At 38.2% G+C, this 72089-nt stretch overlaps 2 protein-coding genes across 2 annotated transcripts; both read right to left on the bottom strand.

Annotated features, from left to right (window-relative positions):
- Positions 1–46063: 46063 nt before the first annotated feature.
- Positions 46064–48942, bottom strand: LOC110626274 (probable amidase At4g34880). The gene is made up of 5 exons (XM_021772085.2): positions 48249–48942; positions 47942–48156; positions 47050–47295; positions 46757–46955; positions 46064–46530 (listed from the first exon to the last, which is right to left on the bottom strand). Exons 1-5 carry the CDS (start codon positions 48771–48773, stop codon positions 46168–46170), a joined length of 1548 nt encoding a protein of 515 aa, XP_021627777.1. The 5' UTR covers positions 48774–48942; the 3' UTR covers positions 46064–46167.
- Positions 48943–53206: 4264 nt separating this feature from the next.
- LOC110625629 lies at positions 53207–54194 on the bottom strand. The gene is made up of 4 exons (XM_021771267.1): positions 54149–54194; positions 53829–53998; positions 53552–53715; positions 53207–53336 (listed from the first exon to the last, which is right to left on the bottom strand). Exons 1-4 carry the CDS (start codon positions 54192–54194, stop codon positions 53207–53209), a joined length of 510 nt encoding a protein of 169 aa, XP_021626959.1.
- Between the last annotated feature and the right edge of the window lie 17895 nt (positions 54195–72089).

Raw genomic sequence — 72089 nt, 5'->3', positions numbered from 1 at the left:
GATGGAAAGCAGTGCTAAAATCCAACCTCGTGCCCATCGCACTTTGCAGACTCCGCCAAAATCTGGAGGTAAACTGAGGTCCTCTGTCTGAGACTATAGACACTGGAACTCCATGTAATCTCACTATCTCATCCAGATATACCTGTGCTAACTTATCCACAGAATAGTTACTCCGAACCAGAATGAAGAGAGCAGATTTCGTGAGTCTGTCCACAATCACCCATATAGAGTCTATCCTGTTGGATGCTACTGGTAAACCCACTACAAAATCCATAGCTATGTTCTCCCATTTCCACTCTGGAATCGGCAATGGGTTAAGCATTCTAGCTGGTTTCTGATGCTCTAGTTTCACCCTCTGGCACACCTCACAGGCTGTCACAAACTGCGCCACTTCTTTCTTCATGGCTGGCCACCAATAGACCCTTTTCAGATCCTGGTACATCTTGGTGGCTCCTGGGTGAACACTATACCTCGCATTATGAGCTTCCCTCATAATGTCTTCCTTCACACTGCTCCTATCTGGTACACAAAGTCGACTCCCGTAACGGAGGATCCCTTTACTGTCAAATCTGAACTCGACATTGTTGCCTGACTGAACAGTCCTGACAATTTTCATCAACTCAGGGTCCTCATGCTGTTTCTAAGCTATCTGCTCCTGAAACACAGGTGTCACTCTCATCTGTGCGATCAATGCACCTGTACCATACAACTCTAACTATAACCCCTCATCTAAGAGCTTGTAAAGCTCCATCACGACTGGTCTCAACTATGCTGCTATATGGGATAAACTACCTAGTGACTTCCGGCTTAGGGCGTCTGCCACAACATTCGCCTTACCCGGATGATACTGGATCTTACAATCATAATCACTGAGCAACCCTACCCATCTTCTCTGCCTCAAATTCAGTTCTCTCTGACTCAAGATGTACTGTAAACTCTTATGATCGGTGAATATCTCGCATTGAACCCCGTAGAGGTAATGCCGCCACATCTTGAGTGCAAAAATAACTGCTGCCATCTCTAGGTCATGGGTGGGGTAATTCAACTCGTGCTTCTTCAACTGTCTAGAAGCATAAGCAATCACCCTATCACTCTGCATCAAAACACAACCCAATCCCACTCGAGACGCATCACAAAACACTGTGAAATTCTCATTACTGACAGGCAAAGCTAACACTGGTGCTGTTGTCAATCTCCTCTTGAGCTCCTCAAAGCTCTCCTCGCACTGGTCTGACCAGACAAACTTCTGGTTCTTCTGAGTCAGTTTGGTCATAGGAGCTGCTATCTTTGAGAAGTCCTGAACGAACCTCCTGTAGTAACCTGCCAGTCCCAGAAAGCTTTTAATCTCAGTCACTGTAGTGGGTCTGGACCAGTTAGCTACAGCCTCTATCTTCTTGGGGTCTACCTCTATACCCTCTGCTGATACCACATGTCCCAAGAAGGAAATGCTCCTCAACCAAAACTCACACTTAGAGAATTTGGCATACAAACCATGCTCTCTCAGTGTCTGCAGAACTATCCTCAGATGCTGGGCATGCTCCTCTGCATCTCTGGAATACACTAAAATGTCAACGATAAAAACAATAACAAAGTGATCCAGAAACTCACTGAAAACTCTGTTCATGAGATCCATGAATGCTGCAGGGGCGTTAGTCAACCCGAACGGTATCACTAAGAACTCATAATGCCCATATCTGGTCCTGAAAGCTGTCTTTGGCACATCTGTCTCTCTGACTCTCAACTGATGATACCCGGATCTCAGATCTATTTTAGAGAAACAACCTGCTCCAGCTAGCTGGTCAAATAGATCATCAATCCTAGGTAGAGGATACCTATTCTTGGTAGTGACCTTGTTCAACTGTCGATAGTCAATACAAAGTCTGAGGGATCCATCCTTCTTTCTGACAAAGAGCACTGGAGCACCCCAAGGTGAGGTACTGGGGCGGATGAAACCCTTATCTACCAAATCCTGCAACTGCTCTTTCAACTCCTTTAACTCTGCTGGTGCCATCCTGTAGGGAGGAATAGAGATAGGTCTGGTATCAGGCAGCAATTCTATTTCAAACTCTATCTCCCTACCAGGTGGTAGTCCTGGAAGTTCGTCTGGGAAAATATCTAGAAACTCTCGGACTACTGGTACTGTGGCTGGTTCCTTAACCTGACTATCTAGCTCCCTCACATGAGCTAGAAACCCCTGACAACCCCTCTTAAGCAAACGACGAGCCTGAAGGGCTGAAATCAAACCTCTGGGTGCACCTCTCCTGTCTCCTCTGAAGACACACTCTGACCCATCCTGATCTCTGAGACTAACTATCTTCTCTCTACAGTCCAAAGTAGCACTATATGCAGATAGCCAATCCATCCCTAGAATGACATCAAAATCTGTCAAGTCTAGAACCACAAGGTCAGCTGGAAGGCATCTACCCTCTATGAACACTGGACTGAAACGACAGACTGACACTGCCACTGATGGGTCACATTTGGGTCCACTGACCCATAGAGGATACTCTAACTCAAAACTGATCATACCCAATCTCTCTATGGCTCTCGAAGCAATAAAGGAATGAGAAGCACCGGGGTCCATCAAAGCATACACATCTGAACACCCAATGATGAGATTACCTGACACCACTGTGTTCGACGTGTTAGCCTCCTCCTGTGTCACAGTGAAAATCCGTGCTGGGGCTACCGGATTTCCACCTCAGGAACCTACTGCTGAAGTAGAGGCTGCCCCTCTCCCTCTACCTCTGCCACTACTCTGAGGCATGACTGGAGCTGCTGGCTGTACAACTGGATGTACCACACTGCCTGAACTCATCTGCTGGGATGGTGCAAAAGTCACCTGAGGACAATCCCGAGCAATATGCCCTTCCTGTCCACATCTAAAACAAGCTGTAGATCCCAACCGACAAGCTCCGCCATGTGGCCTCCCACATCGTCTACATACTGGACTGCTTGCGCCAGAGCTGGAGCCACTACCTATTCCCAGACCTGACTTGACTATATTCCAGAACTTACTCTTTGTTCCTTTTGCTCTATCCCATCTCTTGCTGCCTGAAGTTCCTGAACTGGGGGCCTTAGAACCCGAAGCCTATGCCTTTGACTGTTTCTGAATATTGGCACTAGCTTCCATTTTCCTGGCTGCGTCCACTATAGTGTGGAAACTCTCCTTCTCTGCTGGAAGAATCAAGGAAGAATACCTGGGATGCAATCTCATAGTATATCTCCTTGCCTTCTTCTGATCAGTATCATAGGCTTGACCCACATACTAAAGCAAATCCAGGAACTTATCTGTGAATTCATCAACGCTCATTTCGTCTATATGTCTCAACTGTTCGAACTCTATTACTTTCATCTCCCTGGAACTGTCAGGAAAAGCCCACCCTGCAAATTCATTGGCGAACTCTCCCCACGACATACTGTTCATCTTGGGTTCCACATAATTCTTGAACCATTCTCTGGCTTTCTTGCATTTAAGTGTAAACCCTGCCATCTCAATGGCTCTACTATCATCAGCTCCCAATTCACTGGTTATTATCCTAACTGATCTGAGGTATTCAAATGGATCATCTCCCGTGTTGTATTTAGGAGCATCCAATTTCAAATACTCTGTCATTTGCACTTTAACTCCAAACGAGCTAGGTTGATGTCTGTCAACAACAGGGGCTACTGATTCTGGTGGTGGTGGTACTGGGTCATGGAGCTCTGGGTGTGCTGTACTTGGATGAGTAGGGGAAGGGGGATACATAGGATATGGTGGGTAGTAATGAGGATAAGGCATATATGGCATGTATGTAGGATATGGAACAACACTAGAGTACTCCGACATACCTTCCATCGGATACTCTGAGTCCTGCGGAAAGGCTGGATAGCCAAAACCTGAGGCCTGAGCACCTCCCTGCGACTCTCCCATACCTTCCTCAAATCTACCTATACCCATGCTGTCATCTCTAAACTGATCAAGTTCCATAGCCTCCCTCACTTCCTCTGATCTTGCTCCTCTCACTGTACCTCTTATGCTCTCGTCTACAGACCTTCTAGGGTCTATTGACGTACCTTCCCTGCTAGATCTCTGAGACCTTGCCCTTGGCAATGCAGGAGGACGAGCAGCTGGTCTCTCACTATCTGGTGGGACTCCAATCAATCGAGCTGATGGACGAGTTCCTCGCATCTTAACTCTCTGGAAAACAACACATAATAAGCACTTTAGCACATAAACATCACATATCAATAATGCACATGCATAACTCATGGCATTTCATAGCATCAAAAAGACAGGACTCAACAGCCTATCCTAGTGGACATGATTTACTATTGTGCTTGACCACTTCTAACCTCTATGAGCCCGACACTCTCTCTATAGGTCCGATCATTTGAACCTAGGGCTCTGATACCAATCTGTAACGACCCCAAAATGGACCGTCACCGGCGCTAGGATTCAGGTCGGCTTAAGGCCGCCGGAACCCGTAGCAAGCCTGCTATACTCTCTGTGTACCTGTAAATCTCATACATGATCATATATTTTCTGTGAAAATAAAAACTATTTTCGCTGTACCAAGGCTTAACCTGTGCATGCACTATCCCTGTACTCTGTACTCTGTATGCAGTACTCTGTACCCCTGACTAGAGCTTGCTCTAGATGGGTTAACTCATACCTGTTAAGCCTGGTTTTTCACATACTCTGTAAAACATATACATAACAAAAGATTTACAACACAAACATCACTAAGTCAAGCACATTTCTAACTTTATACACAACTATTACATCTCTTTAATATTACATGTCCACTCTAAGCTATTACAAATCTCTTTACTCTTTCTGTACTATGTGGATCTCCTCTGTACACTGTACACTGAACCTGCAAAACTGGGGTTAAGGGAGTGGGATGAGCTCTATAGCCCAGTGAGTAGAACAGTAAAATAGTCATTAACACATGCTCTGATGGAATGTATCAAACCACAGACAATCCACATCAAGGGTAAACCTGTCACCACATAGTCCCGATAACTCTGCCGTGCCAGGGCGTAGAATCGAGCACCTGGTCTTCCTGTCATAGATATATATGTGTATATAACACCTCTGTACCTACCATTGCCAAGGCGTAGTCAAAGGCTCCTGGACTTTACTATACCTGCCAGGGCGTAGTCAAAGGCTCCTAGACTTCTCTATACCTGCCAGGGCGTAGTCAAAGGCTCCTGGACTTCTCTCAGAGACTATTGGATCATTCAGCATTCACCCACATCAACAAATAACTATGCAATGCAACATATTCGTGGATTTTAATGCAAGCAACCTACTGTATACTCATGATGCATGAAGTATGCGAAAAGCATTTTATTTGTCAATTAAAAGCATTAAGTTTAGTTCCACTCACCTCTGGCTATCTGGACTGACTCTGCAGGCTCTGAACACTCTGGAGCAGTACTCACTGCTGCTCTCTTTGGTTCCTCTGGTCTGTGTAAGCACAGATAAACTCAAATGAGGGACCAAACTAGCTCAAGAACAACGCTATTAAATTCCCCAAGAATCCCCGTAAACTCACTCTAACATCCATACAAAGCATGCAAAGGAAAGCTGGACAGGACACTTTCGGCGGCAAGTTCGGCGGCCGAAAGTCCTCTCCAGAGACGAAACTCAAGCACCTTCGGCTGCCGAAGCTCTACTTTCGGCAGCCGAACCCTTTCGGGGGCTGAAAGGCACTCCAGAGACGAAAGTCTCTATCCTTCGGCGGCATCTTCGACGGCCGAACTCCCCTCCAGAGCCGAAAGTCCAAAAGCTCGGGGGCAAGCTTGGGCAGCCGAAGCCACCTCCTCATGGGTTCGGCGGCCGAATGTACCTTCGGCGGCCGAACCTGAGTTCATCCACAAGGCAGAAACTTGCTCTGCTTCTCGCCAAAAGCACAAAACATCTCTCAATCACAAACACCTCAATCCCTCAACTTGCATATATCCAAGTATATGCTCAAAGGGGTCAAAAACTACCTTAAAACCCCAACAACACAAACATACAACACAGATACAAGCTTCTCTCACAAACATCACCAAAACCTCAAAACTAACCCTATTCATGCACCTCTCTCCCATAACCTCATAAAACCTTCAGAAAACATAAAAACAAGCTCAGGATCTTCACTTACCTCTTGAAACCAAGAAGATGAACGATCCTAACGTGAAGTTTTGGAGCAACTTTCCTTCAAACTCTCCAACATACACAACTTTGAGTTTTTAGCTTAAAACCTTCAAAATAACATAAAAACGAATCAAACCATTGCAAGATGTGATAAAACCATGTAAAATACTCAAGAAGGACAGAGTCTCACCTCAGAAATTGAAAGGAATCGGCGAGCCTTATCCTTTCAACCGACTGAGGGCCTTTTATAGGTGGCTGGCCAGACCACCTTCGGCGGCCTATCGTGAAACCGAAAGCCATGCATGTTCAGCGGCCGAACCTCAACTTCGGCGGCCGAACCTGGCTTTTCTGCCCTGGTTCATTTCACTCAAAAACTCATTTCCTTATGCTTTAAAACTATGAAACATACCAAAACATTTGAGAAAAACATAAATCTATCCCTTCTAGAGTCTTTCGGCATCCGAAACTCAATCAGAAAGTAGAATTCCGATGCCGGACTCTAGCTGGGTATTACACTGAACAGAACTTCAGGCAAACTTTATTTAACTCAAAAAATTTTTGTTGAGAAAGTTTTAGGATGAAAAATGCTAAGCTTGTAAGTACTCCACTTGCTGCTCATTTTAGGCTTTCAGCAGCTTTGTCATCACAATCTAAGAAAGATATTGAATATATGTCATATGTTCCTTATTCAAGTGTTGTTTGTAGTATCATATATGCTATGGTTTGCACATGCAGTCAGTGTAGTTAGTAGATATATGGCTAATCCGGGTAATGAGCACTGGCAGGCTGTGAAATTGTTTTAAGATATTTGAGTGGCATTACTAACAATTGTTTAGAATTTGATAGAAGTAAGAAAAATGTGGTTGCTTTTATTTATTCAGACTATGCAGATGATCTTGATAGAAGAAAATCTATCACTGGTTATGTGTTTACCCTTGGTAATTGTGATATAAGTTGGAATGCTACTTTGCAGTCTACAATGGCTTTATCTACTGTAGAAGCTGAGTACATGCAATGGTTGAAGCTGTAAAGGAAGCTATTTGGTTAAGAGGTTTGTTTGATGAGTTCAGTTCGGATTTACAAGTGACTATTATGTATTGTAATAGTCAAGGTGATATTCATTTGATAAAGGATCAGATGTTTCATGAATGGACAAAACACATTAATGTGAAGTATTATTTTGTTCACGATGTTATTTGTTAAGGCAACATTAGAGTTAAGAAAATTAGTACTACAGATAATCTAACTGACATGAGTAAGCAAGTGTAAGCATTTCTTGGACTTGATTAGTACTCATGATTGTTAATTTTGCCAGGGGTTTTGTGGAGAAGGTGGTATTAATCTTCTAACTTTTATATAGGAGAATTCAAGTCAAGGTGGAGATTTATTGTGGTAACTTGAATTACTTATGATACACCCACATGTATAGAATTATCTCTCGTATAAAGCTTTTTCATTAAGTTTTATTTAATACAACTTGACCATCAAGTTTGGAGCTTCATTAATTGCAATTTGCCCATCAAGATTTGACTAACTTCTTGGACAAGTTTTGACTGCCCAATTTATAACACTCTAATTTTGGAGAAATAATATTTACAGTTACTATTAGAAATAAAAATAAAAATTCAGAGAATTGAATTACTAAAAAGAAAGTTTGAAAAAAAAAAAAGGATTGAAATGTATTTTTTTTTTTTTTTTTTGCTTTTGTTTCTTTAAGGGACAACAATATCCTCACAATCCATTTGGTTGTGTTTTCTTATGTTTTTTTAAAAAAAGGAAAAATAAAAAAGTTCTGGAAAAGTAGAAGTTTCGGGAAAGTAGAATAGAATGGAACGAGATTTCGGTGGAGAGCAGAAAAACCTACCGCAACTTCCGTAGGCAATCAAAAGGAAGGGAATAAATTCGCATCAATTGTCACAAAAATATTCATAGGCTTACCTCCATTTTCATCTCTATCAAATTTATTTTCTTTCTATCTATGATCTGCTCCTCTTTTGGTCTTTTCACTTTGTATATGTATATGAATATAAAACCTAAACAACCAGAGAAATTTCTGAATCACCGAGAATCTTAGAAAACTCCCTAAAAAATTCAATCTTTAAATTTCAATTAACTCTTAATTTCCCTATATATATTTCTTTTCCCTTACTATCTATAATTATCAATTTTGTTCATCTAGTGATTTATTAATTGGGGTTTAATTAGTTGTTATAGAGTTAGATCTTAAAATTCATGCGTTTGTTTTGCTAATTTTTGGACAGTATGTGGCCTTTTGGTAATTGATTGGATTTTTTTTATTTGGATCTTTTGTGAACATGATCAGGTAGCTTTAGATGAATAAGAAGTGATTTGTATGAAACAAGAAAATTGTATGCATTAGCTTTAATTTGGATATATATATAAATAATTTTCATATGGAGCAAGTTTGCGAGAGTGATTTATTGACAACTAGGAAAACACTGTGGATGATGATTTAGGTTTCTTATTATGCCATTATATAGATAAACTTTATAGTATAACCAGATTTTCCATAATAATTTGAGTTACTTATGAGGCATTTAAGATTAAAATAAAGACAGAACAAAAGTGGGGAAAAATACTCATCATCTTGATATTCATGAATACCGCATGAGGAGGAGTTTAGATGACAATTACTAATTTTATTATTCTTCTGCTAAACTGCTGCATGAGGAGATGCAGGGTTGTCTCTTGCTTATATGTTGATTTGCCAAGTTACCTACGAATTATATAAGCAATTTATTGCACATTACCATGCTCAACTATATTTTCTGTCAATATTTTGTATCTTATTAGAATTAAATTTCTTTTTACAACTACTAAAAATATTATTATAAATAGACAAGAAAAGGGAACTGGTTTTGAAGTTTTATGCAGTTGATGAAAATTCATAGGTACTGAAAATTTAAAATCGAGTAGACAAGTTAGATTTTATTTACATGGTGGATATAAGTTTGAGAGCAGTTCCTTGGATGGTCTACATGGAGGTGAGTTGGTTGTTTAACATAATAATAGATGCAGTCATCAGATAGTCATTTGAAATGTCTCAAAATTTATTTATTTATTTATTTTTAAGAAAAGGAAGAATCCAAAGTTTATTATATATATATGTATGTAAAACCATCTAGTAAGCCATCATTAGAGGGTCCAATTTCAAACATCTTAAACTTTTTATTCCCATGACTGGGATTGTGGAATTTATCCTTTTTGGTCTTGATCCAGCTCCAATTAGTAATTATTTATTGCTTTTAGTATATACTATAATTAAGTTTTCAATATAAACTTTGACTTTATATAAAGTGATAATTTATAAATTAATATATAATTTCTAACTACTCAAATTTTGAGATGGTTCCGTTTATTTGATTAATTGAACGACCTAACATTAATAATCATATAGAATTTCAGAATTGTGCAGCTAGAAATATATACAGTGTTATACTAACTGATATAAAATGCTTTACCATTCTAAATGTAAGTTAGCTTTGCCATTCTAAATGTAAGTTTGCGAACTCTTTGGTTTTTTATATATTTTAGACTCTTTAGCCCTGCTTATGTTTATGAACATTTTAGCTCTTTTCCGAGCTCTTTAGCTTGATTTTTTGTCTGACCCTGGGCTTTTTAGCACTGATTTTTTCTTTCGAGCTCTTTGACTCTTGTAACTTCTAGACATTTTTGCCATCAAGTTCTTTCCGGGCTATTCCGTCCTTATTCGCTTTTTGGGCTATTTGCCCTCAAACTTCTTCCGAGCATTTTTGCCCCTCCGGGTGTAACACCCCGGAAACCGGTATCTCTCTGTAACGGCCCAAAGTGCTCGGCACTAGGATCCAGATCGGCTTAAGGCCGCCTAGACCCGTAGTAAGCCTGCTCTGAACTCTGTGTACCTGTTAAAATCCCATACATGATCCGACTGGACTGCTATGCTTTAAAACTTTTTCTGTAACAACTACCAGACTTTTTCTACTCACTGGGCTTTATAGCTCATCCCTTTCCCTTAATCCCAGTTTTGCAGGTTCAGTGTAGCAGGGAAAGTCAGCAACAGCAGAGTGTTGATTAGAGGATTGCATGTGTAATAGAATAGTGTGGACATGATGTAAATTCAAAAGATATATGTAAAGGCATATAATAGCTAGTAAGATCGTATGAGATGGTTTAGAATGTGCTTTGCCTAGTATGTGTTGATCCCTAGTATTTGCATGTATCCTGTTTTATGTTTCTTGATGAGAAATGAGTCAAAACAGACTTAATAGATTCCTCAACACACACATATACTCAAGTATGTGAACAAAGGGATCCAAAACTAACTTACAACCCCAACAAAACAACAAACATAACACATATACAAGCTTTCATGCATAAACTAAACTTAAACCCTATACATGCAACTCTACTCTTAACCTCTTTAAAAGCTATTATAAATCATTAAAACAAGTTAAAAAGCTATCCTTACCTCCTGAAAACAGAAGCTGATCAACCTAAACCTAAGGATAAGCACCACCTTCCCTTTACCTTCTCCAAACTACCAAACCTCTCTTTTCCCTTAAACCCTTCACAACCAACCCAATAACACTTAACAAGATGATAAAAACAAAACAGGTGACTCATGGAGGACGTGGCCTCACCTCAGGAAGTGAAAGGAACAGAAATCCATCCATTTCACCGACTGGAGGCGCTGAAATAGAGGGCTGGCCGACTCACCTTCGGCTGCCAAACCTGCATGCAAAACCATGCAACGTTCGGGGGCCGAACATGACCTTCGGAAGCCGAATCTATAGCACTTTCGGCGGCCGAACATTACCTTCGGCGGCCGAACATGGCAAAAGTCCCCATAGTCTTTTCTCTTCAAAACTTAATCCAAACATAAAAATACTTAAAACATTGTAGAAAACATGCTTTTACCCTTCTAGACAACACTGACATCCTCGAATTCCACCGGACGGTAAGAATTCCGATGCCTGATCTAGCCGGGTATTACACCGGGCTATCTGTCCTTAAGTATTTTAGGGCTTAGAGCTCTACTTCTTCATTTTAGGCTATTTGCTCTTAAGGAGATTTCAGGCTTTTTGCCTCCGACCTTAGTCCGAGTATTTTGGACTTTTTTTTATATTTCTTGTGGGGCATGCTCAACCCTTGTCATTGTATGTTTTCAATCTGTGCTCCTTTTGTAGGGGACCTTCTGGTACTTAGTACTGGATCTCATCCGAGCGCTTTTGCTATTTATCATTCGAGCTCTTTGGGTCACTAGTCTGCTTTCAAACTTCTTTTTCCTCAACTCAACTTTTTGGAAAAGAAAACTTTGTTGATAAGAAAACTTTGTTGATAAGAAATTAAAGGAGTATGACACTAAACAAATGGATTGAATGATTACTTGTGCTTTAGCATGTATCCAAAAGGATCCGCAGCAACGCCCACAAATGAGCAAGGTATATTTTATATTATTTGTCTTTGCTTTATATATCTTGTTTGTCAATTATTCCATTACATGTTCCCCTAAAAATATTTAATATATATTCTAATTATTGTCCTTATTAATTTTATTTCAAGATATTTATGACAATTCATAGGAGTTTACGTATGACATTAATTTAATTCTTAATTGGACATGACGCTTTTTTTCATTTACATGCAAAAATAGATATTAGATGTTCTAGAAGGACATGGTAGCCTGGAGACTTCGCATGTTCTTTCTAAAGAGACAACAGCTAGACCGAGCACGAGTTAATATTGTTTCTAAATCAGAAGCTCAAATGACATTTGAGAGGAATCAAATCATTTTGCTAATTGTTTAGCAAAATCTAGAGGTTTGCACAAAGATGATTTCATTTTGTTGTTCCTTTGGGAACTTTTATTAATAGCTTTTATGGCAAAGCTGCATCTACTTTTCAGTGTACTAATGTGCCTTTGAGATTGGTATCTATGTGCTTGGACTTGCTCATTTTTATGCTTCTGCTAGAGCCCACGATTCTGCTGTTTGCTTTGTTTAATTGGTTCAAGTAATTTATCTGCTATTAGTTTAGTTTTGAGCATAAGTTGTGGACTTTGCAACTCAAAGATTGTAAAAGCTTATAAATTTAAGGATTATAAGTGAAAATCTTTTTGAAAGATGAATTTGATAGAGATCTAGATGAAAGAAGGCTTTCAATGTGAGAAGAAAACAGAAGGAAGAAGAGGAAGATCTAGTTGATCATTTTGCACGAATAGAGCATTGAAAATTTTATGACTCTTTTATCTTTTCGATGAAATTTCTCTCACATTAGGACTCCTATTTAAAAAAAAAATGAAATTAATAGTGTATCATGTTAGTGTATTTGTCTAAGCCATTATTTTAGACCTTTTTGTATGTCATTTTGCTTATTAATAAAAGATGTTTTATTATAATTATTATTTGTTTGCATGTTACATAATAATAATTAATATCCCTGATTACTAATTATTATGTTGATAATAATAAGATATGTAACGACCCGAAAATCGGACCGCTACCGGCGTTAGGATCTAGATCGGCTTAAGGCCGCCGGGACCCATAGCAAGCCTGACATAACCTGAAAAACCTGTTTAATCCCATACATGATCAACAATCATACATAAAAATTAAAACTTTTCTTTCATTCATTTCTCATACACCAAACTCAACCTGTGCATGCACTATACATACATAATCATAAACATTGACCCCTATATGGGATCTCATCAATGTCCCCAAAGGGTGACATAACATGTGTTGAGTTGGTTTACTTAAACATCATAAAATAGCTAAGATCATGCATTAAAAGGGATAACAACATCCATAGGGTCAAGCACAACTACTAATCCTCAATATCATTATACAAAACATGACTATTCAACTTTACATCATCTTACAATTTATCATGTCCACTTTCTATCTATTACAAATACTTGACTTTATTCTCCTTGACTTCTCTGTCTAGCCTGTACCTGCAACCCTGGGGGATTAGGGAAAAGGGGTGAGCTACTAGAGCCCAGTGAGTAGAATAATGAAAAACAACATTTAAATTCTCATGCCATCATGTAATGCAACTCATCACAACAAATCACATCTCGGATGGTATTGTCACCAATAGTCCTCTACATTCCAAAGTGCCGGGACGTAGAATGGGTCAACCGGTCTTTCTCTTAACATAACATAACATAGCATTCCAATGTGCCAGGGACGTAGAATGGGTACAATCTGGACTTTCTCTTACATCGTGCCAGGGACGTAGAATGGGTACAATATGGACTTTCTCTTACATCGTGCTAGGGACGTAGAATGGGTACAACCTAGACTTCCATACCGTATCATGCCATAACATCATCATATCATATGAGGACTAAAGGATCATCCAATAACCAATCCACATCAACATCATAAATGCAATGCAACATATTCGTGAAGTCTAATGCAAACAACCTAATTCATCACATGGCATTCATGATGCATGAACATGCTAAAACTTTATAATTTATTTGCTTTAAATCGTAAAGGTTTATTCTACTCACCTTTGGCTGAAGCTCTACTGACTCAGAAGCAGCTGGACTCACTGCTGGGGTCCTCGGTTCCTCGGGTCCGAACCTACACAGGTGGACTCAAATGAGGGACCAAACAACTAGAACATAACTCTAAAAACATCCCCCAAAAACCCCCTAAAAAGCCTCAAAACAATCATGCAAGAACATGCAAAGGAAGGCTGAACAGGGCACTTTCGGTGGCAGGTTCGGCGGCCGAAAGTCCCTCCAGAGCTGAAAGTCAGGCAGGTTCGGCGGCACCTTCGGCGGCCGAAACTCCCAGACAGAGACGAAAGTCTCCTTTCGGGGGCAGGCTTCGGCAGCCGAAAGGCTGCCTCCCCAGCCATGTTCGGCGGACGAAAGTCCTTCGGCTGCCGAACCTGGTTTCTGCCAAAGGGCATAAACTTGGCTCCTCTTGCCTCCAAAGCCTCCCAAACCTTATAAACATGCATAATCCTATTCTACAACACACAAACTCAAGCATACAAGCTCCTAGGGGTTTCAAACTACCTTAAACCCCATCTACAACACATCAAACATGCATTTGCAAGCCACATTGTTCAAAAACACAACATAAACTCATAAACCTAACCATAAGCTAAACATGCATTCTACCCCATAGATCTTCATAAAACTTACTTAAAACATGCAATGAGCTTAAGATCGGCCCTTACCTCTTGAAGATCGAGGGAGAGACGACCAAATCTTGGAGATGGGAGATTTTCAACTTCCTTGGGTCTCCAAGCTCAAAACTTGCTCAAAACTTGAAAATCTTCAAAACAAGATGAAAACTTGTGAAAATCGTGAAAGATTTGAAGGAAGAACTCAAAGATTGGTGAGGGACTGTAACGACCCGAAAATCGGACCGCTACCGGCGCTAGGATCTTGATCGGCTTAAGGCCGCCGGGACCCGTAGCAAGCCTGACATAACCTGTAAACCTGTATAATCCCATACATGATCAACAACATACATAAAAATTTAAACTTTTCTTTCATCATCCAACTCAACCTGAACATACATGTACATAGTCATGATCATAATCATGATCCCTCTGTGGGATCTCATCAATGCCCCAATGGGCGATACAACATGAGATGAGTTGGCTTTCATGAACATTATAAAACATTTCTATAGATCATGTATCAAAAGGGATAACAATACTCATAGGGTCAAGCACATCTATAACCTCAATGTACCTCATTACATAACATACTGAAATCTCTTACATTACATCATAGTACAATTGTCATGTCCACAATCTAACTATTACATAGACATACTTCAAAACTCTGGCTAACCTCCTGGTCTACCCTGTACCTGCACATCTGGGGTTAGGGGAGAGGGGTGAGCTACAAAGCCTAGTGAGCAGAATAGTGAAATCATATATTAAAATTTCATGCTATTATGTAATGCAACACATCACAACTAATCACATCTCGGATGGTATTGTCACCAATAGTCCTCTACATAGTCCAACTGTGCCGGGACGTAGAATGGGTACAACCGGTCTTTCTCTTAACATAACATATCATACAGTCCAACTGTGCCAGGGACGTAGAATGGGTACAACCTGGACTTCCTCTTACATCGTGCCAAGGACGTAGAATGGGTACAACCTGGACTTCCATACCATATCATGCCATAACATCATCATATCATATGAGGACTAAAGGATCATCCAATGATCAATCCACATCAACATCATAAATGCAATGCAACATATTCGTGAATACTAATGCAAACAATCTACTATATCTCATGGCATTCATGATGCATGGATCATGCTCAAAATTCATATTTCATTTATTTTAAAACTTAAGGTTTATTCCACTCACCTCTGGATAGCTCTGACAAACTCTGTAGCAGCTGGCTCACTGCTGGGGTCCTCGGTTCCTCGGGTCCGAACCTACACAGGTGGACTCCAATGAGGGACCAAACATACATAAATATAACTCTAATATACTCCCCAAAAACCCCCTAAAACATCATGGAATAATTACATAAAAACATGCAAGAAATGGCTGGACAGGGCACTTTCGGCGGCACCTTCGGCGGCCGAAAGTCCCAGACAGATCCGAAAGTCTTCTTTCGGGGGCAAGCTTCGGCAGCCGAATGCTGCCTCCACAAGGGGGGTTCGGCGGCCGAAAGTTCCTTCGGCTGCCGAACCTGGTTTCTCCCAAAAGGGCAGAAACTCGGCTCACATGAGCCTCTTGCCTCCCAAAACCTCAAATCATGCATATAGCTCAACTAAAACATGCATACAAGTTCCTAGGGGTCTCAAACAATCAAATACCCCAACTACAAAACTTCAAACACATACAGCCAACACACATTGCTCAAAACATCAATATTAACCCATAACTCAACATATTTCCTAACATGCATTTCTACCCAAAGAACTCATAAAACTTTACTTAAAACACATAAGGAGCTTAAGATCGGCCCTTACCTCTTGAAGATTGAGAGGAAGACAACCTAAACTCGGAGATCCAAGCAAATGAGCTCCTAAGTTCCCAAAGCTCCAAAACTTGTCTTAAAAGCTTAAAACTTGCAATGAGAGGTGAAAACTCAAGAAAAATGGAGGAGATTTGGAGAAAGAACACAAGATCTGGGGAGAGGGAGGTCGGAAGCTAGCTATGGCCGAAAATGGGAGAAAGCTCGCCCATTTCGGCTAAGCGACCCTTTTATAGGTGGCTGGCCAGGCCAAGTTCGGGGGCCGAAAGTGCCTCCGCATGCATGCCATGTTCGGCGGCCGAACTTGACTTTCGGCGGCCGAACTTGGACTTCCCTCACTCATGCTTTCGGGGGCCTAATGTGCCTCCAAAACGCTTGCATGTTCGGCGGCCGAACTTGACTTTCGGCGGCCGAACTTGACTTTCGGCGGCCGAACCTGGGTTTTCCTCCAAAGACTTTTCATGCAAAAACTCATTAAATTTTCATACTTAAACCATGAAATACCTTAAAACATTTTATGAAAACATGTTTCTACCCTACTAGAGGCTTCCGACATCCGAGATTCCACCGGACGGTAGGAATTCCGATACCGGAGTCTAGCCGGGTATTACATTCTCCCCCCCTTAAGAACATTCGTCCCCGAATGTACCTCAACTAGCACACACAGCATGGCATAAAACACAACATACACACATAGCACATAAACACAAAGAGATCTAACCTTAAAAGAGATGAGGGTACTGCTGAAGCATAAACTCCCGTGTCTCCCAAGTGCATTCTTCCAAGTTGTGGTGGTTCCACAGGACTTTCACCATCGGGATTTCCTTGTTTCTTAACTTTCTGATCTGGGTGTCTATGATCCGTACTGGCTGTTCAACATAGGTGAGATCCTCTTGGACCTCCACATCAGGCTCACTAAGAACCTTGCTCGGATCTGACACAAACTTCCTCAACATGGAAACATGGAAAACCGGATGGATTCTTTCCATTGAAGCAGGTAAATCCAGCTTGTACGACACATTCCCAATCTTTTGCAAGATTTCAAAGGGTCCGATGTATCGTGGGGCTAGTTTACCTTTCTTCCCAAAGTGAACCACTCCTTTCATAGGAGACACCTTGAGCAATACCAAATCCCCCTCCTGAAACTCTAACTGTCTTCTGCGGACGTCTGCATAACTCTTCTGTCTGCTTGCAGCAGTTTTGATTCTCTCTCTGATTATGGGTACCACCCTGCTGGTGATCTCTACTAGCTCAGACCCTGCCAAGGCCTTTTCTCCAACCACTTCCCAGCAAACAGGTGATCTGCACTTCCTTCCATATAAAGCTTCATATGGAGCCATCCCGATGCTAGCATGATGGCTGTTGTTGTAGGCAAACTCCACCAAAGGTAGATGCTGCCTCCAAGAACCGCCAAAGTCCAGCACACACATTCTTAGCATATCCTCTATGGTCTGGATGGTCCTCTCTGACTGTCTGTCAGTCTGGGGGTGGAAGGCAGTACTGAAATCCAACCTAGTACCCATGGCATTCTGCAGACTCCGCCAAAATTGGAGGTGAACTGGGGCCCTCTATCAGACACTATCGAAACAGGAACCCCATGCAGCCTGACGATCTCATCCACATATACCTGCGCCAACTTGTCCATAGAGTAGCCACTCTTGATAGGAATGAAGTGAGCAGATTTGGTGAGTCTGTCCACAATCACCCATATGGAGTCCACTCTGTTGGACGCCGCCGGTAACCCCACTACGAAGTCCATAGCTATATTTTCCCATTTCCATTCTGGAATAGGTAGTGGGTTAAGCATTCCAGCCGGCTTCTGATGTTCCAGCTTCACCCTCTAACACACTTCACAGGCTGACACGAACTGTGCCACTTCTTTCTTCATAGCTGGCCACCAATAAACCTTCTTTAGATCTTGATACATCTTGGTGGCCCCGGGGTGAACGCTGTATCTTGCATTATGAGCCTCTCTCATAATGTCTCCTTTTAGTCCTATGTCATCTGGTACACATAGTCTGCTCCCATAGCGGAGGATCCCCTTGCTGTCGAATCTGAACTCATTACCATTGCCTGACTGAACAGTCCTGGCAATCTTCACTAACTCCGGGTCCTCATGCTGTTTCTGAGCCACCTGCTCCAGAAACACGGGTGCTACTCTCATCTGGGCCACCAAGGCACCTGTACCAGACAACTCCATCTGTAGACCTTCCTCAATAAGCTTGTAGAACTCCTTCACCACTGGCCTCCTCTCTGCCGATATGTGGGATAAACTGCCTAGTGACTTCTGGCTTAGGGCATCTGCCACGACATTCGCCTTACCCGGGTGATACTGAATCTTGCAATCATAGTCACTTAGCAGCTCCACCCATCTCCTCTGTCTCAAGTTCAAGTCTCTTTGACTCAGGATGTACTGCAGGCTTTTATGATCTGTGAAGATCTCACATTTTACCCCGTAGAGGTAGTGCCTCCACATCTTGAGTGCAAAGATTACTGCTGCCATCTCCAGGTCATGTGTGGGGTAATTCAACTCGTGCTTCTTCAGCTGCCTAGAAGCATAAGTGATCACCCTCTCCTTCTGCATTAGTACACAACCCAGTCCCACACGGGATGCATCACAAAAGACCGTAAAGTCCTCATCACTAGATGGCAGAGCAAAAACTGGTGCTGAAGTCAACCTCTTCTTAAGCTCTTCAAAACTCTCTTCGCACTGGTCGGTCCACAGAAATTTCTGATTCTTCCTGGTTAGTCCGGTCAGAGGAGCTGCTATCTTCGAGAAGTCCTGAACGAACCTCCTGTAGTAACCTGCCAAACCCAAGAAACTCCTGATCTCCGTCACTGAAGTGGGTCTAGGCCAGTTAGCCACAGTTTCTGTCTTCTTGGGGTCTACCTCTATCCCATTCTCTGACACTACATGCCCCAAGAACGAAATGCTCCTCAGCCAGAACTCACATTTAGAGAACTTGGCATACAAGCCATGTTCCCTCAAGGTCTGCAAGACCAACCGCATATGATGGGCATGTCCTCTGCATTCCTGGAATACACCAAGATATCATCTATGAAGACAATAACGAAGTGATCCAGGTACTGGCTAAACACTCTGTTCATGAGATCCATGAATGCTGCAGGGGCGTTAGTTAACCCGAACGGCATCACAAGGAACTCAAAATGCCCATATCTGGTCTTGAAAGCTGTCTTCGGCACATCTTCATCCCTTATCCTTAGCTGATGGTACCCCGATCTTAGATCTATTTTGGAGAAACAACCCGCTCCTGATAGCTGGTCGAATAGATCATCGATCCTTGGCAGAGGGTACCTATTCTTGGTAGTGACTTTGTTCAACTGCCTGTAGTCGATACAAAGTCTAAGGGATCCATCCTTCTTCCTCACAAACAAGATCGGAGCACCCCAAGGTGAGGTACTCTGTCGGATGAAACCCTTTTCTACCAGCTCTTGCAACTGCTCTTTCAACTCCTTTAACTCGGCTGGGGCCATCCTGTAGGGAGGGATAGAGATCGGTCTAGTTCCAGGCACCAACTCTATCTCGAACTCTATCTCCCTAGCAGGTGGTAAACCTGGAAGCTCATCCGGGAAAACATCCTGAAACTCTCTGACAACTGGCACCGAGGCCGGCTCCCTGACCTGACTGTCTAGCTCTCTCACATGAGCTAAGTACCCCTGACATCCCTTCCTAAGCAACTTACGAGCCTGAAGAGCTGATATTAGACCTCTAGGTGTGCCCCTCTTGTCTCCTCTGAAGACGACCTCTGACCCGTTCTGATCTCTGAACCTGACTACCTTGTCTCTGCAGTCCAAGGTAGCACCATGAGTAGATAGCCAATCCATCCCTAGAATGACGTCAAAGTCTGTCAAATCTAGAATCACAAGGTCGGCGGAGAGGCATCTTCCCTCAACAAAAACTGGACTGTACTGGCAGACTGACACTGCCACTGACGGGTCACACTTAGGTCCACTGACCCATAGGGGACACTCTAACCCAGAGACTATCAGACCCAACCTCTCAACGGCTCTCGGAGCAATAAATGAATGAGATGCACCCGGGTCCATTAATGCATACACATCAGAACACCCAATGATGAGATTACCTGACACCACGGTGTTGGATGTGTTAGCCTCCTGCTGTGTCATGGTGAAGATCCTGGCTGGAGCTGATGGACCTTCACCTCGGGAACCAGAAGAAGAGGCTACCCCTCTCCCTCTACCTCTGCCACTGCCCTGAGTTGTGGCTGGAACTGCTGGCTGTGCCACACTACCAGAAGCTGTCTGCTGGGGCTGGCCCATAAAAGGCGCTCTAGGACACTCCCGAGCTATGTGTCCCTCCTGTCCACATCTGAAACATGTATTGGTCCCAGCTCGACACACTCCCCTGTGCGGTCTTCCACATCTCTGATATTCTGTACCATCTGAGCCTGAGCTCGAGCCACCGCCAAATCCCAGACCGGATTTCAACTTGTTCCAAAACTTATTCTTCTTCGGCTTCCTGGTGGTGTTATCCCACCTCTTCTTACCTGAGCTCTGAGAAGAGAAACCTGGTCCTCCTCTGCCTGGGGTCTTAACCCCTAAAGACTGGGTCACTGACTGCTTCACTGACCCCTCAACTATAGCACTTGCCTCCATTCTTCGAGCCATATCCACCACAGTGTGGAAACTTTCTCTCTCAGCTGACTGAATCAACGAGGAGTACCTAGAATGCAGCTTCATAACATATCTCTTGGCTTTCTTCGTATCTGTATCTAGAGCTTGCCCTGAAAAAGGCAATAGCTCCAAGAATTTATCCGTGAACTCCTCTACACCCATGTGCTCTGACTGCCTCAGTTGCTCAAACTCAATCATCTTCAGTTCTCTGGAACTGTCTGGAAAAGCCCATCCAGCGAACTCATTCGCAAATTCTTCCCATGTCATACCGTCTAGTCTCGGGTCCACATAACACTTGAACCATTCCCGTGCCTTCTTGCACTTTAAAGTGAACCCTGCCATCTGAATGGCCCTGCTATCACTTGCCCCTAGCTCATCAGTTATTGTCTTCACCACTCTCAGATACTCAAAGGGGTCATCCCCTGACTTGTATTTGGGAGCATCTAGCTTGAGGTAATCTGTCATTTTCACTTTGCTCCCATCGACTGAGCTAGGTCTAGGAGGTTGAGTAACTGGGGCTGCTGGTTCTGTAGGTGGTGGAGGTGGAGGTGCAGCATTCCCCGAGGTGGGGTTTGCCAGGTTTGGATAGAAAGGTGAGGGTGGATAAGCTGGGTACTGTGTGTAAGGTGGATAGAAAGGTGGATAAGGCATGTAGGTAGGGTAGGGGTTAAAGCTGGAGTAATCCGAGGTACCTCCCATCGGATACCCTGAACTCTGTGGGAAGGGTGGATAATGGGGTGGAAAACCATACCCCGAGGCCTGAACGCCTCCCTGAGACTCCCCTGTCCCTTCTTCCTACATGCTCACATCTAGGTTCCCATCCCTCCTCTAATCCTCTTCCATAACCTCCCTCACTCCTGAAGAACTTCCTCCTCTATCTGTCCCCCTTCTGCTAACATCAAAAGACCTTCTAGGGTCCCTTGACACCCTTTCTCTGTTGGCTCTACAAGACATTGCCCTAGGCAATGTAGGAGGACGAGCGCTCGTGCCCTCATCCTCAGGTGGCACTCCAGTCAATCGTGCAGATCGACGAGTTCCTCTCATCCTGTTTTCTGAAAAACGGTACACATCACACAAACATTAGCATCACATGGTTCATGTGGGCACACATGAACCTTCATCACATATACATCATATCATTCATATCATAGCATCAATGCACATGTATATAATCATGGCATTTCACATCATCATACAAGACAGGACTCAACATCCTATCCTAGTGGACATGATCTTCCTATTGTGCTTGACCTTCTATAACATCTATGAGCCCGACACTCTAGGTCCGATCCTATGAACCTAGGGCTCTGATACCATTCTGTAACGACCCGAAAATCAGACCGCTACCGGCGCTAGGATCCAGATCGGCTTAAGGCCGCCGGGACCCGTAGCAAGCTTGACATAACCTGTAAACCTGTATAATCCCATACATGATCAACAACATACATAAAAATTTAAACTTTTCTTTCATCATCCAACTCAACCTGAACATACATGTACATAGTCATGATCATAATCATGATCCCTCTGTGGGATCTCATCAATGCCCCAACGGGCGATACAACATGAGATGAGTTGGCTTTCATGAACATTATAAAATATTTCTATAGATCATGTATCAAAAAGGGATAACAATACTCATAGGGTCAAGCACATCTATAACCTCAATGTACCTCATTACATAACATACTGAAATCTCTTACATTACATCATAGTACAATTGTCATGTCCACAATCTAACTATTACATAGACATACTTCAAAACTCTGGCTAACCTCCTGGTCTACCCTGTACCTGCACATCTGGGGTTAGGGGAGAGGGGTGAGCTACAAAGCCTAGTGAGCAGAATAGTGAAATCATATATTAAAATTTAATGATATTATGTAATGCAACACATCACAACTAATCACATCTCGGATGGTATTGTCACCAATAGTCCTCTACATAGTCCAACTGTGCCGGGACGTAGAATGGGTACAACCGGTCTTTCTCTTAACATAACATATCATACAGTCCAACTGTGCCAGGGACGTAGAATGGGTACAACCTGGACTTCCTCTTACATCGTGCCAAGGACGTAGAATGGGTACAACCTGGACTTCCATACCATATCATGCCATAACATCATCATATCATATGAGGACTAAAGGATCATCCAATGACCAATCCACATCAACATCATAAATGCAATGCAACATATTCGTGAATACTAATGCAAACAACCTACTATATCTCATGGCATTCATGATGCATGGATCATGCTCAAAATTCATATTTCATTTATTTTAAAACTTAAGGTTTATTCCACTCACCTCTGGTTAGCTCTGACAAACTCTGTAGCAGCTGGCTCACTGCTGGGGTCCTCGGTTCCTCGGGTCCGAACCTACACAGGTAGACTCCAATGAGGGACCAAACATACATAAACATAACTCTAATATACTCCCCAAAAACCCCCTAAAACATCATGGAATAATTACATAAAAACATGCAAGAAATGGCTGGACAGGGCACTTTCGGCGGCACCTTCGGCGGCCGAAAGTCCCAGACAGATCCGAAAGTCTTCTTTCGGGGGCAAGCTTCGGCAGCCGAATGCTGCCTCCACAAGGGGGGTTCGGCGGCCGAAAGTTCCTTCGGCTGCCGAACTTGGTTTCTCCCAAAAGGGCAGAAACTCGGCTCACATGAGCCTCTTGCCTCCCAAAACCTCAAATCATGCATATAGCTCAACTAAAACATGCATACAAGTTCCTAGGGGTCTCAAACAATCAAATACCCCAACTACAACACTTCAAACACATACAATCAACACACATTGCTCAAAACATCAATATTAACCCATAACTCAACATATTTCCTAACATGCATTTCTACCCAAAGAACTCATAAAACTTTACTTAAAACACATAAGGAGCTTAAGATCGGCCCTTACCTCTTGAAGATTGAGAGGAAGACAACCTAAACTCGGAGATCCAAGCAAATGAGCTCCTAAGTTCCCAAAGCTCCAAAACTTGTCTTAAAAGCTTAAAACTTGCAATGAGAGGTGAAAACTCAAGAAAAATGGAGGAGATTTGGAGAAAGAACACAAGATCTGGGGAGAGGGAGGTCGGAAGCTAGCTATGGCCGAAAATGGGAGAAAGCTCGCCCATTTCGGCTAAGCGACCCTTTTATAGGTGGCTGGCCAGGCCACGTTCGGGGGCCACAAGTGCCTCCGCATGCATGCCATGTTCGGCGGCCGAACTTGACTTTCGGCGGCCGAACCTGGACTTCCCTCACTCATGCTTTCGGGGGCCTAACGTGCCTCCAAAACGCATGCATGTTCGGCGGCCGAACTTGACTTTCGGCGGCCGAACCTGGGTTTTCCTCCAAAGACTTTTCATGCAAAAACTCATTAAATTTTCATACTTAAACCATGAAATACCTTAAAACATTTTATGAAAACATGTTTCTACCCTACTAGAGGCTTCTGACATCCGAGATTCCACCGGACGGTAGGAATTCCGATACCGGAGTCTAGCCGGATATTACAGGGACGGTGGAGAGCTCACCTTGGCCGAGAATGGGGAGAAAAGCTCGCCCATTTCTGCTAAGGGACCCTTTTATAGTGGCTGGCCAGGCCACGTTCAGGGGCCGAACGTGCCTCTGCATGCATGCCATGTTCGGGGGACGAACTTGAGGTTCGGCGGCCGAACCTGGGCTTCGCTCACTTATGCCTTCGGGGGCCTAAGGCACACCCGAAATGCCTACATGTTCGGCGGCCGAACCTGGATTTTCCTCCAAGGTTATTTTCATACAAAAACTCATTTTTCTTTTTACTTAAAAGCATCAAATACATCAAAACATTTTATGAAAACATATTCCTACCCCACTAGAGGCTTCCGACATCCGAGATTCCACCGGACGGTAGGAATTCCGATACCGGAGTCTAGCCGGGTATTACAAGATATAACTAGTATGATTATTGATCGATAATAATGAGATGATTATGTATATGTTGATATAATTCAATAATCATAGATACTTGTTAGAGAGCAAAGTATTGGATGAACTCGCATTGAGATCACTACATGGGTTATTGTCATAAGTGAATCTCAAAGTAGTTTTGTCTTAATCTTTTAACTTGAGATTGTCATAGTTTTCAACATAAGAACTGTTATGTTTTGACATAATCAAATATTGTCTTTAATCGGATAATCATAAAGGGTATGATCGAGTATAATAGAAATTATGTAGAGGATATTGAACAATCAAGATAGAATTTGTCCATCTTTTTGGAGAGATATCCTATGGGCCCCTCGATAAGTGAGATTGAGAAATGGATGGCCGTGCTCAAATGATTTGATAGTATGATCAATAGCATTTGGTTTTATCAGTCTACTTAGAGATCGCAAAATCACAAGTTTGGATAGTATAAGTTTGACATTGACCATGATTTATGTTCAAACTAGATATCATGTGACAAAGGGATTAATACATGTTCTATTTATTAGTCTTTATCGGACTATCGATCCTCATATTAGTTGGATAATCATAGTGTCTTGCTAGATGCCGCTTATGATTTATGAGCCTTATGGGACTGGGCCTATTCTCAATTAATGTGAGCTTATTGGGTCACACACAAAAGAACGCCATTCATGTGCTATGTCATATTAATGAGCTAAAAGCTCATTAGTATAATTAATAATAATAAAGATATTATTATTAATAATATTAATTATTTATTATTATAAGATAATAATATTTAAAAAGTTTGCAGTCTATCTGTAACTGTTACGGATAAAAGATTTTTCGGTTTCCTTTTCAAAACAAACTATCACATAAGATATTTGAGTATCTGCGAGATTGTGATAGTTGGTTATGAACACAACTCTTTTACGAAAAGAAGTGTGGAAAATAAAAGACTAAAAAAATAAATAAAAACTTTTTCTGCGAATTGTGGGAGTAACATTTTGGAGAAATTGTTTTTGAGTTGCAAATTGGGGAGCACATAGCTTATCCATTTTTGAGAGAACTAGCACACTAGAAGGTTAAAAGACGTTCGTGTGGATACCATTGAGGGTGTTCGTTTCAAAAGCAGTATCATCAGTCTGGAACTGTATATTCTCGTCGAGTCTAACAGGTTAGTCTCTTATCATTCCTTTCAAAATAAATGAAATACTCAGATCCTGATAAGGAAACATAGATTCTTTTTCCGCTATGTGTTTTGGATTGCAGTAATCTTTGGATTTTCTAACATATCATACTTGTTGAGAGCTTTGTTTGGACGCCCATTTCTTAATTTTCTGACATTGAAAAAATTTTAGAGACGCATGAGCTTTTTGGTATCTTCATTTTGGAGAAATTCCACTGGACTACAATTTAGTTTGGATGCATGGGCTCCAAGAATAACCTAAATGAGGCTAATATTATAGTTGTTTTTGTTGGGAGATGGAGCATAGAATAGATAACTAAATACTAAGATTAGATATTTAGAACTGAAAATAGATATCTAAAATCAATGACGAACTGAGTGAGAAAACAGAGCATCTAAGAAACTTCTCTAGCTCTCTCCTTCTCTACTGAGAGATGATCATTCATTGATTATATAGACAAAATGAGGCTGATTACACAGATTACAAGAGAGATTAGTAACTCTCATAAGTAAAATAAGAAAGCATGGCTAAAGTATGGTGATTTGTACTATAATCAGCTACCTAATCTTTTTCATCACTACATCTACAGCAAAAAGTGTCTTTAATCAAAACATTAACTAAGACTTAAGTAATCTAAGTATCTAGGAAAAGTCTCATCAGTCAAAACTCCTCCTTGGAATTTTTCTTTGATACTCTAAGCTTCTTTCTTAATTCTTCAAACTTGTTTTTAGACAATGCCTTTGTAAGTATATCAGCAAGTTGTTCATCAAACTTGCAATGTAGCAGCTTGATCTCTGAATTCTTCTCTGCTTCCTTTAAGAAATGAAGTTTCATCTTGATGTGCTTAGTTCTCCCATGCTGAACTGAATTATTTGCAATGGCAATGGCTGATTTATTACCACACCATATAACCATAGGTTCATATTGCTCAATTTCCAAATCCTTCAGTAGCTTTCTAAGCCAAATTGATTGATTTGCAACACCAGCAGCTGAAATATATTTAGCCTCAGCAGTAGATTGAGCAACTACCTATTGCTTTCTTGAATTCCACGAGTAAGGACCCGAACCAAGAAAAAAATATAGCTCAAAGTGCTCTTTGAATCATCAACACTTCCAGCCCATTCACTGTCCGCACAACCTTCAAGTTTGATAGTTTTTCCTCTTTGAAACCATAAGCCAAATTCAGCAGTACCCTTCAAGTATCTCAGCACCCTTTTACCCGTAACAAAATGTAATTGACTAGGAGAATGTATGAATCTAGACAACAAGCTTGCTAAATACATTAAATCTGGCCTGGAAGCAGTCAAATATAGCAAACTACTAACCAAACTTCTGTACAGTGAAGTATCTGCTGGTTCAACTCTATCATCCTTGCTACATTTCTCATTCACAACAAGAGGAACAACCACAAACTTGTAATGATCCAAATTGAACTTTTCAGCATTTTAAGATCATATTTCCTTTAAGACACAAAGATACCATCAGTACCTTGCTCAATTTCTAGCCCAAGAAAATAGCTCATAATTTCCAAATCTAAAATTTTAAATTCAGATTGCATTCTCAGCTTAAAATCATCCAATAATCGAGAATCTTCACCAGTCACTAACATATCGTCGACATAAAGTGACACAATCAACTGAGATTCATCTCCAATGTTGTTCACATACAAGGTTGGCTCATTCTCACTCCTACTGAATCCATTTTGGATCAGATATGAGTCAATCCTTACATACTAAGCTCTTTGAGCTTGTTTTAGGCCGTAAAGAGTCTTTTTGAGCTTGTATACTTTGTCTTCTTGACCCTCTACTTCAAATCCTTTAGGTTGCTGCACATAAATCTCCTCATTCAGCAAATTATTCAAGAATGTAGATTTGACATCCAAGTGAAACACTTGCCATTCATTTTGGGTTGCCAAAGACAACAATAATCTGATAGTGTCATACTTAGCAACTAGAGCAAAAGTATCTCCATAATCCACCCCTGGTTGCTGAGCATAAGCCTTCACAATAAGCCTAGCTTTGTACTTGAAGATAGAGACATCTAGATTTACTTTAATTCTATAAACCCACTTCACAGCAATTGCATTTCTGCCCTTTGGTTTGAAAGTCAATTTCCAGGTTCTATTCTTCTCAATTGCTGCAATTTCTTCTTTCATGGCATGCTGCCATTATTTAGCTTAAGAAGCCTCTTCATATCAGCTTGGTTATGCTACTGCCACATTACACCTCTCATAAATCTCAGAAAGAGACTTGAATTTAGGAGCACGTGCTTTATTATCAAAATTAAACTCCTTTTCATATTCTGAATCAGAATTAGACTCATTTTCAGATTCTGAATCTTCATTGCTAGAGCTTCCAGAAATAATTTTTGGCTGCAAAGAGTTTGCTGCTCTAATAATCTGCTCTTTCTCAAAGTTCCAATAGACTCCTTCATCAAACTTCACATCTCTACTAACAACCACTTTCTTGGTTTTCACATTGTAGATCTTATAAACTTTGATGAAGTTGCATAGCCTAGAAAAATAACCAAATCAGCTTTATCATCCAGCTTCACCCTCTTGACATTAGAAATAAGCATGTAGCAAACTGATCCAAAGACCTTCAAGTAGCTTGTAGAAGGCTTTGACCCAAATCATACTTCAACTGGAGTTTTCCCTTCCAGTACTCTAGTAGGAAGTCTATTCAACAAATACACAGTTGTATAAATAGCTTCAGCCCCAAACGTCTTTGGTAGCTTTTTCTCTTTCAATATACATTTGACCATCTCAAAAATTATTCTGTTCTTCCTTTCAGAAATTTCATTCCGTTAAAGTGAATAAGGAACTGAAAGTTGATGTTGAATACCAACATCTTCACAGAATTCGTCAAATTCTTTTGAGGTATACTCTTTACCGTTATCGGGCCTCAAAGTTTTAAGGGCACGGCCACTTTGCTTTTCAACTAAAGTTTTGAATTTCTTAAACACATTAAAAACTTGACTCTTGCTACTCAGAAAATACACCCAAGTCATTCTAGTCAAGTCATCTATAAACAAGATAAAATACTTGTTTTGGCTCAAGGATGGCATACTCATAGTGTAATACCCGGCTAGACTCCGGTATCGGAATTCCTACCGTCCGGTGGAATCTCGGATGTCGGAGACCTCTAGAAGGGTAGAATCATGTTTTTATAAAAATGTTTTAATGTGTTTTATGATTTTGAGTATGAAATTGAATGAGTTTTTGCATAAAAATAGCATTGGAGGAAAACCCAGGTTCGGCCGCCGAAAGTCAAGTTCGGCCGCCGAACATGCATGCGTTTTGGAGGCACGTTAGGCCCTCGAAAGCATGAGTTAGGGAAGTCAAGGTTCGGCCGCCGAAAGTCAGGTTCGGCCGCCGAACATTGCATGGATGCGGAGGCACATTCGGCCCCCGAACGTGGCCTGGCCAGCCACCTATAAAAGGGTCCCTTAGCCGAAAATGGGCGAGCTTTTTCTCCCCATTTCGGCCAAGGTGAGCATTCCGCCATCCTTCCCCAATCTTGAGTTTTTCCTTCCTTTTTCCATGATCTTTACAAGTTTATAACTTTGGTTTTGAAGATCTTTGAGCTTAGAACGAGTTTTGGAGCTTGGAGACCAAAAGTTGGAACTTCTCCCATCTCCAAGTTTAGATCTCCTCAACCCTCGATCTTCAAGAGGTAAGAGCCGATCTTAAGCTCAATGTATGATTTAAACAAGTTTTATGAAGTTTTAAGGGATAGAATGCATGTTAGGGCATATGTTGAACCTATGGGTTTTGATGACTTTTTGAACAATGTAGCTTGATTGTGTGTGATTGAAGTGTTGTAGATGGGGTATATGCATGTTTGAGGCCCCTAGGAACTTGTATGCATGCTTTGGTTGAAAAATATGCATGTTTGGAAGGTTTGGAGGCGAAATGCACAAAGGAGCCAAGTTTCTGCCCTTTGGCAGAAACCAGGTTCGGCAGCCGAAGGCACTTTCGGCCGCCGAACATGGCTGGGGAGGCAGGCCTTTCGGCTGCCGAAGTTGCCCCCGAAAAGAGACTTTCGTCTCTGTCTGGGACTTTCGGCCGCCGAAGGTGCCGCCGAACCTACCTGAGTTTCGTCTCTGTCCAGGATTTTCGGCCGCCGAAGGTGCCGCCGAAAGTGCCCTGTGCAGCCATTTCATGCATATCTCTATGTGATATTTTCAGGATGTTTTAGGGGGTTTTTGGGGAATATTTTAGAGTTATGTTCAGGTATGTTTGGTCCCTCATTTGAGTCCACCTGTGTAGGTTCGGACCCGAGGAACCGAGGACCCCAGCAGTGAGTTCAGCTGCTTCGGTATTGTCAGAGTCAGCCAGAGGTGAGTGGAACTATAACTTAATCTTTTAAATTAAATGCTTTATCATGTTTCATGCACCATGATTATGCAATAGGATGATTGCATTAGTTTTCACGAATATGTCGCATTGCATCTATTGTTGTTGATGTGGGTGAATGTTGGATGACCCAATTAGTCCAAGACAGGAAGACCAGGACCCCATGCTACGGCCTGGCACAGAGTAAGAAAGACCAGGCCCCAGTCTACAGGCCTGGCACAGAGTAAAGCACGGTTATGGGACTCGAAGAGCAGGAGCCCAGAGGAGGCCCTGGAAAATGGTAAGTAATGTATGTGTGACAGGAAGACCAGGACCCCATGCTACGGCCTGGCACAGAGTTAACTTGGACTATTTGGTGACAAGTTCACCCAACCCTTATGTGAATTGTTTGTGTTATGATGCATTTCATAGAGCATAGTGTTAATGTGTTTTAATAGCTCTACTCACTGGGCTTTTAGCTCACCCCTCTCCCTTTTCCCCCAGGCTTACAGGTACAGGATATAGTACGGGAGTCCGGATAGAGTAAAGAAGTCATGCCTATGTAATAGCTAGCAATGGACATGATCAAATTGTAATGTAAAAGTACAGTATAGTTATGTAATGAGTTTTATGGATGTTAGTGTGTGCTTGACCATAGAATGTTGTATCCCTTTTTATACATGATCTTAGAGGTTTTGATGATGTTTATGTAAACCAGCTCAACACAGGTTATGCTTCCCATTGGGGGCACAGATGAGATCCCACAGAGGGATCAAAGTTATGTTTATGTTTATGCACAGGTTGAGTTTGGTTGATATTCATGGAAAGAAAAGTTTTAATTTTTATGCTTGTGGTTGATCATGTATGGGATTATACAGGTTTACAGGTTATATGTCAGGCTTGCTACGGGTCCCGGCGGCCTTAAGTCGACCCGGATCCTAGCGCCGGTAGCGGTCCGATTTTCGGGTCGTTACAGAATGGTATCAGAGCCCCAGGTTCATACGGTCGGACCTAGAGTGTCGGGCTCATAGAGGTTATAGAAGGTCAAGCACAATAGGAGAAGATCATGTCCACTAGGATAGGATGTGGAGTCCTGTCTTGCATGATGATGTGAAATGCCATGATAATATGCATGTGCATTAATGATATGCTATGATATGTGATGTATGTGATGAGGGTTCATGTGTGCCCACATGAACCATATGATGCTAATGTTGCTTGTGATGTGCACTGTTTTTCAGAAAACAGGATGAGAGGAACTCGTCGATCAGCAAGATTGACTGGAGTACCACCTGAGGATGAGGGCATGAGCGCCCGTCCTCCAGCATTGCCTAGGGCAATGTCTAGCAGGTCCAACAGGGACAGAGTAACAAGAGACCCTAGAAGGTCTCTGGATCTGGGTAGAAGCAGATCAGTCAGAGGAACAGTTCAGGGAGGAGCGTCAGAGGATATGGGGGATGATATGGACGTAGAACAGAGGAGGGATGGCAGTTTGGGAGTCAGTATGTCAGAAGAAGGGATGGGAGAATCCCAAGGAGGCACTCAGGCCTCGGGATTTGTACAGCCACCTCACTACCCACATTTCTCACAACATCCCGGGTATTCGATGGGAGGTACATCGGATTACCCTAGTTTCACCCCTTATCCCACACAGATGCCATACCCACCATACTACCCACCATACTCTCAGTACCCAATGTATCCACCTCCACCCTACCATCCAAATCCAGCAAACCCTACCTCAGAAAATGTTGTACCACCTCCACCACCTGCAGAACCAGCAGCCCCAGTTGCTCAACCTCCTAGACCTAGCTCAGCCAGTGGGAGCAAGGTCAAGATGACAGACTATATGAAGCTGGGTGCTCCCCAGTTTGAAACCGGTGATGATCCGTTCGTGTACTTGGAGCGGGTCAAGGCAATTACAGACGAAATAGGGGCGGATGACAGTAGAGCCATTCAGATGGCCGGGTTCACGCTTAAGTGCAAAAAGGCACGGGAGTGGTTCAAAAATTATGTGAACCCGAGAGTGGACAACATGACTTGGGAAGAGTTTGCAAACGAGTTTGCAGGATGGGCTTTCCCTGATAGTTCAAGGGAATTGAAGATGATAGAATTCGAGCAGTTGAGGCAAACTGATGACATGAGTGTAGACGAGTATACTGACAGGTTTATGGAGTTGCTGCCATTTGCAGGGCAAGACCTTAGCACAGACCAGAAGAAGTCGAGGAGGTATATCATGAAGCTCCATCCCAGGTATTCCTCCTTGGTACAGTCAGCAGATAGAGAGAGTTTTCACGCAATAGTAGATATGGCTAGGAGAATGGAAGCTAGTGCCATCATTCAGGGGACAGTTAAGCAGACAGTGGCACAAGCTTCTGGTTCTAAAACTCCGGGTGGGGGAAAGTTAGATCCCTCTACCCTTAGTGCAGCAGCTTCAGGCAGTAAGAGATGGGGTAAACCCAAGGGTAAAAAGAATAAGTTCTGGAACAAGGTTAAGTCCAGTCTGGGATTTGGAAGTGGCTCAAGCTCTGGTGCGGATAATGTAGTTTGTGCGAGGTGTGGTAGACCACACAAGGGAGTATGTCGGTTTGGGACGAACGCCTGCTTCAGATGTGGTCAGGAGGGGCATATGGCTCGAGACTGTCCAAGAGCGGCCCCGATGGCTCAGTCCCAGCAGACAGCTTCAGGCAGTGTAGCGCAGCCAGCAGCTCCAGCCATGACTCAGGCCAGTGGCAGAGGCAGAGGGAGAGGAGCAGCCTCTTCTTCAGCGGGTTTCAGAGGTGAAGGTCCATCAGCCCCAGCACGGATCTTCACAATGACACAGCAGGAGGCAGACGCATCCAACACCGTGGTGGCAGGTAATCTCGTCATTGGATGTTCGGATGTGTATGCATTGATGGACCCTGGTGCATCTCATTCCTTTATTGCTCCGAGGGCCGTAGAGAGGTTGGGATTGATGATCTCTGGGTTAGAGTGTCCTCTCTGGGTCAGTGGACCCAAGTGTGATCCATCAGTGGCAGAGTCAGTCTGTCAGTGTAGTCCAGTTTTTGTTGAGGGGAGATGCATGTCCGCCGACCTAGTGGTTCTAGATTTGACAGATTTTGACGTCATTCTAGGGATGGACTGGTTATCTACCCATGGTGCTACCTTGGACTGCAGGGACAAGGTAGTCAGGTTCAGAGGTCAGGATGGATCAGAGGTCGTCTTCAGAGGAGACAGGAGGGGTACACCTAGAGGTATGATCTCAGCTCTTCAGGCTCGTAGGTTGCTTAGGAGGGGATGTCAGGGGTATTTGGCTCATGTGAGAGAGCTTAATAGTCAGGTCAGAGAGCCCGCCTCGGTGCCAGTGGTTAGAGAGTTCTTAGATGTGTTCCCAGACGAGCTGCCAGGTTTACCACCTGCTAGGGAGATAGAGTTCGAGATAGAACTGATGCCTGGAACCCGACCGATCTCTATCCCTCCCTACAGGATGGCGCCAGCAGAATTGAAAGAGCTGAAGGAGCAGTTACAGGAGCTGGTAGACAAGGGCTTCATCCGACCGAGTACCTCACCCTGGGGTGCTCCGGTTTTGTTTGTGAGAAAGAAGGATGGATCCCTTAGACTTTGTATCGACTACAGGCAGTTGAACAAAGTCACTACCAAGAATAAGTACCCATTGCCAAGGATCGACGATCTATTCGACCAATTAGCAGGAGCGGGTTGTTTCTCCAAAATAGATCTGAGATCGGGGTACCACCAGTTGAGGATCAGGGAAGAGGACGTTTCAAAGACGGCTTTCAGGACCAGATATGGGCATTTTGAGTTCCTTGTAATGCCGTTCGGGTTAACTAACGCCCCTGCAGCATTCATGGACCTCATGAACAGAGTGTTTAGCCAGTACCTGGATCACTTTGTTATTGTCTTCATAGATGATATCTTAGTGTATTCCAGGAGTGCAGAGGAGCATGCCCATCATCTGAGGTTGGTTCTACAGACCTTGAGGGAACATGGCTTGTATGCCAAGTTCTCTAAATGTGAATTCTGGCTGAGGAGCATTTCGTTCTTGGGGCATGTAGTGTCAGAGAATGGGATTGAGGTAGACCCCAAGAAGACAGAGACTGTGGCTAACTGGCCTAGACCCACTTCAGTAACAGAGATCAGGAGTTTCTTGGGTTTGGCAGGTTACTACAGGAGGTTCGTTCAGGACTTCTCAAAGATAGCAGCTCCTCTAACCAGACTAACCAGGAAGAATCAGAAGTTCCTGTGGACCGACCAGTGCGAGGAGAGTTTTGAAGAGCTCAAGAAGAGGTTGACTTCAGCACCAGTTTTAGCTCTGCCAGCTAGTGATGAAGACTTTACAGTCTTTTGTGATGCGTCCCGTGTGGGACTGGGTTGTGTGCTTATGCAGAATGAGAGGGTGATTGCTTATGCTTCTAGGCAGCTGAAGAAGCATGAGTTGAATTACCCCACACATGACCTTGAGATGGCAGCAGTAATCTTTGCACTCAAGATGTGGAGGCATTACCTCTATGGGGTTAAATGTGAGATCTTCACCGATCATAAAAGCCTGCAATACATCCTGAGTCAAAGAGATTTGAATTTGAGACAGAGGAGATGGGTAGAGTTGCTGAGTGACTATGATTGCAAGATTCAGTATCATCCGGGTAAGGCGAATGTTGTGGCAGACGCCCTAAGCCGGAAGTCACTAGGCAGTCTATCCCACATCACGGCAGAGAGGAGACCAGTGGTGAAGGAGTTTTACAAGCTCATTGAGGAAGGTCTACAGATGGAGTTATCTGGTACAGGTGCCTTGGTCGCTCAGATGAAAGTGACACCCGTGTTTCTGGAGCAGGTGGCTCAGAAACAGCATGAGGACCCAGAATTAGTGAAGATTGCCAGAACTGTTCAGTCAGGCAAGGACAGTGAGTTCAGATTCGACAATAGGGGGATCCTCCGCTATGGGATTCGATTGTGTGTACCAGATGACATTGGGCTAAAAGGAGACATTATGAGAGAGGCTCATAATGCAAGATACAGCATTCACCCCGGAGCCACCAAAATGTATCAGGATCTGAAGAAAGTTTATTGGTGGCCAGCTATGAAGAGAGAAGTGGCACAGTTTGTGTCAGCCTGCGAAGTATGTCAGAGGGTGAAGCTGGAACATCAGAAGCCGGCTGGAATGCTTAACCCGCTACCTATTCCAGAGTGGAAATGGGAGAATATAGCTATGGACTTCGTAGTGGGGTTACCGGCGACGTCCAACAGATTGGACTCCATATGGGTGATTGTGGACAGACTCACCAAATCTGCTCACTTCATCCCTGTCAGGAGTGGCTATTCTGTGGACAAGTTGGCACAGGTGTACGTTGATGAGATAGTCAGACTGCATGGGGTTCCTGTTTCTATAGTGTCAGATAGAGGGCCCCAGTTCACCTCCAGGTTTTGGCGGAGTCTGCAGAATGCCATGGGTACTAGATTGGATTTCAGCACTGCCTTCCATCCACAGACAGACGGACAGTCAGAGAGGACCATCCAGACCATAGAAGATATGCTGAGAATGTGTGTGCTGGACTTTGGCGGTTCTTGGAGGCAGCATCTACCTTTGGTGGAGTTTGCCTACAATAACAGTCATCATGCTAGCATCGGGATGGCTCCATATGAAGCTTTATATGGAAGGAAGTGCAGATCACCTGTTTGCTGGGAAGAGGTAGGAGAGAGGTCCTTAGCAGGACCCGAGCTAGTAGAGATCACCAGCAGGGTGGTGCCCATGATCAGAGAAAGAATCAAGACAGCTGCAAGTAGACAGAAGAGCTATGCAGACATCCGCAGAAGGCTAGTAGAGTTCCAGGAGGGGGATCTGGTATTGCTCAAGGTGTCCCCAATGAAAGGAGTGGTTCGGTTCGGGAAGAAGGGTAAACTGGCTCCGCGGTACATCGGACCCTTCGAAGTCTTGCAAAAGATTGGGAATGTATCGTACAAGCTGGATTTACCTGCTTCTATGGCAAGAATCCATCCGGTTTTCCATGTTTCGATGTTGAGAAAGTTCGTGTCAGATCCGGGCAAGGTTCTTAGTGAGCCTGATGTGGAGATCCAAGAGGATCTAACCTATGTTGAGCAGCCAGTACGGATCCTAGACACCCAGATCAGAAAACTAAGAAACAAGGAAATCCCGATGGTGAAGGTCCTTTGGAACCACCACAATCTGGAAGAATGCACCTGGGAGACACGGGAGTCTATGCTCCGGCAATACCCTCATCTCTTTTAAGGTTAGTCTCTATGTGTTTTAAGTGTATGTTATGTTATTTGCTATGCATGTGTTAGTTGAGGAACATTCGGGGACGAATGTTCTTAAGGGGGGGAGAATGTAATACCCGGCTAGACTCCGGTATCGGAATTCCTACCGTCCGGTGGAATCTCGGATGTCGGAGACCTCTAGAAGGGTAGAATCATGTTTTTATAAAAATGTTTTAATGTGTTTTATGATTTTGAGTATGAAATTGAATGAGTTTTTGCATAAAAATAGCATTGGAGGAAAACCCAGGTTCGGCCGCCGAAAGTCAAGTTCGGCCGCCGAACATGCATGCGTTTTGGAGGCACGTTAGGCCCTCGAAAGCATGAGTTAGGGAAGTCAAGGTTCGGCCGCCGAAAGTCAGGTTCGGCCGCCGAACATTGCATGGATGCGGAGGCACATTCGGCCCCCGAACGTGGCCTGGCCAGCCACCTATAAAAGGGTCCCTTAGCCGAAAATGGGCGAGCTTTTTCTCCCCATTTCGGCCAAGGTGAGCATTCCGCCATCCTTCCCCAATCTTGAGTTTTTCCTTCCTTTTTCCATGATCTTTACAAGTTTATAACTTTGGTTTTGAAGATCTTTGAGCTTAGAACGAGTTTTGGAGCTTGGAGACCAAAAGTTGGAACTTCTCCCATCTCCAAGTTTAGATCTCCTCAACCCTCGATCTTCAAGAGGTAAGAGCCGATCTTAAGCTCAATGTATGATTTAAACAAGTTTTATGAAGTTTTAAGGGATAGAATGCATGTTAGGGCATATGTTGAACCTATGGGTTTTGATGACTTTTTGAACAATGTAGCTTGATTGTGTGTGATTGAAGTGTTGTAGATGGGGTATATGCATGTTTGAGGCCCCTAGGAACTTGTATGCATGCTTTGGTTGAAAAATATGCATGTTTGGAAGGTTTGGAGGCGAAATGCACAAAGGAGCCAAGTTTCTGCCCTTTGGCAGAAACCAGGTTCGGCAGCCGAAGGCACTTTCGGCCGCCGAACATGGCTGGGGAGGCAGGCCTTTCGGCTGCCGAAGTTGCCCCCGAAAAGAGACTTTCGTCTCTGTCTGGGACTTTCGGCCGCCGAAGGTGCCGCCGAACCTACCTGAGTTTCGTCTCTGTCCAGGATTTTCGGCCGCCGAAGGTGCCGCCGAAAGTGCCCTGTGCAGCCATTTCATGCATATCTCTATGTGATATTTTCAGGATGTTTTAGGGGGTTTTTGGGGAATATTTTAGAGTTATGTTCAGGTATGTTTGGTCCCTCATTTGAGTCCACCTGTGTAGGTTCGGACCTGAGGAACCGAGGACCCCAGCAGTGAGTTCAGCTGCTTCGGTATTGTCAGAGTCAGCCAGAGGTGAGTGGAACTATAACTTAATCTTTTAAATTAAATGCTTTATCATGTTTCATGCACCATGATTATGCAATAGGATGATTGCATTAGTTTTCACGAATATGTCGCATTGCATCTATTGTTGTTGATGTGGGTGAATGTTGGATGACCCAATTAGTCCAAGACAGGAAGACCAGGACCCCATGCTACGGCCTGGCACAGAGTAAGAAAGACCAGGCCCCAGTCTACAGGCCTGGCACAGAGTAAAGCACGGTTATGGGACTCGAAGAGCAGGAGCCCAGAGGAGGCCCTGGAAAATGGTAAGTAATGTATGTGTGACAGGAAGACCAGGACCCCATGCTACGGCCTGGCACAGAGTTAACTTGGACTATTTGGTGACAAGTTCACCCAACCCTTATGTGAATTGTTTGTGTTATGATGCATTTCATAGAGCATAGTGTTAATGTGTTTTAATAGCTCTACTCACTGGGCTTTTAGCTCACCCCTCTCCCTTTTCCCCCAGGCTTACAGGTACAGGATATAGTACGGGAGTCCGGATAGAGTAAAGAAGTCATGCCTATGTAATAGCTAGCAATGGACATGATCAAATTGTAATGTAAAAGTACAGTATAGTTATGTAATGAGTTTTATGGATGTTAGTGTGTGCTTGACCATAGAATGTTGTATCCCTTTTTATACATGATCTTAGAGGTTTTGATGATGTTTATGTAAACCAGCTCAACACAGGTTATGCTTCCCATTGGGGGCACAGATGAGATCCCACAGAGGGATCAAAGTTATGTTTATGTTTATGCACAGGTTGAGTTTGGTTGATATTCATGGAAAGAAAAGTTTTAATTTTTATGCTTGTGGTTGATCATGTATGGGATTATACAGGTTTACAGGTTATATGTCAGGCTTGCTACGGGTCCCGGCGGCCTTAAGTCGACCCGGATCCTAGCGCCGGTAGCGGTCCGATTTTCGGGTCGTTACACATAGGCCCACATATATCAATATGTACAATCTCCAATTTTTCAGTAGCCCTTCGAACTTGATCCTTAGGAAATGAGTGTTTGTACAATTTACCAAATTGACAACTAGAACACACCCTATCACAAATAGAAATAGCATTCATGTCTATAATCATATCATGAGATTGCATAAACTTCAAAGAATTCAAGTTATAGTGCCCATATCTTTTATGCCACAACCAAGATTCATCTACAACAACTTTACATGCAGATTCAACACCATTAGAAGACATTAGAGGAAACCTATCACCAATCATTCTAACCTCCAACTTCAGAATTATTGGAGTCATAAATATGGCATGAAGAGTCTTTGAAAGACCAGGAATATCCTTTCTTCATCATTTGAGCAACACTCAGCAAATGCTAATATAGATTAGAAATGTAGAGAACATCAAAAATATATTTCTTTGTTTGCACAACAATGGTACCCTTGCCAATAGCCTGAACTATCTCTTCATTTCCCATCTTCACAGTAGCTTTTACTGATTTGTCCATGGAGACAAACAAGCTTTCATCTCGAGCCATGTGACTTGCACAGCCACTATCAACGAACCAAGTGAGGTTATCAGTAACTCTACATGACTGAGAGACTATGAACAGATGATCTTCCTGGTGCTTAAGTTGATCATCGATGAAATTAGTTTGCTGATTCTGCTGCTGGTTTTGAGTTTTCCCTGTCTAATTCTGCAATCTTTGGAAATATGACCATATTTCTTGCAATAATGACACTGCATAGGTTTTACACCATTTTTCTTGCCAGCAATTCTTCTCCAAGTGATTTGTTTTTTTTCAAGTTGGACAAGGTGGAAATTTGTCTTTTTTTGCAGCACCACTTCCATTTTCATTTTAGGTGTCCATTTTTGTAAAGGTATCGGTGCCGACCATCTTCTTTATTCTAGCTAGATCAATATTGGAGAGGTTGACAAATTAGTGGATTGGATATTGATATTTTTACAATTTGAATATGTATGTTTGGCATACTCATACACCATAATGTATATGTATATGTTTAGTTATATGTTGGAAATATTTTAATTGTTGTATAATTAGTTATTGCTATTATTTGTGGGTGTCACACCCAGTCCCTAACCTATAAAGAGAAATGTGACAAAATAGACTCACGGTGTTTCCCTTGAAAATATGCTAATTAATATGATAACCTTTTGAATTCTAGAAGGTATAGATATATATGGAAAATGGCTCAATGCCAAACACTCATAATTTTGTCATAAATACATTCCTATCCATTTAGTGAGGATAAAAAAATAATGTGTATTTATTGCTCCAATAATAATATTAGCAGCCTAGGAAAGTATAGATACTTATACATTTATTCCAAAATAATTAAAGTTTACAAAATAAATTTTAGTTGGCCCAATCTTCACTAAACTATGCAGCTAGTAAAGTGGATGTAAAGATAAGCTTAAAAATAAGGTTGCTACACTGAATCACTAAAAAGAATCTGAAATATTAAAATATGAGAGGTGAGTATGACTACCCAATGAGCGGATAAATAAATAACAAAGGAGAATAGACAAGGTTTTGGTACTTAATAGTACTACACAATATGCTAAAATAAGTCAGTTGGAAAAATATAATAATTTTAAATAACATTATCAATCTGAAATAAAATTTACCGAAAAAATTTATCCAACAATATAATAGTTCATAAAGGATCTGATACACTCACAACATGTCTCTAATAGATAATGTTGGTATCTCATGTGCAATAAATAAAAATACTGGCAGTCTGAGAGCAATACTGTCATCTTAGACCCTATAATAACAATATTGGTCCAAGAACAAATAAAACTATATTAATCATACATATGTGTAGAGTTACCCCAAAGGGCGACCACCCAACATATGCCCAAAAGGTTATATGTATATCAAGCGATATCCCAAAAACAGTATAAATATAAGCTGAACAAAAAATAAATCACTTGTCATCAATGTGCTATATAATCGATGCATATATCAAATGTAATCGGCTATTTATTCAGCTGTAATATAAATTTATTTTTATTTTTTTGAAGAGTATAAATGTATCATTATCTATTCTAATTTTTCTATAACAAAATATCAGATATAGATATACCTTTAATAAAATCATCCCTAGGATCTAGAACAAAGATTGGATCCTCTTCTAAAATTATTGAAAATATAATACATCAAGAACAAGAATTTAAATCCTGGAATATAAATATGAAATGTGAAATGCATGATTAATTTTTGAAATTTTAAATAAAAATTTGGCAGCATTCCGGTGTAAACTAGACTTTTCCTTTTAATTTTTCAAAGGATCAACCAACTCAATGGCACTCAATAATAATCATAAAAAATAATTCAAAATGTCCATTTGGAGCCTCCAACTACATATTGTAAAAATTACACTATTCTCTAATTATCTCTACTCTTCCATTTCAATTATATATTTCATTTCCTTGAATACACCCACTTAATTTCTTTCCAATAATAAATTTCAATCTTTTCAATATTAATATATATTTCAATAGTTATTATAGATCCAAGATTATTCAATACATATTGTTCTAACAATATAATAACTATTTAAGACTCAATTTCCTAATACATAGTAAAATCCTCCTTTAAGATATTTTTCTTATAAAAATTAGAAATCTATTATAATAAAAATAACTCATTGAACAAAACTCCTGAACAAAGAATAATCAACCTATACATCAATATTTAACTCTCCCAAATCTCAAATCATAAAAATCACCATATAATATACTAAAAAAATACATAAAATTTAAGAAATCTACAAAGAAAATGAGAGAAAATTACCTATTAAAATTTGATGTCCAAAAGGAAGGAAAATGGATTTTAGGTTGAAAGAAATTAAAATAAAAATTAATTTGGGGCTTTGATTTAGATTGAAGGGGTAAAATGAAAGATAGGGAAAGATGAGAGATTGAAAGAATTTTTGTTTTTTCTTAAATTTATGAGGGAACCAGAACAAGATAAGGGTTTTAAATCGTTTTTTTTCTTCTAGTGGGCCCATTCTTTTTGTTTTATATGGATTTTACAGGATGTTACTTTGAAATAATTTAGAATCGTGTGAGTATACAGGTAATATATGATAAATATAATTTGAATAGACCGATCAACTTGAATTAATATTTCTTGGACTCTAGTCTATATGGATATAGAAAATTGGATAGATAGAAATTAATTTGATTTAACCTTAGTGGACCTATTAGATCAAGAGAGTTATAATAGAGATCAATTCTCATACGTGTCATATTTAAATGTGTATAGGATTTTTCATTAATTATTTTTGGCAACTTTTAGTATAATGTTTGTGATATGTGATACATGTGCATTTCATATTTGATTGTAAAATTGTAGATAAATTTATAGAAATATTATTTTAATATTTAATATCTAAACTTATTTATTTGAATTTTAATATTTTTCTTTTCAGATTGCAGGAAAAAATTCTTTTAAAAGTTTAATCTGCATTTTTTTTTCTGTAAAATATATATGTTTTGTTAAATAATTTATTTATTTTATTCTTATAATTATACTGTGATACTATTGAATAATTATATTAAACAAATTTATAAATAGAAATTTTAATAAGTTGAAAGTTATTTTAATTAATTACACGATTGAACTTGATTTTTTAAATATTATAATTCGAATTGTACTCTTTTTTTTATTATTGTACATTTTTTATAGTATTTTAATTTTAATTTTCATATATATTAGACTAAACTTTTAAGTTTAAGAAATAGTAAACTTATTGTATCTCGATCTACTGATATGTGTGTATTTTTCTGTTCATATCTGTGTCTTCATGTCTATTTTTTTCATATTTATCCGAATTTATATTCATTTGCCTTTTATGTATCTTTTATATTATATGTGTTTCTTTTTTTGTGTTTGTTTATATGATAAGCATCTTTTCTGTATATCTGTATTTTATATAAGCCTACTTCAATATCTATATTTATTCATGTGTTTATGGACGTTTGTATTTATTTTTATACTTTTCAATTCATCTTTATTTATCTTTATATTTTTAGGAATAATTTATATTTTAATTATTAAATTTTAATATAAATAATTTTTTTTATATTTTTAAAATTTATACTTAAATCTCTCTATAATTATACTTTAATTTTTAAAATTTAATATAATTAATTGATTAATTTTTATATTTTTAAAATTAAACATTTAGATATCAAACATTTATCTTTTTAGTGTAAAAAAAATTTAAATATTACGGTGATTACAAAATATTTACTAATTAAAAATTTAACTGTTTACATAGCAGCTAAACCCTGTAACAGATGCCAGGTTGAGACACCTGTGAGACAGGCACACAATTATTTCTTTTTTTTTTTTTCTAAATAATAAAGTAGGCAGCAGGAGACTTTTTATTTTTAAAATCTGTTGCCGAAGGTTTTTTTTTTTTAAAAAAAAAAAACTAAATTGTTTTTATTATATTATATTATATTATATTAATATATTTTTATTATATTAATTTAATAATATTTTTATAATAATAATTTTTCATAATATATTATATTATAATTATATATTTTATTATTTTTAACATATTAATTTTATAGTATTGAAATTATATAATAGCAACTACAAGTTTACTGAATAATTTTTTTACAAAATTCTCTCCTACGGTTATACATATTTAAACAGTTCATTATTTTTTATAATAATCTTTATTAGTTGAATTTGTTTTATAGTAACCCTTATATTTTTTTAATACTTCTTATTTTTATAGTATAACATTAAATATATAATGTTAATATAAAATTATTTTAATTATTATATTATATATCATAGTAATATATTTTATTATATATTATATAAAATATATTTAGTTATTTAATTAATAAATAAAAAAATTAATAATAAAAAACCCCTTGTCCGCTTTTTTAAACATAAATAAAATATATTTAATTAGTTTTATTATTTTTTTCCTGTACTCTTTAATTTTTATAATATAATATTAAATAAATTTTATATAATAGCTAATATTGTTAATATAAAAAATATTTATAATTTTATATTATATATTATACTAATAATATATTTTATTATATATATTATAAAATATATTTAATTATATTATTAATATTTAAATAAAAAATATTAAAGATACTATTTAATTCCGGTTTTAGAAAATTAAAATTATGCTGCGATAGACATATACGGCTACACAGGATCATCCAATAAAATGTAAACTTAATTTTAAATATATATATTAATTTATTTATTTATTTATTTTTTTTATGAATTATAAACAATTGAATAATGTTCTGTCTAATAGTGTAATGTCATCTTATAACTCAATATCTCTTATGCAACTTTCCTTGTCATCCACTTTTAAATGTTTCTCTAAATCATTTCTATTAATGTGATAAAAATATTTATAACATAATTTTTGTAATAATTAATATTTTATTATATTTTATATCTTAATTTTATAGTATTAAAATTAGATAGTACTTGTAATATGTTTCATTATAAATATTTGAAATATTTTTTTTATAGTACTTCTATATTTTTTAATAATTATTTATATAATATAAATAAAATTTTGTAAAAAAATATAATAATTATTTCTAATAAATTTATAATTGATACTATTTAATTATTTTGGTACTGCTAATATGTTGTAACAGAAATACTATTTTGTTTAAAAAGCAAAATTTTCAGAATTAAATTGTTTATTATTAAAAAATAGAAATTAAATTGGAATTTTAGTAAAACTAAAGATTATATTAAAACTTTAAAAAGGCGTAAATTACATTTTAATTTTAAATTTTAGTGCAATTAACTAAATCAGTCTTTATATATTTAAAATCAAATATTTAAATTCTTATATTTTTCATCCATTCAAAGATAAATAATTCCATTTTAAATTAAGGTCAAAAACTGATGGGTGAACAAAAATATGAAAAGATAAATTTGTTTTTAAAATATTAAGTTTGATGTGATGATAATTTACATCCATTATTTATATATTTTTATAATTATATCTGTTTATTTTTTTATTAAATGTTTTATATTTAATTGTGAAATTTTTAATTTAATATTTTTAATTAATGTTTTTTTTTTATTGTCATTATTTCTATAGGTTAAAATTACTCAAGGCACTCGCACGTTCAGAGAAGACTTGGATAATTACATGATACTTTTGCGAAAAAAAAAAAAAAAAAGAGGATAGACCCATGTAATTAAGTATGTAATTTCTAATAAAAAAATATAGGATATACTTTTGCTAAAATTCTTTACTAAGGGAGTTGGTGTAACTTGGATGTAATTTCTATTTAATTTATTTATGTTAATTTCCTTTATTTAATTTTATTATTTAATTCTTGAGATTATTAATACTTTTGAGGAGTATAAATGATTATACCTTGAAATTAATACTGAAAGTGGAATGTTTTAGGTTTGAATAGGAAATTGAATATAAAAAAAATATTATTGGGTTGGGGATAAAAAACTTATGGAGTCTTAAAAAATAATCATAGTGTTTGAAAAATTAATTAGAAAATTATTGGGAGATATATAATATGCTTTAGTTAATTAATTTGATCTTATTTATAGAGATAATTACTCTTGTATTATTTGCTCTAGTTTTAATAATTAAAATTGAATGGTTAATTAGATAAATTATTTGAATGAATGCCGGTGAAATTAAAGAATTTTAATGTTTAATATTAATTGATTTCGTGTTTTTTAATTTGTGAAAATATTTTTTTACTTAATTTAAATTTTATATTTTAAATCATCTTTAAGTCTAAATGATAATTAGATTTGCAAAGGGGACAAGAAAGATATTTTAACTCATATAACGATAATGGATGAAATAATTGATTCTGAAGGAATCGAAAATATAAGAGTTTAAATTTGATTTTAAAAATATAAAAAAGTTAAAATATAATTTATTAAAAACAAAGTTAATGTAAAATACAGTTTGGTTGTAGATTATATCTATTTGTTTACCGATTAGTGGTGGAACTTGAAAGGATACTAAATTTTAAGCAGAGGATGAAAGACTTGGAAATATTTAATAATTTTCTCTATATATTCTTTTTAAGTTGAAAAAAAAAATTATAGATTGAAGTCTTTACAGAATTCTAGAATTTCAAGTTTAAATTTTAATCAAAATAGACTGTGCAAGAAACATATATATATATATATTTCTCTATGAATAATTATTATACATATAATATTTTTTTTTTATTTAAATCGAGCTGAAGAAATTTGGAAACTTTATTCTAAATCCTCGAGTTCTAATGAACTCGAGGAGGCTTCCAATTTTAATTTAAAGTGACATGGCTTGAATGACAGGAGGCTTCCTTATCTTAGTGGCCTGCTCAAAGCCATAAGCAATCTCTATTAGTTTTGGCTCTGTACCCTTTAATCCTCCAAAGCAGATGCCAAAGGGCAACCCCGTAGTGTCATACCCAGCAGGGACAGTGATTCCTGGATATCCTCCAATTGCAAAGACAGTTGATATACCTGAGCTCCTTTCCATATCATAAGGAGCCACTAGGGCATCTAGATTATGCTCCCTCACCAATTTCTCCAATCCATTTATTGAAAGTTTGTTCATATTTTCCACTGCTACATTCAGCTTTTCGTCTGCTCCTTCCATGGACTCAGACTCTTCCAACAGTTCTTGTTGCTGCACAACCATTGAAAGGAGGAAAATTTTTAGATGAACCTATCCATCATGGATCCAAAATAAATGAATGTGGGTCCCATGTGATTTTTTATGGAGAGATCCACATTGGTATGTTTTGGATCCATGTGAATCGAGTTGAAGCAAGTTTTCTCCGTAAAAGAAATCAACCACATTGTATGATCTACTAAGGAGTGCACATTGAAATAAAATTAAATCACTCACTTACCAAGTCGGAGAATTTCTTGTTGAAGGCAATGATGTCTGCTAAGGTTCGTACCGGGGATTTCACCAGTTGTTTTAGGTATGCATTTAAAGCTGGCTTGAACTCAGCCAACATTGCAACTAGTTCACCGCTTGCAGTGACATCTAAGATCTCATCAATGTTGGAAATTTCCAAATGATCTACCAGAATTGCTCCCTTTTGCCTTTTTTATTTTTTGGGTCACAGAAATATTTCATCAAGATATGCTTATAAAAAATTACGTAACTAGAACCCTGAGAGTAATTTCATTCTGTTACCTTAGTGTGTTGAGGTGGCGCTCGAAAGCTAGAGCAAGAACAGATCCCTCGTCATTAATGAACTCGAAGAAGGGTTTCCTGACTATCCCTAATCGCTTCCCTTCAAGGCCATTAGGATTAAGGAATTGCTTGTAGCTAGAGGGTGGAATGAACTGGGCTGCATCTTTAGTTGCATTATCATCGTAATCAACGCCCACAATGGCATCAAGCATGTAAACAGCATCTCTTACTGTCCGGCAAATTGGACTGCTCCATCAACATGTGAAAATTACTTTGTCAAGCATACAATAAACAATCACAGCATAAAATCCACAACCACCGACGTGCATATATATTCAGAATAACTTAAAATTGCTTTGATGGGGAGAATTAAATTAAGAACTTACTGCATGCAAACTATTAAAAAAACAAGCTAAAAGTTCAACTAATCTAAATAAAAGAGATCTGCATTGTAGATAGATAGCCTGACTAGCTGCAGAGGATATGAATGCAAAGTTCAGCAAAGGATGCAATTCTTTCTAAAAACATCAAAGCGATGGTACAAACTGGAAAAGTTTGTACTTTAAACCAAATAGAAATTTAGCATCATACCATCGCCTATGAAATTCTTACATGCATCCGGTATGTATACTCGTCCAAATATAATTTTGACATATTAAAAATTAAAAGAAATTTTATCTAAAATACAGTGGAATTACATATTAATATGAAATTTTAACTTTTCATTGGTTAGGTGTACAAATCAAATTTTTACACCGAAATACGTACAAGAATTTTTCATATTTCCCATACGCACCTGGGTGTATAGGCTGTTTAATGTAATTCTTAATTTAAAATCAAAAGAAATTTTATCTAAAATATAGTGAGACTGCATATTAATATCATCACCTACCCGACTGTGTCTTGTCTGGGGGATGTCGGGATAACTCCAGCTCTACTAGTGAGACCAACGGTTGGTTTGATACCCACAACTGAGTTAACACTGGCTGGACATAAGATGGAGTGATCAGTCTCCGTCCCCAGGGAAACTGCTGCCATATTGGCTGCCACTGATATTCCTGATCCGCTACTTGACCCACAAGGCCCTTTCGATTGAACATAAGGATTCTGCAACCAAACTCAAACATAATCCTATTATTTATCTAGTATGCAATTGAAAACAGATAGGGAAATTAATAGGAATGCAAGAAGGACCTTACCTTTCCTTGACCTTTTCTTTCACAGAAACCAGAAGGTAAATACCTCGATCTAAAACCAGCCCATTCGCTCATGCTAGCCTTCCCTAATATGATGGCGCCAGCTTTCCTCAACTTGACCACCACACCTGCATCTCTGGGCACGACTGAGCCGAGCAGCGCGTACGAGCCAGCAGTGGTGTTGAGCTTATCTTTGGTTGCTATATTATCTTTGAGCAGGATTGGAATGCCATGCAAACTAGGCAAAGATCCTGGAACCTTAGCCTCACGCTCTTGGTCAGCCTTGTCAGCCAGGTCGAGAGAATCAGGGTTCACTTCTATGACCCCTAGAAGGATCGGATCGAGCCTGCTGATTTGATCGAGGTAGAACTGAACGAGTTGTCTGGAGGTTAGATTTTTTTGCTTAAATGCCAGCAGAAGATCATCTATGGTTGCTTCTTCAATTGAGAATGCGATAGTTATCTTGGTAAAGAATCCACATAATAATATGGATAAGAGAATTGAAACAAGTGGTGAATTGGTAGACATAGCTCAGCTCTGCTCAAATGAAGAGTTGAATTATTTAGCTTAATTATCAGATCTGGATATGGTGCAGAAGGGATGAAAAATGATGCAGATTTTATAAAGGAGATGAGCCTTGCAGAATTGATTATTACTGTATATAATTTTTTTTCTTTTTCTATTTTCTAGAGAATTTGTGCAACAAAACTTGAGTGAGTTCGTTTTCTTTCTTTTTAGCTTGGCACATCAAATTATGAAGTTGTTTACCAACTGCTGTACGTATGTTTTTTTTTTCTTTGCTATAATAGCTCCACTTATCAAAAGGCGAGCCGCACGTGTCAATTACATATTTAACCAGCCAGATATAATTTTAATTTTTATTAATTTTCAAATGCATAATTCTTAAATTTTATAATTAAAAGAATAATAAATATTTTTTAAAATACTGCATTAATCTCATAATTTTTATTCATAATTTTTTAAATTTAATTTCAAATTAATAGTATAACATTTTACTACGCCTAAAATTTAGTTCAATAAAATATTTTTCAATTGGCATTAGTGAGGATTTATTTTCAACCTTATAAATTAATGTATAACCTTTAACGAAACATAGTAAAAGTTTATAAAAAAAGGTTTAAAAAAAATACAATGAGCTGTACGGATATTAAATAAAAATATTATACTTTTTATATTTTATAAAATTATTATAATAATTTTTTTAAATAAGAGATTTCTATCTATACACTATGTACCTATATCTATCCATCTTACATCTATCATCTATGATGAATATCAGAATTGCCAATAATATTCTTATAGTTTAGTATTACCACAAAAAATTGTAATTCTATAAAAAAATAAATTTGAAAATTATGATAATTATTTTTCTATAATATAAATATAAAAATGAAATGGGAGAGAAGGAATATTAGAATTGCTAATAACATTCTTATAGTTTACCATTAAAAAAATATAATTCTATAAAAGAATTAAGTTCGAAAATTATAAATTATTTGTTAAACATTTTTATTTTCTTTGAAAAAAAGTAAACTAAACCGATCTTTATTTTACGAAAATTGAAAACAAGAAACTATATGTTAAAAAAGCTTATGAGAAATTTGTTGGGATTAATGGGAATAAATGCAAAAAAAAATAGAAAAAATAAAATAATTTTCATTGAATCACATCTAAACGTATAAAATAATAAAATATGAACAAAATAAATAAATTTTATTTTCTTTACAGTAAAAAATATGAGATCGTTCATCTCAATTAAATTATCGCAAATCACAAACTGTTCAAATGTACGATCTCTAATGATATCTACACAAAATATAAATCGAAAAATTTTAAAATAATTCTAAGTGTTGAGAAGGAAACAAGGTTTAGAGTGCTACTCTTACACTGTTTCTGCGAATTTCGATGGCTCACAAAATGTTGCTTCAGACTCTTATAAGAGAGCTTTTTAATTCCTAGAATTTAGTATAATAGTATTTATTTATTTAACTAATTAAATAAATAAATTATAACTATGGTGTTATAAAAGCCTTTTCATTTCTAAAATTTAGTATAATAATATTTATTTATTAATTTAACTAATTAAATAAATAAATTATAACTATAGTTTAGAATTTTAATAAATAAGCCATATATAGACAAATTCAATTAAGTTTCTACTTAATTAATTAGATCAAAATTATAATTATTTTAAATTATGATGAGTGTCGAAACTACAAAAAATAATCTATCTAAATCCAACAAATATAAATTACGTATAGGGTGAATAGGATCGAATCCATAAGAAATTGACACTAAAAATCTCCGATCAATAATTAGAAAAATGAACAATGAAAATAAAATAAGAGTTTTTGATGAAAACTGAAATTAAAATAAAAATCAAGACAATTAAAGAAAACAATAATTAAGAGAAAATCAAATCAATGCAAAATAAATTCTAATTGAAGAATATGATCCATTTCAGTTGTGAGAAATGATCATTGAAACAAAAATATTTTTATTCATTCCAATAAACTAGTTCTAGTTATAGGAGATACTCCTCACAACCAATCTCTCCTTAGATGTAAATTAAATAAAAAACATTCGCGTATTAACCCTAGTCAATAAACAATCTCTCCTTAGATGTAATTTAAATAGAAAACATTCGCTTATTAACTCTAGTCAATAAACAACTCAAAGAACGTCTATTTGATTTAATTTATTAACCACCTTAAGAATTACAGAGACCCAATTCTAACCAACAAATCAAACCACGTGGTGAGTTTAAGTTAGATCATGCAATTCCTTAATGGGTTATACTAATTGTTATTCATTGTTAAATAACTCAAGTAATTACGAATTTCAAATATCCAAACTAATAATATATTACTTTAAAAATATGAACAACGGAACCTATTGATCAATTAACAAAGTAATAATAATAATAATAACTGAAACTGTATAAATATTAGAAGAATAAAGATGAACAATAATATTTACATCTCATAATCCATGAAGAAATTGAAATTTCAATCTATCACTAACTAAAACTAAAGAAATTAGTCACACGTGACTATAAGAAATCATAAAAGAAAGGAAGGAATTCGGCCAGAAGAGAGGATGTTGTAAGCTGCTACTGTAAAAAAAGGTGTTTAAATAGCAAAACCCTAGAGAAATCCTCTTGAAATTTTTTCCTAAAAAAGTTTAATTTGAATATTTTCAATGAAATAACACTCTTGATTTGTTTTCTAAGGGATGGAGATTCCTTGATCTTTGGGAGAGGTCATGCCGTGAAATCTGAACCGAAACACGTAAGGTCGTATATTCTTTAATGGGAAGATCTGATTTTATTTCTTTTTCCGCGTCAGGTGTTCTTCTGTTACCGTTTGGAGATTTTTCTAGAGACTTAGGCAAATCTTTGATTAAGTCTATTCAGTCACTGCACATAATCAACTTCTTTTCTCATTGATTTTGACTCACCATTTCTATCCTTTGCTTTTCTGCAAAAGTATGACAAAAGGCGCAGGATTAATAGAAAATCACTTAGATTGATGATAGAGAAGGAGATTATATGCTAAATTAGTGCTCTATTAAATTTTTCCACACTTGAACTACGCTTGCCTTCAAGCATTCAAACAATTTAGATCATCAACTCTACTCTTTCACCTATATTTTTGGATTGAAGCACAACAACATATCAGCATGTATATAACTAATACTCACAAGAGTCACATTGCAAAAAATAATCTCAACAAAATCTTTGACATAAATAAGAGAGCTCAAGCTATTCACTCTCAATCACTTAAATAGTCAAGTAGAATTCATGGAGTAGTCACTAAACCTTACCTTAGCCAATTCTATTGTTGTTCAAAGTTGGTTCTTAAGTCTAAAAATAATGTATCCAAAGCTTTTTATTTATTATGTATGAGCACTTATCCATCTCTTGCTTAGAATGTCACTACTCTTTTGACGTGAAGGAACATATTTGTGATACCCACTTTTGGTTACTCAATTGGTCATAGTTTCAAGTGGCTACTAGAACTATTCATGGTCACTTAACCAATGGAGTAGATTTATTTTGTGCTCTTTTCTCTTTTTTTTTTTTTGGTACCTTGAACACCTTATTTCTTTGATAATAATTTTAGAAAAATTAAAAATTCATGGTTTTAGCAAAGCCTAATTATACTCCACTAGTGTCTTCATCATTCAAGCACACACATCTTATTAAAGCTTAACTATTTATGTTTCAAGATAATTATCAAACACTGTTGCAAGCAATGTGAAAATCAAGACAATCACCCATATAAATATTAACATACTGTTTATGATTCAATTCAAATTTCAAAGAATTCAAAAGTGAGTGAAATAATCAAATTGCAATACTTAGCCAAAATTCCTACCAAAATGCATAAAAAGAAAATAAAAGGAAATGCATTATTTTTTTTAAAAAAAAATTGCAAAATAAGACAATACATAAAAAGAAAATGTAGCTTATATAATTTCCTCCCCTGCACTTGATCAACACATTGCCCTCAGTGTGTGCAAAAGTAAAAACTTGTATCAAGAGGATTAGAAAAATACTCCCTTAGTCAAGTTGGTGTGGGCAAGGCATAAGGCAAGGCTCAAGTAACTGATGGAGGGAATAAGATCCCAACATGATCAAACAAGAAGTGTAGTATGTCTTTTGTGTTGGCTATAACCTATTCTATTGCTTTCTTGTAGTCATGAAGTAACATGATTAGTTTCTCTTCTTTTAAATGAAGTGTATCTCCAGCACCTAGGTATGAATTTTTTAGGTGATTGAGTAGTAGTTTTAACTCTAATTTAGGTGCCATCATAACAGATGGCTACAGTTGTGAGTTAGATTTGGGCAAATATTTGAGTAAGGCTATCTGGTCTAAAGGCTATGCAAGATTTAAAGAACAAACTGTTTCTTTGATTTCAACATCTGTCTTGGAATTCTAACCCTCCAAACTGCCCGTGGCTGGAGTTCTATATAAAACAATATTTAGCTTGTCATCATGACTCAACTCAAAAGCATTTTGACTTAAAGTATCAAGAACATCAATACTATCACCATTAGTTACATCACTAGAAAATTTCAAAGAATCATAAACATTAAATTTAGTCACTTCCCTATCAAATTCCATAGTGAGTTTACTATCATGCACATCTATTTTAGTCCTACCCATGCTAAGAAAAGGTCTACCCAATAAAATATCGGATATAATATTAACTATATCATCTTTCATGTCAATTTATCCTCTTTCATGTCAATGATGTAAAAATCTGTAGGAAAAACTAACCCATCAACTTGGACTAGTTCATCTTCCAAAACACCATCAGGATAAATGATATACCTATCAGCAAGTTGGATGACAACACTTGTTTTCTTTAAGGGACCATCATTCAATGAATTATAAATGGATAAAGGCATGACTTTAATTGAAACTCCAAGATCACACATAACCTTTTTAAATTCAATATTACTAATAGTGCAAGAAATATCAAACATATCACCATCATTGCATTTAGGAGGTAATTTCCTTTGAATAACTGTAGAAACATTTTCCCCACACTTACCTTTTCATTCTCGGATAGCTTGTTCTTTTTGGTACAAAGCTCCTTCAAAAATTTCACATATTTAGTCACTTGCTTAATAACATCAAGTAAAGAAACATTTACCTCAACTTTGCAAAAAGTCTCTAAAATTTCTTTTTTCTCTTTTTCTTTCTTAGATTTAGCAAGCCTCTCTAGAAAAAGATGGTGGAATAACAAATTCCCTTTGCTGATATGTTTTTGAAGCAAGTTTTCTCCCTTTTTTTTGCTGAATTTTTGCAGATGCATTATGCAGGTCTGTCATTGAGGTTTGCCTAAGCCTTTGCCCGTGTGGAACTATCTACTTCTATCGGTGCATTCTGCAAATCTATCACTAAGCTTTGTCCACATGGAACTATTTGTAACTCTTTTTCTCACTTGATTCGAAACCTAAGATCAACTCGTGATAAAAAAACCCCATCACACAACTTGACAAAGAACAAGGCAAAGACAACATGGCTAGATTTTTGAATGGGCTTAACAAAGAGATTGCCAACATCACCGAATTACACTATTATGTAGAACTTGATGATATGGTTAGCATGGCGATGAGGAGAGAGAAGCAACTGAAATGGAAAGGTGGTGCTAAAACATTCCAAAACAACACTTGGACTTCAAAATGGTCCAAGGAAGATGAAAAGGGCAAGGAGAAAGTTTATGAAAGCAAAGATAAGAATTTCAATAGTAAGTCACAAAGCACTACTTCCAAACTACAATTGAAACACCATCTTCTTCTAGCAAACATCATAACATCATGTGTTTGATGTGCTTAGGAATAGGACACATTGCATCTCAATGTCCCAATAGCAAGACTATACTTTTGCTAGATAATGGTGAAATTATCTCTAAGTCAGAATTTGACAATGACAACATGCCTTCTTTAGAGTATTGTTCTGATGAAGAAAACATTGAGTATGCTGTGCAAGGTGAGTCACTTATTGTCAAGTGACTCGCGGTTGTTGAAGCTGATCAAAAATAACATTTTCAGTTATCAACAATATTACTACTGCAGATAGTGGTAAAGGATCGAATCCACAGGGAATTGAAAACTTATCTATTATTCTTAACAAGACCAAGAGAATTGACTGAAAGCGAAACTGAAAGCAAAATAAATTGAAATGAGATAAATCTGAAACCAACTAAACTGAAAGTAAAATGGGGGGGTTTTGAGATTGATTTAATTTAACAACTACTGAAAGCAATTAAATAAGCGAATAATAAAATAAAAGGGAAATCAATAATGAGGAAGCTCTAGTTGAAGAGTTGGATCCAGTTTAGTTGTTGGGATTGATCATTGAAACTTATGTTCTTTTGATTGATTCAATAGGTTAGTTATGGAGATGGAAAATACTTCTCACCACCATGTCTCTCCTTAAGATTAAACCAATTAGGGAACTTCCTTTAATTAATTACTAATCAACAAGTTGTCAAGGAACGTCCTTGGGCCTTAGGCATCAAAACAACTGTTAATTGCATAAAGAGATAGAGAGATCCAATCCTAGCTACTCAAACGCATGAGATGTTGCTAGATCATACAATTTTCTTAGTTTTTACACCAAGTGTTCTTATGTTTGAACAATCCAAGCAATTACAGACTCAAAGTTATCCAAACTAACAATATATTACCTTGTGATTAAGAATCAAGTGGCCAATTTGATCAAAACAATAAAGCAATAATGGAATCAACCATGAAATTGTATGAATATTGAATAACCAAAAGACAAACAATGTGTGTTCAAATCTCATAATCCATAAAACAACCAAGGTTTCAACCAATCTTCAACTAGAATAAAAGGTTTCAGCCACTCATGGCTGAAAGAAAAATAAAAAATAAAGAAAGAGATGAAGAAGAGATGTTGCCACTTGCAATCCCGTAGGTGTGTCCAAGGGAGAATAGAAAAAGTATGGGGATGCTCCTTATGTGTCTTTTTATAGTTGAAAGTGTTACCCTAGGTCCTTACTTGCTGCCCAAGTTGTGTCTGAAAAGGAAAGAATCGCGTTGGAAGGTCTTCAGAAGGAAGGAGGCGCGCGGATTGGCTCTTCAGAAGGAAGGAGGCGCGCGGATGGGTTGTGCAGAGGGAAAGATATGTTGTTCAGACTTTCCTTTTTAGGTGGAGCCTTCATTTGAATTTCAAATCTTGAATACTGAATGCAAGAGATGTAACGACCCGGAAACCGGACCGCTACCGGCGCTAGGATCCAGATCGGCTTAAGGCCGCCGGGACCTGTAGCAAGCCTAACATACATCCTGTACAACTGGTATAATCCCATACATGATCAAAAATTCCATAAAAACATTAAAACATTTACTATACCAAGCTTGACCTGAACATACAACATACTATAAATATATAACCCACACTAGAGCCCTCATTAAATGCCCTAGTGTGGTCCACATTACATGTGTCAAGCCTGGTTCCTCATATGACATCAATAAAAACATAACATACATCATGTACAAAAAGGGATTAACTAGACTTTAGGGCCAAGCACAATACTAATCCACAAACATAACTCTACCATACGCTACATTTCATTACATTACATTATCTTACAATACATTATATCAATTTACATTACATGTCCACGCTAACATGCTAATCTATTACATAAACATAACATTAACCCTTGAGACTTCCCAATCTTCCTCAGACCTGCAAACCTAGGGGTTAGGGAGAGGGGTGAGCTAAAAAGCCCATTGAGCAGAACAAAAAAACAACAGTTTAATAAATCATATGCTATCATGGAATGCGTCACATCACAAACATTTCACATCACGGATGGACATGACCACCAAAACTCCCTCTGTCTGTGCCCGGCCCTCGAAGGAGCTCCTCAGGACTTCTGTAATATAACATGGTGCCCGGCCCTCGGTGGGGCTCCTCAGGACTTCATTAGTGCCCGACCCTCGGTGGGGCTCCTCAGGACTTCATTAACATATCATATCTAGGGCTATTGGGGTCGCCTTGGTCCATCCACATCAACAACATAATATGCAATGCATCATCTTCGTAAAATCTAATGTAATCAACCTATTATCATAGTATTCATGATGCGTGAAACATGCTAAAAACATTAGAGTTAGTTCTACTCACCTCTGGCAGACGCTGGACTGACTCTGTAACAGCTAACACTGCTGGCCTCCTCGGTTCCTCGGCTCCGATCCTACACAAGTGAACTCAAATGAGGGACCAAACACACTCTAACAAGACTCTAAACAACTCCCCAAAAATCCCCCTAAAACATCTTAAAACAATCATAGAAATCATGCAAAGGAAGGCTGGATAGGGCACTTTCGGCGGCAGGTTCGGCGGCCGAAAGTCCCTCCAGAGCCGAAAGCCATGCACCTTCGGCGGCACCTTCGGCGGCCGAAACTCCCTTCCAGAGCCGAAAGTCCAACTTTCGGGGGCAGGGTTCGGCAGCCAAAAGCTTGCCTCCACAGGCAGGTTCGGCGGCCGAAAGTCCCTTCGGCGGTCGAACCTGAGTTCTTCCAGAATGGCAGAACTCAGCCTCCTCATGCACAAACAGCCTCCAAACCTTCCAAAACAACCCAAAACCTCACATGCTCTCTCCCAAACATGCATACACACTTCCACATGCATATAAGGCATAAACTAACTTAAACCTCCCAACACAAATATCACATAAACATACATTAGACATAAAACCCACATAAACCTTAACATGCACATCTACCCACACACAAGCATCAAAACTCCTTAAAACTTACTTAAAACAAAGAAAAGGGTGTGGATCTACACTTACCTCTTGAAGATCGAGGGTTGGTGCGATCCCTAACTTGGAGATGGGAGAAATCTAGCTCCTTGGGTCTCCAAGCTCCAAAACTTGATCTTAAACTCAAAACTCTTCAAAACAAGGATAAAACTCATGAAAACTTGAGGGATTTGAAGAAAAAGCGTCAAAACAACCAAAGGAGAGCATGAACTCACCTATGCCCGAAAAGAGAGAGAAAACTCGCCCATTTTCCGGACAAAGGGCCTTTTATAGGTGGCCGGCCAAACCTCCTTCGGCGGCCAAAGCTACCTCCAAAACCTCACCATGTTCGGCGGCCAAACATGGGGTTTGGCGGCTGAAAGAAAGCCACTTTCGGAAGCCTAACGTGCTGTAACGACCCCAAAATGGACCATCACCGGCGCTAGGATTCAGGTCGGCTTAAGGCCGCCAGAACCCGAAGCAAGCCTACTATACTCTCTGTGTACCTGTAAACTTCATACATGATCATACATTTTCTGTGAAAATAAAAACTCTTTTCTGAACCAAGAGCTTATAAAGCTCCATCACAACTGGTCTCCGCTCTGCTGCTATATGGGATAAACTTCCTAGTGACTTCTGGCTTAGGGCGTCTGCCACAACATTCGCCTGAGGGCCATTTATAGGTGGCTGGCCAGACCACCTTCAGCGGCCTATCGTGAAACCGAAAGCCATGCATGTTCGGCGGTCGAACCTCAACTTCGGCGGCCGAACCTGGCTTTTCTGCCTTGGTTCATTTCACTCAAAACCTCAGTTCCTTATGCATAAAACGTGATAAACATATCAAAACATTATGGAAACACATAAATCTAACCCTTCTAGAGACTTCCGACATTTTGAACTCCACCGGAAAGTAGAAATCCGATGCCGGACTCTAGCCGGGTATTACACGTGCCTCCTAAACAGCCCCATGTTCGGCGGCCGAACTTGAGGTTCGACGGCCGAACCTGGGTTCTTCCCTCCTTGGTATTTTCTTTTCAAAACTCAATTTCTTTTGCATTAAAACCATAAAATCATGTGAAAACATTTTAGAAAACACATTTTACCCTTCTAGAAGGCTCCGGCATCTTTGAATTCCAGATTCAGACGGAGATTCTGCCGGAAAGTCGGGATTCCGATGCCAGGATCTAGCCGGGAAAGAGAGGCAAGTGCGTCTTCTTGAAATCTTGCTGCCTAAATAGGAAGATCTGACTGCTAAGGTGTCTGCACATCTTTAAACAAGGAAAGAAAGATTTGCAATTTAAATTTCAAATAATCTTCTAACTGTGCTTTCCTTATTTGTTTTTGCTTATGCACTTTCCTTATTTGAAAACTTTCCTTTTCTAAAAACTTTCCTTATTTGAAAACTTTCCTTGTTTGGCACTTTCCATATTTGGCACTTTTTGGCAGTTTTAAGAGCATTTTCATCAGATTGTCTCTTTACACCTAATATCTGCAAAACATGATTAAAACCACAAAATTAGGCAGAAAAGATGTAAATAAACTTTAATAACATCATGATAAAATGGTCTAAAATATGCTCCATCAAATACCCCCACACCTAGCCTTTTGCTTGTCCTCAAGCAGATAAACATGGTCAAACAAGCTCTCTTTGCTACTTGATCCTTATTTCCACTTAAGCTCTTACTCTAGATACCTATTTTGAATCATTGCAGTGAAGAATATATGCATTAAGGTTACTTACCTTCTTTCTTTGACTCCCTTTACTTACCATGGCTAGGATTTGTTTTCCTCAAGAGAGAGATTACACATGCACATGTTCTTGTTCAGTTAAGACTCTTTCTAGCTTTCAGAGTGATTTGCCCTTACCTTGAAGTACTCTATTAAGCCTTTTTGCACTTAAGTTCTCTTGAAAAGGTCACCAACCTATTGATGTGAAGGTATATATTTTCAGTTGGTCACCTGTCCAAGTGGCTACTAGCTCTGTTCATAGTCTTTCAACCATTGGAACAGTTTTCAATTTGTGCTCATGAAGTCTAAGCCTTTGCTGAATTTCTTTTTCAAAGAATTTGGGCAAATCAACACCAATTGCTAAATCAAGTCATATTAAGTTCATTCACACATCTTTCAATTCATTCTCTCTAATGAGTGTCATCAATATATTTTTCACCATGGCAAGCTCAAAGATTCAATTCAAAAGGCAATTCCCAAACATGAATATAACTGACTGCAATTGATTCAACATAAGTTTAAAGAGTCATCACATCAATGGAGTCATGAAAAGAAAGCTCATCCAACATAGTCTATCAGTTTGAGTGAAGCAAATCAGAACACAAAAAGAAAGAAGACTGTGGTTATGTGTGTTAGCACTAATTCTTTCTTTTGAGCTCTTTGGCTCTTCGTAACTTCTAGACATTTTTGTCATCAAGTGTTTTCCAGGTTATTTCAGCCCTTATTTGCTTTTCAGCCTATTTGCCCTCAAGCTTCTTCCGAGCGTTTTTGCTCCTCCAGGCTATCTGCCCTTAAGCATTTTGGGGCTCAGAGCCCTAATTCTTCGTTTTGGGCTATTTGCTCCTAAGAAGATTCCAGGCTTTTTGCCTCCGACCTTAGTCCGAGCATTTTGGACTTTTTCTTATGTTCCTTGTGGGTCATGCTCAGCCCTTGTTATTGTGTGTTGTCAACATGTGCTCCTTTTGGAGTGGACTTTTTGGTACTTAGCATTGGACCTCATCCGAGCGCTTTTGCTATTTATCATTCGAGCTCTTTGGCTTACTAGTATGCTTCCAGACTTCTTTTTCCTCAACTCGGATTTTTGGAAAAGAAAGCTTTGTTGATAAGAAATTAAAGGAGTATGACACTAAACAAATGGATCGAATGATTACTTGTGCTTTAGCATGTATCCAAAAGGATCCTCAGCAATGCCCACAAATGAGTGAGGTATATTTTATATTATTTGTCTTTTGCTTTATATATCTTGTTTGTCAATTATTCCATTACATGTTCCCTTAAAAATATTTTTATATATCCTAATTGTTGTCCTTATTAATTTTATTTCAAGATATTTATGATAATTCATAGGAGTTTACATATGACATTAATTTAAATTCTTAATCGGACATGATGCTTTTTTTCATTTACATGCAAAAATAGATATTAGATGTTCTAGAAGGACATGGTAGCCTGGAGACTTCACATGTTCTTTCTGAAGAGACAACAGCTAGACCGAGCACGAGTTAATATTGTTTCTAAATCGGAAGCTCAGATGACATTTGAGGGGAATCAAATCATTTTGCTGATTGTCTAGCAAAATCTAGAGGTTTGCACAAAGATGATTTCATTTGGTTGTTTCTTTGGGAACTTTGGTTGAAGTCCAGCAAAATAGCTTTTATGGCAAAGCTGCATTTGCTTTCCAGTGTGCTAATGTGCCTCTAAGATTGGTGTCTATGTGCTTGAACTTGCTCATTTTTATGCTTCTGCTAGAGCCTACGATTCTGCTGTTGTTTTGTTTAATTGGTTCGAGTAATTTATCTACTCTTAGTTTAGTTTTGAGTACAAGTTGTGGATTTTGCAACTCAAAGATTGTAAAAGCTTATAAATGCAAGGATTATAAGTGAAAATCTTTTTGAAAGATGAATTTAATAGAGATCTAGATGAAAGAAGGCTTTCAATGGGAGAAGAAAATAGAAGGAAGAAGAGGAAGATCTAGTTGATCATTTTGCACGAATAAAGCATTGATAGCAGTTGTCGAAGCCGTAAAAAATAAACCTATTAATCAATCAACAAATAACTTGTAGATAGTGGCAATAGGGTCAAACCACAGGGATTTGACACTACGAACTTTCCTAATAATGACTTGGACAAGTAAATAATAAAAAGAGGGGGGTTTTGTTTTGATGATAATGAACTAAATAGTAAGAGAAAGCAATAATTTAAATAGATGAGAATTTCAATGGAAGAAGGATTCTAGTTGAAGCATGGATCTATTTCACTTGTTTAGAATTGATCATTGACTCTTTTTGATACTCCTATTTATTTCAATAAATTAGTTTAGGACGTGGAAGACGCTTCTCACAATCCAAATTTCTCCTTAGTTTTAGTATGATTAGGAAACGTTCGCTAATCAAACACTAGTTAACAAGTTGCCAAGGAACGTCCTTGGGGTTTTTTACTTTTCAACTGTTAACTGCCTTGAGACTTAGAGAAACCTAATTCTAACCTTGCCAACCGCGTGGTCAAGTTTAGATTATGCAATCGATTATACTTGAGTTTAAACAACCTAAGCAATTACGGACCTAAATTATTCAAACAATATATTACTCATGCAATTAAAAGCAATAGGCCTTAATTGATTCTAAAAGCAAAGCAATAATAATAGAAAGATCAAGTTGCATAAATATTGAAAATAAATAAGAGTTTAATAATGGAGTTTTCAATCTCCCAATTCATCACAAATCTGAAAATTTTCAACTTCAACTAGAAAAGAAGGTATTTAGCCACTCATAGTGGATAAAATACACAAAAAGAAAGGAGAAAAGTAGAAGAGGAGAGACTACCGAAATTCTGCAGTGTTGTCGATGAGTTTCTGCTGAATATCTGATGCCCCTTGCTGGTTTGGGGCTGTTGTTAGTGTATATGCCCTAGGCCATTATCTTGGGCCTTTTTGTATGTCGTTTTGGTTATTAATAAAAGAGGTTTTTATCATTATTATTTGTTTGCATGTTACATAATAATGATTATCATCCCTGGTTACTTATTATTATGATGATAATAATATAACTGGTATGGTTATTGATTGATAATCATGAGATGATTATGTATATGTTGATATAATTCAATAATCATAAATACTTGTTGGAGAACAAAGTATTGGATGGACCCGCATTGAGATCACTACATGGGTCATTGTCATAAGTGAATCTCAAAGTAGTTATGTCTTAATCCTTTGACTTGAGATTGTCATAGTTTCCAACATAAGGACTATTATGTTTTGACATAATCAAACGTTGTCTTTAATCGGACAATCATAAAGGTTATGATTGAACATAATAGAAATTATGTAGAGGAAAATGAACAATCAAGATAGGATTTGTCCCTCTTTATGAGAGAGATATCTTCTGGGCCCCTCGATAAGTGAGACTGAGAAATGCATGGCCGTGCTCAAATGAATTGATAGTGTGATCAATATCATTTGAATTTATCAGTCTACTTAGAGATCGAGAAATCATAAGTTTGAACATTATAAGTTTGACATTGACCATGACTTATGTTCAAACTAGATATCGTGAGACAAAGGGATTAATACATGTTCTATTTAATAGGCTTTATCGGACTATTGATCCTCATATTAGTTGGGTAGTCATAATGTCTTGCTAGAGGCCACTTATGATTTATAGGCCTTGTTGGACTGGGCCTATTGCCAATTAATATGAGCCTATTGGGTCACACACAAGAACGTTGTTGATGTGCTATATTAATGGGCTAAAAGCCCATTAGTATAATTAATAATAATAATATGTTATTATTATTAATATTAATTATTTATTATTATGAGATAATAATTTTTAAAAGATCTGCAGTCTATCTGTAACTGTTACAGATAAAGGACTCTATCACATAAAGATATTTGAGTATCTGTGAGATTGTGATAGTGGGTTCTGAACATAACTCTTTTAGGAAAAGAGTTGTACAATTCTTTTAGGAAAAGAATTGTGGGAAAAATACAACTCCTTTTAGGAAAAGGAGTTGTGTGAAAATAAAAGACTGAGACATATAAATACTCCTTCTACAGATTGAGTATGTTGATGTTAAGTTTTGAGAAAACTCAGTCTAAAAGATTGCAGATTGTGGAGCACATGATCTATCCATCTTTGAAAGAGCTAGCACTCTAGAAGGATAGAAGACGTTCGTGTGGATACCATAGAGGGTGTTCGTTTGAAAAGGCAGCACCATCAGTCCGCCAGTGTATCTTTCTTACGAAATTAACAGGTTAGTCTCGTATCCATCTTATTAATTAAACGAAGCACTCGGATTCTGGAAAAGGAAATCCAAAATTTTATTTTTCCGCTGCGCAACTGGATTGCAATTAATCTCGGGATTTCCCAACAGTGGTATCAAAGCCTACCTGTGCTTTTCGTTTAAATTAATTATGCCATGATTGATATTATATATGCGATATATGTTTATTAGAATGGCATGATAATTATGGTTAAATTTATGGATGAATGATTGGATCATTTAGATTATTAGAAAAATTAAATTAAAATTTTTCTTTTACATCTAGAATCAAAATTGTTTTGATTCGTTGTTTTAAGTTTTAATTGTTAAAATTAAAACAACAACAATTAATAAAAAAAAAAAAAAAACTGCAGCTTGGGTTCATGATGAACACTGTCATCGTGAACCCAGGACCACGCATGCACGATGCGTTGATAGCAGGAGGCCGTGCACAGCGGCAGATTGCACGACCGGAGGATTGCCCTTGGAAGGGCCGCGCGAGCGACCTCCCAGTGGGTTGCGCGAGTCGCGCAACCCGAGTGGTCGCGCGACCCAAGGGGTAGCGCGCCCGGAGGGCCGCGCTCCCCGGAAGGCCGCGAGCCCCGGGTGTCGTGCGACCACAGGATCGCGCGACCAAGGGTCGTGCACTGGCGCGCCTTGCGCGCCGGAGGGGCGTGCACCGGTGGTTCGCCCACCGGTGAGTCGCGCGAAGGTGGGGGCAGCGACGGCCGGAGCGTCCGGCGGGCTTCTGAACCTTCGGGCAGGAGCTGGAGGAAGAAGAAGATGCTGCAATTACAAATATGCCCCTGGAATTAAAATTTAAAATAATAATAATAATAAGAAAATAAATTTTAAAATTATTAGTCTTTAAATTAGATTTAGATGACTATATTTTAAAATTATTTTTTTTTAGTCTTTAAATTAGATTTAAATGACTATATTTTATTATTATTTTTAGTCTTTAAATGAGATTTAAATGACTATATTTTATTATTTTGTCATATGTTAGTATGAGATACTATACATTATTGTCTATATATATATATATGCATATAGGATGCTATAATATATATATGCAAGACAAAATAATTAAAATTAAAAGATTGAACCCTCACTCTAAAATTTTAAGTTTTAATGCCACCCATATATTAAAACCTATCAAGACTAAGATCACCAAAATGCAGGTTTTGCCAAAGCAAAGTGCATTAGGTTATCCTAGTAAGGTAGGATGAGTAATGGTTACTCATTTATTTAATTTTGGTTGAGCTTAATTAGGCTATCAAAACGGTTTTGGGCCTAAGGCATTAGATGGGGTATAACATGCATTTGACATATGATGTCAATACCTCATAATTTAAGAGTTACATTAGATGTAATTGGTAAGGGGTTACCTACCTAAATAACTTAATTCTAAGCGTCATGCCAAAGCTGACTTAGAATTAGGTGAAATATGGATCTTAGCCCACTAAAATATTATTATTCTGAGGGTTATATTTTAGTGGGAGATTATTATCACCTCAATATTAATTTGTTTACTAAATTAATTATGTTTGCATATTTTTGTAGATAATTATGGCTGCTAATAACAATTCCACCTTATCACTGCGATCTATCCTTGAGAAGGATAAACTGAAAGAAAATGGGACTAATTTTGTTGACTGGTTTAGAAACTTGAGAATTGTTCTCAAGCAAGAGAAAAAGTCCTATGTGCTTGATGAAGCTGTCCCTGAACCACCTCCTGCTGATGCTACTAATGCTGTTAAGAACAAGCATAAGAAGCATATGGATGATTCTAATGACATTGGATGTCTTATGTTGGCAACTATGTGCCCAGAACTTCAGAAGGATCTGGAGCACCTTGAGGCCTATGAGATGAGTGTCCATCTCAAACAGGCTTTCCAACAACAAGCTAGGCAGGACAGGTATGAAACCACCATCGCATTGCATGATTGCAAAATGGCTGAAGGTGATTCAGTTAGTGCTCATGTTTTAAAGATGAAAGGCTACATTGATCACCTTGCTAGGCTTGGCTATCCTCTGAGTTTAGAACTCTCCACGGATTTAATCCTACATTCTTTACCTGGCAGTTTTTCTCAGTTTGTCATGAACTATAACATGAACAATATGGAGAAATTCATTCCTGAGTTGCATGGGATGCTAAAAACAGCTGAGGTAAATATCAAGAAAAGGTCTACCCAAATTTTAAATGTCAATAAGGGTAAGCCCATGAAAAATAAGGGGAAGTCCAAGTCTAAAGGTGGTAATGGGCCTAAGGGACGAGGCAAGCCTAAATGGCAATCCAAGGCAAAAGTTCCTAAGGAAATAGTTCCTAAGGAAGGAATTTGCTTCCATTGCAAGGAACCAGGGCATTGGAAGAGAAATTGCAAACTCTATTTGGATGAGTGTAAGAAGAAGAAGAGTAGTGAGACTACGACTTCGGGTATTTATGTTATAGATTTTAATTTATCTATTTCTACTTCATGGGTATTATATATCGAATATGGTTCTCACATTTGTACAAATGCGCAGAGTCTCAAAAGGAGTAGAAAACTGAAAAAGGGCGAAGTGGACCTACGTGTAAGCAATGGAGCAAGAGTTGCTGCCATAGCTGTAGGGACATATGAACTTGTGTTGCCCAATGGGCCTTTGCTAGTTCTGAATAATTGCTTTTATGTTCCTATTTTGAGTAGGAATATTATTTCAGTTTCTGTTTTGGACGATGAAGGTTTTTCATTTCTTATTAAGAATAAGAAATGCTCCATTAATAAAGATGATTTGCTTTATTGTATTGCAAATTCATATGATGACCTTTATGTCCTTAATCTAGATGATTCTAGAGACAACAATATCTATAACATAACTTCTAAGAAAACTAAGCCAAATGAGTTAAACCCAACATATTTATAGCACTGTCGTCTTAGCCATATAAATGAGAATCGCATATCTAAGCTCCATAAAGATGGTTTATTAGATTCATTTGATTTTGAATCATTTGAAAATTGTGAATCTTGTTTGCTAGGTAAGATGACAAAGGACCCTTTTACTGGACAAAGTCAAAGGGCTTCAGACTTATTGGGCTTAATACATACAGATGTATGTGGCCCACTAAGCATTAGTGCTAGGGGAGGTTATCAGTACTTCATTACATTCATTGATGATTTCAATAGGTATGGCTATGTCTACCTAATGAAACATAAGCATGAATCTTTTGAAATGTTTAGAACTTTTCAAAATGAAGTACAAAATCAACTTGGTAGAACTATTAAGATGCTTCGATCTGATCGAGGTGGTGAATATTTGAGCCAAGAGTTTGATGAACATCTTAAAAACTGTGGAATTGTTTCACAATTAACTCCTCCAGGAACTCCACAATGGAATGGTATTTCTGAAAGGAGAAATCGAACTTTATTAGATATGGTTCGATCTATGATGAGTCAAACAAATCTCCCTTTATCATTTTGGGGTTATGCCTTGGAAACAGCTGCATCTATTTTAAACCGAGTACCATCGAAAGCGGTTGAAAAGACACCATATGAGTTATGGACTGGGAAAATGCTCAGTTTGTCTTTCCTTAAAATTTGGGGTTGTGTAGCTTATGTGAAACGTCCAATTTCAGATAAGCTAGCTCCAAAATCTATCAAGTGCAATTTTGTGGGGTATCCTAATGAAATCAAAGGATACTACTTCTATACTCCCTCAGAGAACAAAGTGTTTGTTGCTCGAAATGGTACCTTTTTGGAAAAGGAATTTATCTCTCAGAGATTCAATGGGAGTATAGTGCGACTTGAGAAAACTCAAGCACCACAAAAGAGCATTGAACTGCCGATAGAACCACTTTCAGAACCACAAACAGTTGTGGAAACTGAAAGGGTGACACAAGTCCCATGCACATCTGATAGGACACGTCATCAGCCTGAGAGATATGGATTTCTCATGACTGATAATCGTGAACCTTTACTCATTGATGAAGATGAACCTTGTGTTTACAAGAAGGTTAGTGGGAGTGCAGTTGTGTTTCTAGTCCTATATGTGGATGACATATTAATCATTGGAAATGATATCCCTACCTTGCAAAAGGTTAAGACTTGGTTTGGGAATTCTTTTTCAATGAAGGACTTAGGTGAGGCCGCATATATCCTTGGTATTAAGATCTATAGGGATAGATCCAAGAGGATAATAGGTCTGAGTCAAAGTACTTATATTGACAAGGTGCTGAAAAGGTTCAGCATGCAAGATTCCAAAAGAGGATTCTTGCCCATGTCTCATGGTATTCATCTCAGCAAGAATCAATGTCCTATGACATCTGATGAGCGAGAACAGATGAATAAGATCCCTTATGCTTCTGCTGCTGGATCTATCATGTATGCCATGTTATGTACTAGACCAGACGTCTCATATGCCTTGAGCACAACAAGAAGATATCAGACAGATCCCGGTGAAAGTCACTGGACAGCTGTTAAGAATATCCTAAAGTACCTTAGAAGGACTAAGGTTGCATTCCTAGTTTATGGAGGTTTGGAAGACGAGCTAGTTGTAAATGGTTACACAGATGCTAGTTTCCAAACCGACATAGATGAGTTAAGATCGCAGTCAGGATTCATATTCATTTTTAAATGGTGGAATTGTTAGTTGGAAGAGTTCCAAGCAGAGCACTATAGCAGATTCTACAATAAAAGCTGAGTATATAGCAGCATCAGATGCAGCTAAAAAGGCAGTCTGGTTGAAGGAATCCATCTCAGAGGTGGGAATGGTTCTCAGCATTGCAAATCCTGTGGACCTTTATTATGGTAATAACGGTGCCATAGCATAGGCAAAGGAGCCCAGATCTCACTAGAGATCTAAAATTATACTCAGGCGATATCACCTTATTCAGAGGAGATATCAAAATATGCAAAGTAGACACAAATGACAACATTGCAAATCCACTGACCAAGCCTCTTTCACAGGTCAAGCATGATCAGCACACTAGGTCTACGGGTATTAGATACTTGTATAATTAGGCCTAGTGCAAGTGGGAGATTGTTAGTGTATATGCCCTAGGCCATTATCTTGGGCCTTTTTGTATGTCGTTTTGGTTATTAATAAAAGAGGTTTTTATCATTATTATTTGTTTGCATGTTACATAATAATGATTATCATCCCTGGTTACTTATTATTATGATGATAATAATATAACTGGTATGGTTATTGATTGATAATCATGAGATGATTATGTATATGTTGATATAATTCAATAATCATAAATACTTGTTGGAGAACAAAGTATTGGATGGACCCGCATTGAGATCACTACATGGGTCATTGTCATAAGTGAATCTCAAAGTAGTTATGTCTTAATCCTTTGACTTGAGATTGTCATAGTTTCCAACATAAGGACTATTATGTTTTGACATAATCAAACGTTGTCTTTAATCGGACAATCATAAAGGTTATGATTGAACATAATAGAAATTATGTAGAGGAAAATGAACAATCAAGATAGGATTTGTCCCTCTTTATGAGAGAGATATCTTCTGGGCCCCTCGATAAGTGAGACTGAGAAATGCATGGCCGTGCTCAAATGAATTGATAGTGTGATCAATATCATTTGAATTTATCAGTCTACTTAGAGATCGAGAAATCATAAGTTTGAACATTATAAGTTTGACATTGACCATGACTTATGTTCAAACTAGATATCGTGAGACAAAGGGATTAATACATGTTCTATTTAATAGGCTTTATCGGACTATTGATCCTCATATTAGTTGGGTAGTCATAATGTCTTGCTAGAGGCCACTTATGATTTATAGGCCTTGTTGGACTGGGCCTATTGCCAATTAATATGAGCCTATTGGGTCACACACAAGAACGTTGTTGATGTGCTATATTAATGGGCTAAAAGCCCATTAGTATAATTAATAATAATAATATGTTATTATTATTAATATTAATTATTTATTATTATGAGATAATAATTTTTAAAAGATCTGCAGTCTATCTGTAACTGTTACAGATAAAGGACTCTATCACATAAAGATATTTGAGTATCTGTGAGATTGTGATAGTGGGTTCTGAACATAACTCTTTTAGGAAAAGAGTTGTACAATTCTTTTAGGAAAAGAATTGTGGGAAAAATACAACTCCTTTTAGGAAAAGGAGTTGTGTGAAAATAAAAGACTGAGACATATAAATACTCCTTCTACAGATTGAGTATGTTGATGTTAAGTTTTGAGAAAACTCAGTCTAAAAGATTGCAGATTGTGGAGCACATGATCTATCCATCTTTGAAAGAGCTAGCACTCTAGAAGGATAGAAGACGTTCGTGTGGATACCATAGAGGGTGTTCGTTTGAAAAGGCAGCACCATCAGTCCGCCAGTGTATCTTTCTTACGAAATTAACAGGTTAGTCTCGTATCCATCTTATTAATTAAACGAAGCACTCGGATTCTGGAAAAGGAAATCCAAAATTTTATTTTTCCGCTGCGCAACTGGATTGCAATTAATCTCGGGATTTCCCAACAGCTGTCTCCTTTTATAGGTAAAGAGTCCTAGTCCAATTAGGATTTGGAATCCTAATTTGACTTGGTCTTTTATAGTCTTTTATTCCTTCTTTGCTTTTGTATTTAATTATGAATGAATTCTTCTTCTTGAGAAAGTCTTTCTTGGGAGTGACTCTTGGAGATGTCCTAGGGTTGATCTTGAAGTGTTTGAAGTAGGATAGGACTTCAATGTTTTTGAAATTTGAATTTTGCCTCTTTCGCGCGCTGCTGTCTGCCTCTGCTTCAGTTTGATTTGGGCGGTTGATTTGCCCAAATCACTTGCCCCAATCACTCGCGCAAGTTAGTCCCAGTTTCCTGCTTCAGCTTCCTGCGAGTGATTTGGCCAAATCACTTCGACCCAATCACTTTTTCAGTTTTTTCTGCACTTTTTCTCCAACTTTCCATTTCCTTCCTTTTCTGCAAAAACATGATAAAAACTATAAATTAAGCTGGAAAATGTGTAATTAAACAGTAATAAAGATAACAAAAATGTGGCTAAATTATGTTTGATCAAGCATTGAAAGTTTTATGACTCTTTTATCTTTTCAATGAAATTTCTCTCAAATTAGGACTCCTATTAAAAAATATCTAAAATTACCAATGTATCATACTTATTGAGAGCTTTGTTTGGACGCCCATGTGTTAATTTTCTGACACTGAAAAAATTTTAGAGACGCATGAGCTTTTTGGTATCTTCATTTTGGAGAAATTCCACTGGACTGCGATTTAGTTTGGATGCAAGAATAACCTAAATGAGGCCAATATTATAGTTGTTTCTGTTGAGAGATGGAGCAGAGAATAGATAACTAAATACTAAGTTTAGATATTTAGAATTAAAAATAGATATCTAAAATCAGTGACGAACTAAGACAGAAAACAGAGTATCTAAGAAGCTTCTCTAACTCTCACCTTCTCTACTAAGAGACGAGCATTCATTGATTATATAGACAAAATGATGCTGATTACACAAATTACAAGAGAGATTAATAACTCTCACAAGTAAAATAAGAAAGCATGGCTAAAGTATGGTGATTTGTATTATAATCAGCTACCTAATCTTTTTCATCATTACATCTACAGCAAAAAGTGTCTTTAATCAAAACATTAACTAAAACTTAAGTAATCTAAGTATTTAGAAAAAGTCTCATTAGTCAAAACTCCTCGGGATTTTTTCTTCATACTCTAAGCTTCTTTCTTAGTTCTTCAAACTTGTTCTTGGACAATGCCTTTGTAAGTATATCAGCAAGTTGTTCATCACACTTGCAATGCAGCAGCTTGATCTCTGAATTCTTCTCTGCTTCCCTTAAGAAATGAAATTTCACCTTGATGTGCTTAGTTCTCCCATGCTGAATAGGATTATTTGCAATGGCAATGGCTGATTTATTATCATACCATATAAACATAGGTTCACATTTGCTCAATTCCCAAATCCTGGATTAGCTTCCTAAGCCAAATTGATTGATTTGCAGCACCAGCAGCTGAAATTTATTCAGCCTCAGCAGTAGATTGAGCAACCACCTCTTGCTCTCTTGAATTCCACGAGTAAGGACCCGAACCAAGAAAAAAACATAGTCCAAATTGCTCTTTGAATCATCAACACTTCCAGTCCAATCACTGTCCACATAACCTTCAAGTTTGACATTTTTTCTTCTTTGAAACCACAAGCCAAATTCAGCAGTATCCTTCAAGTATCTCAGCACCCTCTTGATAGTGTATTTGCCCTAGGCTATTATCTTGGACCTTTTTATATGTCGTTTTGGTTATTAATAAAAAGAGGTTTTACTATCATTATTATTTGTTTGCATGTTACATAATAATGATTAACATCCCTGGTTACTTATTATTATGGTGATAATAATAAAACATGACTAGTATGATTATTGATTGATAATCATGAGATTATTATGTATATGTTGATATAATTCAATAATCATAGATACTTCTTAGAGAACAAAGCATTGGATGGACCTGCATTGAGATCACTACATGGGTTAGTGTCATAAGTGAATCTCAAAAGTAG

The sequence above is a fragment of the Manihot esculenta genome, chromosome 11 (assembly GCF_001659605.2).
Source record: "Manihot esculenta cultivar AM560-2 chromosome 11, M.esculenta_v8, whole genome shotgun sequence".
Taxonomy (NCBI): Eukaryota; Viridiplantae; Streptophyta; class Magnoliopsida; order Malpighiales; family Euphorbiaceae; genus Manihot; species Manihot esculenta.
The sequence above is the reverse complement of the archived record's forward strand: the minus strand, read 5'-3'. Positions and strand labels throughout refer to the sequence as shown.

Coding starts and splice junctions, on each gene's coding strand:
- LOC110626274 (XM_021772085.2), bottom strand. CDS start 48,773: ATGTCTACCAATTCACCACTTGTTTCAATTCTCTTATCCATATTATTA. Junction 47,296..47,941: donor CCCAGACAAGACACAGTCGG/GTAGGTGATGAT, acceptor TTGATGGAGCAG/TCCAATTTGCCGGACAGTAA. Junction 46,531..46,756: donor ACAAGAAATTCTCCGACTTG/GTAAGTGAGTGA, acceptor ATGGTTGTGCAG/CAACAAGAACTGTTGGAAGA.
- LOC110625629 (XM_021771267.1), bottom strand. CDS start 54,194: ATGTGGACAAAGCTTAGTGATAGATTTGCAGAATGCACCGATAGAA. Junction 53,999..54,148: donor TGCAGAATGCACCGATAGAA/GTAGATAGTTCC, acceptor ATCTTTTTCTAG/AGAGGCTTGCTAAATCTAAG. Junction 53,716..53,828: donor AGCTATCCGAGAATGAAAAG/GTAAGTGTGGGG, acceptor GAATTTAAAAAG/GTTATGTGTGATCTTGGAGT.